Source organism: Megascapheus bottae, chromosome 19, assembly GCF_031878675.1.
Source record: "Megascapheus bottae isolate mThoBot1 chromosome 19, mThoBot2.hap1, whole genome shotgun sequence".
Lineage (NCBI taxonomy): Eukaryota > Metazoa > Chordata > Mammalia > Rodentia > Geomyidae > Megascapheus > Megascapheus bottae.
In genome coordinates, this window is record NC_143527.1 from 36905413 (window position 1) to 36977214 (window position 71802).

General features: G+C 44.6%; 1 protein-coding gene and 1 pseudogene across 1 annotated transcript; both read right to left on the reverse strand.

Moving 5' to 3' along the window:
• Nucleotides 1-13260: 13260 nt before the first annotated feature.
• On the reverse strand, nt 13261-41234 carry Gata6 (GATA binding protein 6). Its single transcript, XM_090353348.1, has 7 exons — nt 40974-41234; nt 38649-39784; nt 34415-34581; nt 30900-31025; nt 29770-29857; nt 29568-29671; nt 13261-13665 (listed from the first exon to the last, which is right to left on the reverse strand). Exons 2-7 carry the CDS (start codon nt 39745-39747, stop codon nt 13498-13500), a joined length of 1752 nt encoding a protein of 583 aa, XP_090209474.1. The 5' UTR covers nt 39748-39784; nt 40974-41234; the 3' UTR covers nt 13261-13497.
• Nucleotides 41235-70973: 29739 nt separating this feature from the next.
• Nucleotides 70974-71581, reverse strand: LOC150049848 (high mobility group protein B1-like 1 pseudogene; annotated as a pseudogene).
• Nucleotides 71582-71802: the final 221 nt, after the last annotated feature.

Sequence of the window (71802 nt, forward strand, 5' to 3'; positions counted from 1 at the left end):
CTGGAAATGGAGTTGTGCCGGGTGGCAGAGCACTAGCCTTGAGCAGAAAAGCTAAAGGACAGTGACTAAGCCCTGGTTGTAAATCTTAGTACTGGGACAAGAAAGAAGAAAAAAAAGGAAGGAAGGAAGGAAGGAAGGAAGGAAGGAAGGAAGGAAGGAAGGAAGGAAGGAAGGAGAGAGAAAGAAGGAAAGAGAGGGAGGGGGAAGGTTAAATTTTAAAAGTCTCATTTGTTCCTGTTGCCTGTTCTCCCCAGACAGAGGGATGAGCTGCTAGCTATGACCTCCAAGTCTTCTTTGTCTATCTCTTCCAGCCTCTTGGCCTCTTCCTTCTCTGAGCCTCCTTCCTTTGTTTGTCTTCCTGTTTCCTGTCCCAGCTGGAATGTGAGTTGCAAAGCTCCAGGAACAGAACTTTCAGACAACTCTTCTCTGTAGCAGGACAGTCATGAGTCACAGAGACTCTCTTGCTACACTGCCCAAGGAAGAGAGGCTGAAAGAAGCAGAATACAGTAACCTTTCTGGAGGCCAATCAAAGGCCCGAGATAAAAAGCTGTTTTACAAGCTGTCGTCTCTTCCAGGCTATGGTCCCTCCCAGCCTTCTCCTGACTTAAAAGATTTACAGAACCCACTCCTGAAACAGATCCTTCAACTTCAATCTCTCTCTCTCCCCATGACCAGGGTAGCCAAGAGGGAATTGCTTTCCTACTTTGGAAAGAGCTGGGGGCCCTTGATAAATCAATATTGCTGGAATGCCTTGACTTACTCTGTGTGCAAATGAAATTGAGAGGCCTGGGCAGTGTTAGTTTGGATGGGCTCAGATCAATGGCCATAATCAACCCAAAGAAGGGGACTAGAAGGTGTATAGCAGTTGGTAGAAGACTTGCCTCACATCAGCAAGGTCCCTATGTAAATGTAAAAAAAAAAAATGTAGATGTTGTCAAGTGACCATAAGTAAAGTCAGAACCTATCTCCTTCAAGGAGTAAAATAATTGAAATAGTTATTAGAAAAGACTAATAGCTAAAGTAATTAGCAGCCATTTGGAATGTGAAAGAAAACTAGCAAGGAGATTGAATGAATATATCCATATATATGTAGCACTGGAGTGTGAACTTAGGGCCTTGCACTTATTTAGACAGTCACTATCACAATAGAGTCCAACCCATAGCCTTTAATTTGAATTATTCTACAAAGACTGAATATAGGTAAAGTATAGCACACTATGATTTGATACATGTATATGCTGTGTTTTGATTAAATATATCCATCACCAACCACTTGTTCTATGCTGTCTTTGAAAGTCAGAAGGGCTTTGCTCCAGCATCCTACCTGGTCCAGAGTTAATGTTCTAGAAAATTATTTACCATTACCTCTATTATTGATAGCATTCTACGTCTTAATCTAAAGTAGCTTTGTGTGTGTATTACTGCAGATCAAACACAGAATCTCCCTCATACTATAAAGTCATATTTTAGGTGTTTTTGTTTTTTCAAGACATTGGCCACAGCCTGTGCCTTCTGAGATGTTGGAGAGGTTATGACAGGGAGTAAAACTTCCAGACTTGACTTCAATGCTAGTAAGCCAGTCTTTACTGTAGGTCTTCACAAAATTGTTCTCAAACCAAGGGATTTTTGTTTTGTTTTGTTTTGTTTCTGTTTCTGTTTTGTTTTGTTTTGTTGCCAATCCTGGACTTGAACTCAGGGCCTGAGCACTGTTCTTGGACTTTCTCAAGACTAGAGCTCTACCACTTGATCCACAGCACCACTTCCAGCTTTTTTTTCTATATATGTGGTACTGAGAAATCAAAGCTGGGTCTTCGTGCATTCGAGGCAAGCACTCTCCCATTAGGCTGAACTCCCAGTGCCCAAGGTCCTATTGTCAATGACTTCATTGCTGAGGTACTTGAAACAAAACAAAACAAAACAATATTTCCTGCAATGACTCATCATTTCTTCCTAGAAGGGAATGATAACTGATTCCTAGAATACAGGTTGTTGGCTTTAAAAGTAAAGCCATATACTTTAGGGCCAAACCCTCCCCTTATGTGACTTGTCCATTGGTGAACACAAAGTGGCATGGCTTTTTCTTTGAAGACAACTAACTTTATTGGTTGGTTGGTTTGTTAGTTGCCAGTTCTGGGCTTGAGCTCAGACACTGAACACTGTCCTCAAGTTTTCTCAAGGATAGAGCTCTACCACTTGAGTCTCGGCATCACTTCCGGCTTTTTTCTATGTATGTGGTACTGAGGAATCGAACCCTGGTCTTTGTGCATGCTAGGCAAGCATTCCACCACTAGGCCAAACTCCCAGCCCCATTTTCAGCTTTTTCTACGGATATGATACCAAAGAATTGAACTCTGGGCTTCATGTAGGTCTCCTTATTCTCCTCTTCATGCAACTATGTAATAATACAATATTGTTTGGAGAGTACTTGTAATAAGGAATTTCAGAAATATTAAATGTTTTATCATTTATATCTATAGTCTACAAAAATATTTGGTATAGCTTTATAAATAGTAGGTAATATACAGATGATTTTCCATGAGTAGAGGCCCCTGTAATACAAAGGGCTTATAACATTTATTCAAATGGAGCCATCACTCTCTCCCAGATAATCCAGATCATCAGTGGGGGTGGGGGAGGGGGGGATAGAACTGAGGCCTTCCCTCTGGTAGATTCAGTGGAAGGAGCCCAAAGAATGAATGTAGCCTTTTTTCTTTTTAATAAGCTGTGAAGACTGCAGTACTTTTACAGAGTGCACTATTCATTTGGTGATAACTGATCTCCAGGAGTTGGGAAGAGAAGCTGTTTGGCTTAGCAAGTGGAGGTGTTTGGCTTACTATTGTCATTGGGTTCTCATCTGTTCAAAACAAATGCAGCCTGATAAGCCACTGGAGACCGGTGGGCCTTTGTGCTGCTCCCTAGAGGTACATCAGAGCTGGTATATGGAGGGAGCTATATACACTCTAGCTATCTAGTCATACTCTCTAGTTATCCTAATGGAGCATTGCTCAAAGAAGTAAGCTGCCAGCCTCTCCAAACTTTTGCTCATGGCATTTAGTTTCAAGTCTTATGAAGCTGCCTCTCAGCCTCACCAAGAAACAAGATCAGGGAACCACAAGTCTAGAAATCAGGAGCTGAATATCAATTGCTCACGTGTGTTATCCTAGCTACTGAGGAATTGATTCTTAACTCCAATTAACCAAAAGAAGAAGGAGCAGGAGGAAAGGGGAGGAGGAAGAGGAGGAAGAGGAGGGGGAAGAAGAGGAGGAGACGGAAGATGAAGGTGGAGGAGGAGGATCAGAAGAAGGAAGAGGAAGAAGAGAGGAAGGAGAAGGGAAAGAGGAGGAAGAGGGAAAAGCAGCAGGAGCAGCTGAAAGTAGAACTGTAGTTCGAGAGGTAAAAACACCAGCCTTAAGAAAAAAAAAATCTAAGTGTAAGCTCTAGTACCAGCACCAAAACAAATTAACAAGCAAAAAAAAAAATTTAACTTTAAGATTGGTAAGAAGTGGGGCCCAGGGTCTGGGAGTTTGGCCTAAAATACACGAAGGCCCTGGTTCAATTCCTCAGTACCACATATATAGAAAAAGCCAAAAGTGGTAGAGTGCTCAGGCCCTGAGCTCAAGCCGGGGACTGGCAAAATAAATAAATAAAAAGAAGTGACAAACTCTAAATATTATCAAGTATGATAAATAAAGTAATATGTTTCTAAATAATTAAATAAATGCTTCATTGATGAAAAAAGAAAGCCTAGAAATAGACTCAAACCCAAAGTTACCCAAATTTGTATATGTATCCACATAAGAGCTCATATAAGAAAAGAAGTGGGGGGGGGCCGGGAGTTTGGCCTAGTGGTTAAAGTGCTTGCCTAGCCTGCGGGAAGACCTGGGTTCAATTCCTCAGTACCACATACATAGAAAAAGCCATAAGTCGTGCTGTGGCTCAAGTGGTGGAGCCCTAGCCTTGAGAAAGCCCAAGGACAGTGCTCAGGCCCTCAGTTCAAGCCCCCAAAATTGGCACACAAAAAAAAAAAGAAAAAGAAAAAGAAAGGAAAGATGCATATGAGAATTGATATACCTTTTAATCCTCATTTTGAACCAATAGGAAGAAATTACCTTTAAGGGACTGAGGGGCTGAAAGTTTGGCCTCGTGGTAGAGTGCTTGCCTGGCAAGTACAAAAGTTCAATTGCTCAGTACCACATATGCAGAAAAAGCTGGAAGTGGTGCTGTGGCTCAAGTGATAGAGTCCTAGCCTAGCCTTGAACTGAAGAGCTCAGGGATGACAGCACCCAGACCCAGAGTTCAAGCCTCACTACAAAGAAAAAAAAAAAAAAAAAAAAAAGGAAGAGAATGATGTTGCAACAATTGGGTCACCATTTGTTGCAAAGTTGAGTATATGTGCTACATGTTGTAAAAATGAACAACAAAAATTCCATGCAGGAAAAAAAATACAAATCACAGAATAGAAGGAAGGAGAAAGAAAGAAAGAAAAAAAAGAAAGAGAAAGGGTGGGGAATGGAGGGGGAAGGGGAGGGAAGGAAAGGAGGGAGGGAGGAAGGGAGAGAGGGAAAAAGAGAAAAACAATTTTAAGAAAAAGAAGTAAGGAAAGCTGAGCACAGTGGCCCACTCCTATAATTCTAACTACTCAGGAGACTGAGAGCTGAGGATCACGGTTTAAAGTCAGCGGGGCACTAACGTCAGCGAGACTCTTATCTCGAATTAACCACTAGAAAGTCGGAAGTGGGGCTGTGACTCCAGGGATAGGATGGTGGCCTTGAGCTGAAGAGATCAGGGACAGTACCCAGACCCAGAGTTCAAGCCCCAGGACATCCTCCCAACACACCAAAAAAAAAAAAGGCCATAAGTGGCACTGTGGTTCAAGTGCTAGAGTTCAGCCTTGAGCAAAAGATGCTCAGAGACAGCAGCCAAGTGCTGAGTTCAAGCAAAAAAGAAGAAAAAGAAGAAGGAGGAGGAGGAGGAGGAGGAGGAGGAAGAGGAGGAGGAGGAGGAAAGAAAGAAAGAAAAAGAAAGAAAGAAAGTGAATTTCTTTTTTTATTCTTTTGTGGTGTTACTGGAGTATACCTCAGAGTTTTATGCTTATTTGGTGCTTAATGAACATTTTTGTAAGTAAAGACAAGTCAAACAGAAAATCATAAATATATATGCCTTTAAGGTACATCAATCTCCTTAATACACAAAGAACATAACAAATCAATATGATTAATATCACAAAAGAAAAAAATGTAGAGACTAGAAAAACAGATGGGTGGGGGTGGGGGGAGGGAATAGGGACCAAGACATGAGAAAGGCTATCAATGTTTGTGAAGTAATGCACCCTCTATCTGGTGAATGTAATGTAACCCTATTAATTATAATAAAAAATATGGAAAAAAGAAAAGAAGGAAAAAAGAGAAAGAGATGGGCACATAATCGGTATGAAAGAACTATATATATATATATAACTACATATGGCTCTTAATCACAGGAAAACTAAACTTCATTCACAATGAAACAAATACAAAACAAATCAGTGATACAAAACCAACTGCGACAATAAGTGTGGAGTATTTTTCTTCTTTTTTTGGCAGGAGTGGGGGTGGTACAGGTATTCTTTTTTGTACTGAGCATCCAGCTCAGGATATTGAACTTGTGGGGAAAAGTCTTTGCCACTGAGCCACATATCAAATATTGATCACAATATTTGATAAACACCAATCCGACTATGAGGAAACAGACAGCAGCACGTTGCCAGTGGGCACACACATTGGGCACATCTCATGATAGTCTCTGTCAAATGGGTCAGTGGCTACCCTTCATTCAGCAATGCCTCCTATAGAAATTCATTTCATAGGTTTGCTTGCATATGTATGAATTGCAAATATGGATATTTAATTGCAGCTTTGTGTGAGTAGTTGAAGAATGGAATGGGGCTGTGCTAAAACAATGCATAGGAGCATATCAAGAGAAGGGAACACAATGCCAGGTAACATTTATATTTCTCACCTCATGCCTACAAGAAACCAGTTACTTACACTGGACAAGGAGCTGAGGGGTTGGAGAAGAGGGGGAAGAGACAATTCCTTTCCTTTTTTTTTTTTTATAACTTTTGAATTTGGAGCTAGCCAACATTTTTTTTAATGGAAACAAAAGTCAAAAAGTGCATTGACCTGCAAAACCAGATTGTTGGAGAAGGACAGAACTGTATGTATTAATAAGAGCCACTGTGTGATTCTCCAGCACACAAGAGTGGGAGGGCCCTGACCCACAGTGCCGCTGGAAAAGCACACATCTTATCAAAATAATAATAGCAACAGTGATGCAAGCAGCCGAGAACACTTACTGAAGAAGATAAAAACCCAAGACACTACTGCCAAAGGCTTGCGCAAGCTTTCCTAAAAAATAATTCTTTGGCACCAAGAAACAGAAAGAGTTTGCACCAGAAGGTATTTCTTGTGCTTGCTGGTGTCCTGTTTAACCACTATTAATTATTTCCCGTGTGTGTGTGTGTGTGTGTGTGTGTGTGTGTGTGTGTGTGTGTGTGTTAGTGTATTATCAAACTTTCTGCCCAGGCTGGCCTCAAATCTCCATCCTCCCAATTCCTGGGTAGCTAGGATTAGAGGCATGAACCACCACCTTAGTTCAGATTTTTGTAGTTTGCTATTTTTCCCTAATCTTTGATCTTAGTAGCCTTACTAGAAAATATAGGAAAATGGAAGTGGCAGTGTTGCCCAAGGGGTAGGGCAGTAGCCTTGAGCTGAAGAACTCAGGGACAATGCCCCGGCCCAGAGTAAAAGTCCAAGAGAGAGAGAGAGAGAGAGAGAGAGAGAGAGAGAGAGAGAGAGAGAGAGAGAGAGAGAGAGAGAGAGAGAGAGAGAGAGAGAGAGAGAGAGAGAGAGGGAGGGAGGGAGGGAGGGAGGGAGGGAGGGAGGGAGGGAGGGAGAGGGAGAGGGAGAGGGAGAGGTAATAATTAGGAGATACTTTTCTAATAAAAGCTGAGCACAGTGGCACACACGTTTTGTCTCAGCTGGGTGTCAATGGCTATAATCCTAGCTACTCAGGAAAGGATCCCAGTTCAAAGCCAACCCAGGGAAGAAAAAAAAATTCACCTGAGACTCATCTTCAATAAACCAGCAAAGAGCCAGAAGTAGAGGTATGGCACCAGAACTAGAGTTCAGCCCTTGGGCACAAAAGCTAAGGGAAGGAGAGGGAAAGTGTGAGGTCCTGAGTTCAAGCCCTAGTACTAGGTCAGGGCAGGGGATTAAGGCAAATGATGACAATATGGTGTAGTGACTCATAATGAGTTCTCTGGAGCTAGATTGTGGGAGCTCACTGTGTAATCTTGAGCAAGGTACTTCTCTGTGCTTTGGTAGACTTATCTGTAAAGTGGAACTAAGACCACCGTCTCACTCGGTATGAGGATTAGATAAATTGTAAAATGATAAATAGATGTTTGTATAGCAGCCAGAATATATCTAAATATTTGCAACTATTATCTCAAACTAGTCTTAAGAGTGTTAAAGGAATAGAATTCCCTTTTTAAATATATGCAAAAACCCATGGATGGAAATGGGGAGGAAAACTCAGTAAATGCTAAAGAGAAGACACAAAAATGGGGGGGGGGGAAGAAAAGTTAGTTGTTTCCAAGAAATAAAAACCCCACTACAAGAAACTGAACCAATGGGCCAAGCAAAGCAAAGCTGTTTTTTCCTTGTTCTACAGACTGCTCTGCTGCCAGACTTTTCCATTTTCCGGCTTGGATCACTGCAGTTGTCTAGCAGGGAGCCCCAAACTAAACAGGGACAGTGTTGGGGAGCAGTGGCACATTGTCCCATGCCCTGTGCTTGTGCATGTGACAGGACTCTAATCCTCCAGGACTTGACCTCCACAGATCTGCAACAGAGGCTGGACACTAAAAAGGAGTCCCTAACTCCATGAGCTGTGTGACCCCCACACAGATGCGGCAGCCCGGACCAAGCACAGACCCACTACCACCTCAGGTGGAATCTGCTGTTGGGACCTTATAATGCAAAGGCAAACAGAGGAGCCTTCCAGAATACACTGCCCAATGTTTTATTCCACTGTGACTGAGGTCAAGAGAGGGAAATCAGCTTGTCCTGAAGCTGCTGGATATCTGTCTGGTTCTCTTGACAGAGGAGCTGACATGAAGCTCTCTACCAAGCAGGGTTTTTTTTCATTTATTATTTTTCCTTACATGCCAAACTTGCTGGCTGTTGGTGACTTAGGCCTGTAATCCTAGCTACTTAGAAGAGTGAGATCTGGGGATGTTGGCTTCAAGTCAGCCCAGCCCAGGTGGACAAATCTGAGACTCTCATCTCTAATTAACCAGCAAAATTCTGGGAGTAAAGATGTGGCTCAAAGAGTAAAGAATCAGCTTTGTGTGGAAAAGCTAAGCAAGAGCATGAGGCCCTGATTTGAAGCCCCAGGACTAGCACTAAATAGATAAATAAGATAGATGCTTGTTCTTATTCTTTTAAACAACAAAAAATAGATTCCACGCTAAATAAACATCCCGTAAGATGTAAGTCATGACTTCAGCCGTGGAATCATCACATCCTGGTAACAGTTACTGAGCAGGAAGAATATGGCACCAGGTGACAGGCTGGCTCTCTAGAGCAGCTGTGGGCAGTGTCACAGATGGGTGGGGGAGCACAGATACTCATTTGAATGTGTGATGGAAATTGCATGCACACCCACAACCTCCTAACTAACCTTTGGTGATTATTTGGGACCATCTGCCTGAAACGATTTATCCTAAGTCCCAGTGAACTAAAACTTTCTGCCTCCCCCCAGGTTATCTTCTGGCTGTGCTACAATGTTTAGCACCTTCTGATCACACACACGAGTTACAAGTCAAGCAGCCTGCTCCCATTGAACATGGTCATGTGAATCCATCATGAGACCTCAAGCAATTAGAGCTATACAGACAAAAAAATGTGTGTGTGTGTGTGTGTGTGTGTGTGTGTGTGTGTGTGTACTAATACTTTACCACTTGAGCCAGTTTTACTTCCAGCTTTTTTGGTAATTAATTAGAGATGAGTCTCCCAGACTTTCTTTGCCCTGCCTGGCTTCAAACCATGACCCTTGGATCTTAAGCCTCCTGAGTAGCTAGGATTATAGATGTGAGCCACCTGTGCCTGGCATAGACCCAATTTTGACCCACAGACTCAATTCAAAAGATTTAGTTTAAGGCCTGGAGTGTGGCCTAGTGGTAGAGTGTTTGCCTAACATTCATAAAGAAAAGGCCAAGAGTGGGGCTGTGGCTCAAATGGCCAAGTGATAGCCTTAAGCAAAAGTTCTTAAGGACAATGCCCAGGACTTGAGTTTAAACTCCAAGACTAGCCAAAAAAAAAAAAAAAAAAGTGGTTTATCTGCTGGGTGCCAGTAGCTAATTAGGAGGGTGAAGATCTTGGTTCAGATAACCTAGGAAAAGTCCAAACAGTCTCCAATTCACTAGTAAAATATCAGTCTAAGATCAGGTAGAGCACCGTTATGAGTGAAAAAGCCAAGTGAGAATTGGAGGCTCTGAGTTCAAGTCCTCAACTGGGTGTTGGGGAAGGAATTGTCTATCATATGTATTACTAGTTTCTCAGCTAAAATAATCAAAGCTTCTACTAATGAGAACTTCCGAACGAAAAAGTAACTGGAAAATTGATTTATTTCAACCCAGAAACAAACTGTGTTGTAATTAGCTGGAGCAACCTAATCTCATTAAATATCTACTCACTGTCCCCACTTGCCTCACGCTTAACCTTCTTATTTGCTTCTCAATCAGAACCCATCAGACCCACAGAACCCATGGGCAATGCAGGCACACAGAACTTAATGCCCTGAAGCACCATACCACACTGGCTTGCAACCTGGCAAAGCCATTGCAGACGTGCTGGGTCCAACTCCCAGCAGCTAATTTATCTATGATCTGAAATTACACCAAATTTCCAAGGCCTGGGGAAAACATTTCCCATGAGCCAGAAGATAATTTATTTGCAGGGGGAAATGAATGACTGCCTTTTGCTTTCCTGACCCTCCCATAGGCACCAGGAAGCAACATGAAATGACCCTGAAGAGAGACCCCAGACAGAGCCTTCACTTCAAGATGGACTAGAAATCAGCCAAGGGTGACAGAGGACATAAATTCTGTAACCCACCGTGATGGGTCTGTGGATACTTTGAGCTGAGGGACACCACGTAAGAGAATGCATCCCCTTCTGTTCTTGTATGCTATCCTAAAGGATGAGGGATGTGGAGATTGCGTAGTATTTTGGATATGTTATTGAACTTCTGCTTTAAAATCACAGGTTAGAAAGTAGTGGCTTAGAGGGCCACAGATTAGTGGAGCTAGTTGTTGGGACAGGCAGCCAGAGATCATTTCCCTTTCTTCTGCCCTTTGTAATTTATTTCATGACAACACTGGTTCTTTTGACATTGTATTCTAAAAAGGAGGAAATGGAACAGGAAGATAAGGAGAAGGAAGGGGATTAGCAAGTTAATGACATCTTTAAGGCTGGAAGAATGAATATTGAAGACCATTTACCACTACCCTTCGCCCCCACCCCACCCCCGCAAAAAAAAAAGATCTTTTGGATGAAACAGCAACAAAATGAAAATTCATTTTCCAATCAAAAGATATTCACTTTCACCGCTCTCAAACCTTGTGAAAGCATTCAGAAAAATAAGAACCCAACGAGCGGGAAGCGTTCAGTCAGTAAGGATCATAACCCAAGTCAAACTGGGATATTTCATGCATCCTCCTTCAGTTCAATCTTCTTGATCTGCTTCAAAAAGCACAGGTGACCCTCAGGACAAGCTCCGCCCCCTTCAAGGTCCAGTTAACCCTTAATGCTCAAGCTGCCAGGTACAGCCCAGCACTTGGTGTGGATGAGATAGCTCTTGCAGTCCTGGTGCTTATTCCTGTAGACTACCTCCATTCTGCATCACTCTCACCCTTGTCCTAACCCAACATGAATGTGGGCTTCCATGAACATGCTTCCATGAATTTTTCTGACTCCATATGCAAATATAACACACCAGTCCTGAGTCACTCCCAGGACTATTTTCTCAGAATTTTCTAATATTAAGAGGTACCCACCTCCAAGGAAGGTGACCCTAAAGTGGCACACATGTTCAAGGAGCCCAAATTTAAATGTCACTATTTCATGTTGCGGAAAAGCCCCCTGACCCACCCCACAATGAGGGGAAAAAAAAAAAAACCTTAAGAGGCTGTCCAGGTCATTTCTTCTGGTGAGCATAAAGGTCTCTGCCTTCAGGTGGGCTTTGGGTAGCTAGAAGGGCAATCCTTCTTGAACCAAAAACGCATGCATTTCGTTTGCAAGGAAGAACTATCTCAGGTAATGTACTGAGCCCTCCCTTATTTAAAACAATAATTGTTACATTGGGCACAATGTCCCACACCTCTAACCCAGCTGCTCAGGAGGTAGAGATCCTGGCTGAATCCTGGCTCAAAATTATCAGGATAAAAGGTTGGTGAGAGTCTTATCTCAGTAAGTCAGTAGTGGCTCTCCGGTTACAGGGAAATACAGGGAGGAAATCAGGGTCTGAAGACATTCTTGGGGGGGGGGGGTGAGAGTCCATCTGAAAAACAACAGTTAAAAACAAAACTGGGTAGGGAAGGGGGGAAAACCAAGATGGGGGGGAGGGTGATGGGTACCAAGACATATGAAAGGGTATCAATGTATGTGAATTAATGCACCTTCTATCTGGCGAATATCATGTAACCCTTTTATTAATTACAATAAAAAATTTTAAAAAAGCAATAAAAATGCAGGAAAAAGAAAAAAAAAACTGGGGCATAACTCCTGAGTTAAAAGTGCTTGCCGAGAAGGCACAGGGTCCCGACTTCAAACCCTAGTACTGCTCCCCTGCAAGAAAAGGGTAATGCCAGTGCAAATGGGAAGTGGTAAGTAACTCCAAGCCAGCTTTCAATAAACTGAAGCTCTCAACAATTCCATAAGGGGAATTCTTTGAAAGGAAGCCCTTATGGCAGGTTTCGATCACCACGTGTATACTTGCTTTTAAAGATTTACAGCCAAGTGCTGCATCTCAATCAAGTTAAAAGGAAAGGGACTCGTTGTACAGAAGACAAAACAATACCCTTTTATTTCTTTAAAACTCTGGTGAAATAGGTTTCCATGACACCCCCCTCCCCACCCCACCCCCTTTTTTTTTGCCTGTCCTGGAGCTTGAACTCTATCTGGATTTTGGCGCTGTCCCCGAGCTTCTTTTGCTCAAGGCTAGCACTCTACCACTTGAGCCACAGCACCACTTTCGGCATTTTTCTTGAATTGTTTATTGAAGATGAGAGTCTCATGGACTTTCCTGCCTGGACTGACTTCAAACCGAGATCCTCAGATCTCAGCCTCCCAAGTAGCTGGGATTACAGGTGTGAGCCACCACGCCCGGCTGACATCCCTTTAAAAAAAATTAATGTAAACCAACCTGTGGTGAGTCACACTATACAGACTTCATCAGAGTGTGTACAGACGCCTAGAGTATTTACAAATGCTATTCGTTAGGTAGTAAAGTTTTTGTTGCAATTTTTCCAGCACATATCCACAGTCAAAGAAAAGGGGGTGTATTTGGTATTCTCATATAAAAATTCTTAACAAATAGAGAAAGGCAATTTTTCCTGAGAGAGGGATTTGTTCTTGACATGAGTTTTCTTCAGACAGTTGGGAAGATAGAAATGGGATGTAGTTGTAAAATCCTAAGAATGTCTAAGTTAACATTTTTTTCTTTTAAATTATTTTAAGTACCATTAAGTTAAAATGTTTACATTCATTATAAAAAATGCTGTTAAATCGTATGCAAATGATTTAACACTGATTGCTGCAACGCAAATTGCACTTTTTTAAAAAAAAAATTATTGTGTACATGGAAGAAAAAAAAATATCTTGGTTGCTACCCTGTTTTACAAATTCTGAGTGAGCTCAGATCAGTTGCCCAAGCTGAGCTTGGAGAAGTTTCAGTCACGGCTCCACAGTCTTGAAAACTGACAAACACGCTTGACAAGACACCTCAGAAAGCAGTCCTCTGCCTCCAATGATTTCCACGAACTTGTGAACTTGGCATGTGGCACAGGTATGAAGAATGTCTAGAAAAACCATAATCGATCCAAAGAAGCACATGATTTGGGGCAATACACGTTAAACTTAAAAAAAAAAAAATCTCCATTGTCCTAGTCCCAGCTCCTGCCAGCAGTTCGGGGGACAATCCAGAGGCTGGCTGGCTGGCTGGCTGGCTGGCTGGCTGGAGGCAGCCCTGGTTGCAGAGCCCCGCCATGTGCCATCGCCCTTGGCCTTTCCCCAGAAGTGAGCCTCTTGGGAAATACGTGGCTTTCAATGCAAAAAGGCACAGAAATCACACATCGGAGGAATGTTCGGTCTGTCTGGTTACCACCATCTGGATGGCTGGTTCGAGGCCCTCAGAGAGGATGGGAGATCCTCTTTGTCCCCAGCCAGCACTGGCTCAAGCTAAGGCCAGAGCACACCAGGAATCCTGTCGCACAGACGAGGTGACTTCAGCTGGGGAAGACAAACTGACGCCAATGTAGAGACCGTCTTGAGCTGAGTACTTGAGCTCGCTGTTCTCAGGGGTGGGGCCTTCTCCCGCGCTGGGCATCCCGGGAGCGCCCGCCTGGCAGACAGAGGACAGAGGAGACATGGTTACCCATCACTTTGTCAGCTGGCCCAGGCCTAAGTTCACTGCACCCAGGAGGAAACAATCGGGCCAGCAGTGCCCGGTACTGCGGCCCGCAGGTGGGAGGACTCCCCGGGGAGAGTGGGGTCACCCCGTGGCATTAGTGTGATCCTGGCAACTTACTCTTGGGGGAAGAAGGGTAGAATGAGGGGCATTTACCTATGTCTTTACAGTTGTAACTTCTATCCATCCCTAGTGTGGCCATAATTAATTCTGGAGACAAAATTTCACCTCTCTCAGTTTCATTCATTCTCTATCCTTTTGAACAATCTAGCCACAACCATGTCCCTTTTTCCCCCCTCCCCCAAGGACCTGAGCACTGTCCTTGGGCTTTCTGGAGGCTGGAGCTTGACCACTTGAGCCACAGCACCACTTCTGGCCTTTTCTATGTATGTGGTACCAAGGAATCGAACCCAGATCTTCATGAATGCTAGGCAAGCACTCTTACAACTAGGTCAAACTCCCAGATCTCATCCTCAGGCATGAGCCTCCAGTGCCCAGGCTTCCACAGTTCGAACACCCCTTCCCCTAATTTCAGGATTCCATTCGATACATTCCTGGATACCTATGATTGGTAGCAGGTAGAACCGTTTTTCTCTTTATTTTTCAAGTAACTTTTCTTCCTATGATTCCACTGAATCCTGAGAGAAACCAGCCACAGACACCAGGGCAGTCCACATTGACTAAAGTGGTTGAGAGTGTGCCATGCTTCCATGTCCCTAGAAGCAAACAGCTCTACTCAACCCCTAAAAAGACTCCTTTTTACTCCTCACACCTGCAGCAAAGAGTGAAGGAGAAACTGCTCAGTCTGCCCTCTCCAACGACTCAAACAACAGACCAAACCCAATCCCCTTCCACAGATCGTTTTTCTTTCCTTGCATAGAAAAAATGGGGCACAGGAAAATCCAGGAACAAGACCCCTACACCCAAAGTTCAGCTTTAACACAAAGGCTAAAATAATTAGGGCTTTCAATGTACAAGGAACAAACTGCACAGTCATTGAAATGTGTCACGTGTAAGGTGGATTCTTGTGAAAATTCTAAAATGAAATATTCCTATCAAATGAACTGCGCACTGTGGATCTGATTACACTAAATGCACATGTGTGGGCATCTGGCTATTCCTGAGAAATAGAGGCAGCCCACCTCCCCTCCAACAAACATCAGGACAAAGGGGCTAGACAGAAGAGGGCCCTGAAGTTGCCACCACCATCAGCAGCAAAGCTACCACACACTACCAGCCAGGCAGTCTGGCTGCCTATCATGAATACCAAATGAGTGGCTAAGACAGGTAGGAAAATGAGTCAGACAGGCAGGGACTCACGACTGTTGCCAGTAATTGTAAGCTACTAAGAAGGCTGAGATCCAAAGGATTTCCCAAGTGGAAAAGTCCACAAGACATTATCTCCAAAATAACTCAGGATGCAGACACAGCTCAAGTAGTAGAGCACCGATCTTGCAAACAAGACCCCTGAGTTCATACCTCAGTACCAACGAAAGAAGGGGGGTAGGGGGTACAAAGGAAGAAAGGGGAAATGGAAGCAAATGGCTACCATGAATCAGATACCTACAAGGAGCGACTGTCACTTCCCTCAGCCCCCTCTTAATACCCTGGTCCTCACCTTACTTGCCTCAGGAATGGTCCTGATAACTAAATTTCATGCTTGTGCCATTGTCAGCAGGCTTCTGTACTGTGTTCATCATTCCATAATTAAAGGAAGCCATCATTACATTCTAGGCTTGTAGTTCAATATTAGAGTAAATGGCTACCGTGTGTATATGTGGTCCTATGTTCAAGCCTCAATATTGGGAAGGGGGAAAAAAGAGGAAAGGGGAAAAAAGAGAAAGAGGTGGAGAAGGCTTACAATACTAAGTGTTCATACCATGGGCTGTGGGCTGTATTCTGGTTCATACCTTCCAGAAGGCACTTAGCCATACCAGCGTCCACAGCCACAGATCTGTGTCCTATATGATCCTGCAATTTCACTTCTGAAAAAGGTATTAAGGAAATAATTCAAAAGAAAGGAAAGGCTACACAAAGGAAGCCATCCATTTGCAGCGTTACTTATAATAGTGGAAACCATGGAAACAATCTGATGTCTAATAATATGGGAACGGTTTGGAAAAGCAGCGTACATCCGCTCCACAAGCTATTATACAATTCTTAAAAATAAGATTGTACAGCAAGATGGAAAAAAATCCTACTATACCATGTTAGGTGAAAAAAAGCAGGATATGAATTCTATGTCCCAAACACAAGGGTATTACCAGGGAACCTGGGAGGGGGCTTTAGGAGGGCCAAAGCTGTTAGCAGCTGTTAGCCATCTATACCCTTCACTGAGTATTTCACTCTGAATATTGTAATGTAGTCCCATGCACAATCTACTGTGGGAAGAATAGAAGATACTAGTACCAGACACACATCATCACTTAAGGACTCCGCTAGCCTTAACATAGTTATAAAATAGTTTGAGGGGCTGGGAGTTTGGCCTAGTGGTAGAGTGCTTGCCTAGCATGCACAAAGACCCAGGTTCAATTCCTCGGCGCCACATACATACAAAAGGCTGGAAGTGGTGGTGTGGTTCAAATGGTAGAGCTCTAGCCTTGAGGACAGTCCCAAGGACAGAGCTCAGGCCCTGAGTTCAAGCCCCAGTATTAGCAAAAAAAAATTTTTTTAATAGCTTGAAAAACTAGAGAGTGCCAGGCACCAGTGGCCCATACCTATAATCCTAGCTACCGAGGAGGTTCATGGGATCAAAGCCAGATCAGGCAGAAAGGTGTGAGATTCTTATTTCCACGTAACTAGCAAAAGGCTGGCACTGGAGCTGTAGCTAGCCTTAAGTGGAAAAGGTGAGGGACAGAACATGGGCTTTGGGTTTAATCCCTAATACCCACCCTCCCCACCCACCAACAGCAAAAAAAGAGCAGCAGAATGAGGTACCAGTATGAGGGTACCAAAAGAAGAAGGGACCCCTCACCCCTGGAATCATCTTTATGCCTCCTGGCATAAGCTGAGACCCAAACAACCGTGCACATCATAAAACACCCACTGGAGTCACAACTCTTGAGCGTGCTGAGCCCTGTGTCAGAAGGACTTGAACTCATTGCAGAGTAGACTGCAGAAAAAGCCCAGGGATGCTCCTAAAGAAACATGACCCGTCCATTTTCGTTCCTAAGTTCCCTTCCTGGGAAATCGTTAGTGCCGTGTGTGTGTGTGTGTGTGTGTGTGTGTGTGTGTGTGTGTGTGTGTGTGTGTGTGAGAGAGAGAGGAGAGAGAGAGAGAGAGAGAGAGAGAGAGAGAGAGAGAGAGAGAGAGAGAGAGAGATCGATCAGAGGACATTTATGGTTAACACTGCAGGCAGAAACCAGCAAATAAACACAGTTGGTGAATGTTTTCCCACTTCTAATGAAACCTATCAAGGAACTCTATCTTAGTTCAATGACACATACCTCAGGGTAGCTAAAGTAGGCACTCAGACTATGCTAAACAAGTGGTGTACCTGGAGCAAAGAAGAGAAGAGGGCTTTGGAATGCCCATAGCTGACACAGCTAAGCTTCCTCCCTCCCCGTGCCAGGCAGGCAACCCTGGCCAAGCAGAGGTCCTGCTCTCTCTCCCTGATCAAAGTGCAGTGAGGGTGGAGCAGAAATCTGTTCTGTGTTTCTCTTCACAGCTTATCTGCTCTCCACCCTCCAGACAACTGAAAATGGAGGTACTTCCTGTCGAAAGAATGTGTTATCAGTGCCAGACCCAGCCAGGGCTTAGCACTGCAGGAGCCAGGGTAGGTAGGGGACAGGCAAGCGCCACCAGGCTGGAAAACTCTCCAAAAGGAAGAAATGACTTTAGGGAAAACTCAGGCTACTGCAGATTGGGACATGGAATCTCCACTAGCCTGTGCAGCTTTAGATCACTGACATTTCTGGATTTTCCATGAGAATGGGCCTGTGCTGTTTTGGATGCTTTCCTGAAAAATTAAGACTTCGGATCTGACACACTCATGTGGTCAAATGCCCAGCAGTGTGGCTACTCGTGCGATAGATAGCCAAGTTAATCCTTTCTTTTTCTAGACTTCACATCTTCCCTATAGGACAGCTAAATACAATCTGTACCAACGGACAGACGGAAACCGAAGAGTTTAGTCTTGCCAGACAAATAACCCAAATCTCATTTTGTATATGGTCCCAGGGCTTGAATTCAAGGCCCAGGCACTGTCCCTGGGCTTTTTTGCTCAAAGCAAGGGCTCTACCACCTGAGCCATACCTCTACCAGTACCTTGAATTATTAGCCCCCCTTTTCTTTTTAAGAAAAGATCTTGCTAAGTAGCCCAGGCTGGCCCTCAATCGAGCCTGCTTCCCTGGTGTTAGGACTACAGAAGTAAACCACATAAGGCCATAAATTCCATCTCTGAAATTTCCCCCAAAGAAGTCCACTAGGATGTATGCCAGTCTCTATGCTGCACCTAATTCTGTCTCATTCTTCAAAAGAACCCAGGCAGGCGGCAAGGAGAGCGTGGTCACGCAGACACTTGTGGCTCTGATGAAGGTCAGGCTGCTCCTGAGCTACAGGTCACCCCAGCCTCTCACCATCCTTCCTCATTCATCTCAGCACACTTGTAATCACGGCTCTTTCTTGTCTAAGACATCAGTAGCCACTCACTGCCAAACCTCTCCTTTATTAGCCTCTACATTCGATTTTTGCAGCATTTCATGGCTGTTTTCCCCCCAAAGGTGGAAAAAATAAGACTTCCTGCAAAGGGGAAATACTTGCATGAAAATCTTCATGTCTATTAAAAAAACAATTTGCATAGAGGCAGAATTGGGCTAGACACAAAAGTGACTCAGCTAAATAGATGGGAAGGTGACTATGAAAGGTTCAGGGACAGATTCTATCTCAACCAGCATGTGTGAGAAACATCGATCACCGCAGAAGCATCCAGAACTCCCACCACAGCAAGAAAACATGAGCCCCTTCTCTCCCAAGTCTGCTGCGGCTCACCCTAGTTGACTATGACCTAACTCAGTTTCCAGCAGATTCTTTTCTGGAATTTTACTGGCCACCCCTGGGCCCCAGGCCAGCCTCTGTCCACACTACGGGATGCTGTTTTTTTTCAGGAGGGGTGTACCCACAATCTGTTCTAAGCAAAGGAGCAAATTGTTTTATGAATGTGTGCATACTCGAACAGCCAGCACACTGCCAGGGAGGGAGTTTATGAGTACTCAGGGACTGTAGGTGGTCATGCCATGCCTGAATGAGCTGCCAGGGCTAGGGGTAAGGTTGGTCCCACAATCTCAAGTCAAGGAGTTTGAAAGAAAAGGCTGCTCTCCTTGAAATGAATCAGAATAACTCACTCTCGTTTTCTTCATAGGAAGTAGTAAAGGAATCTGGACATTTCAATTATGAGCTTCACTTTTATAACAGAACTGGTTTTTTGAAGAAATTGAATGTTGTGTCTCTCTACCTCAATAAGAAATCAAAGGACTGAGCATATTACCAACACCCAGAAAGCACTAGGGAGTACTGAGTACAGGAGAAATGAAAAATGACTAGCTCTGCTATGGAACCAGTGGGGGGGAAATTATCTTTATTGCCAGTTCTGGGGCATGAACTCAGGGCCTGAGCACTGTCCTTGGGCTTTCTCAAGGCTAGCACTCTACCACTTGAGCCACAGTACCACTTGCAGCTTTTTTCTGTGTATGTGGTACAGAAGAATTGAACTTGGGTCTTCGTGCATGCTAGGCAAGCACTCTACTACTAGGCCAAACTCCTGTCCTAGGAATTAAAATCTTTAGAAAGATGATTCTTTGTGTGATACTGGGATTTGAACTCAGGACGACATATTTGCTAGGCTGTCACTCTCACAGGCCTACAGTTCTGCTTTTTTGCTGATTATTAGTTGGAGATGGAATTTAGTGAGTCTTTTTCTGTCCCAACTAACTTGAACTCTACCTCTGTAAACTTCCCCTTTAAGAAAATAAGGATTTGTTTCCACTGTCTTTAGCTGAAACAAACAAAAAACACAAATGGTCATGCAAATTAAGTGTATTACTATTAACTTCCAAGATTATATTTAAGTGCAGTTATTTTTGAGCTTCAGGAAAGAGTTCTGGAAAGACCACTGTGATGACTTGAACAACAATTGGCCATGGAGTTAGATCACAGTAACAACGGCTCTGCATACCCACAAGATCCCAAAAGGACACTGGTGCCCATGCCTGTTAATCTGGGGAATGTGCTTGTTAAGACTTGAGATCTATTTTTTAAAAAATACAAACAACAACATCAACAACAACAAAAAACCTTGCTTGTGCTCAGCCTCTCAATTTGGTTAAGTGTTGGGTGTTGATAAAACCTAAGATGATAGGTAACTGAATTATAAGTTGTCACATTGACTATGCTTACCATTGAAGCATCTTTTTAAATTATTGACATTTCTGAGAAAAATTAACAGGTGAACCTGCACACAAACAGAGCTGCCAGATTGCATTTAATTCGTATCCCTTGCATCTTCATATTGCTAAGTAAACTCTTTTGGCAGACACCCATGAGAGACATAATAAATTACTTTGGTTCCAGTAAAAAGAATTCATTTTCTTCAAAGATTCATTTAGCAATAACATTTCAGAGCTTTTTAAGCCAGATTTCTTAAACGTAGCCATGTTTTTCCCGTAACATTATTTTATGCTTTGTGACAATATTATGTATCCTTAATAGACTGGGGGGGGGGGATGGCAGCGATAAAAAACTTTCAGTGAGTCTGTAATTTTGCAAAGAAAAGCTATGCACTGAGTTTGAGACCACATGAAAAGACAAACAATTTCTGCCTGTCCTTGTTTACCTGGTGTTCTGGCTTTCAGAGTACTAAGAGACAATTAGTCACTTATTAAATAAACCATAGTTCTAGCTAGGTATGGCTAGCTCAGATGCTGAGATCTGAAGATCGAGGTTTAAAACCAGCCCCAACAGAAAAGTCCGTGAGTCCCCTATTTCTAATAAACTACCAAAATGCCAAAAGTGGAGCTAGATTTCATGGCTTAGAGTGTTAACCTTGAGCAAAAGATCAGACTCAGTACCCAAGCCTGGAGTTAAAGCCCTAGGACCAGCCTAAAACACACAAAACAAATACACTGTAGTTCTTGTATTTAAAGAGCAATGCAGTTTCAGTGTTTCCTAACATACATATAAAGCCATCATCTAAGCATTTGCTATAATGTATTCTAAACTATTCTTCATTATCACACACACACACACACACACACACACACACACACACACACACACACACACACACACACACACACACACACTGAAAGAAGGAAGCCTAGAAAAAGCCTTAAGAGGGCTGGGAGTTTGGCCTAGTGGTAGAGTGCTTGCCTAGCATGCATGAAGACCGGGGTTCGATTCCTCAGTACCACATACTTAGAAAAAAGCCAGAAGTGGTGCTGAGGCTCAAGTGGTAGAGCTCTAGCCTTGAGAAAGTCCAAGGACAGTGCTCAGGCCCTGAGCTCAAGGCCAGGACTGGCAAAAAAAAAAAAAAAAAAAAAAAGGAAAAAAGAAAAGAAAAAGCCTTAAGAGATCAAAATGAAAGTGTGTGAAGTCAGGCTGCTGTACATTCCCTGCAGGGACGACATGCGACTTTCACGCTAAGACCCATGTGGTCAGACAGGAACGTGAGTTATTAGGAGGGGCTGTGAAGGAAGACAGAAAGGGAGCCTGGCACACAGCGAGCCTAAAGATAAAATGCCAACAAAATATTTATGCTCATGGCTTGGAGCGTGTGGCAAGCGGGATATTAATAACAGTGATGATTGGTCAGCTCCCAGGGAGGGGGAGCAGCCCTTCACGGAGAGCCAGGAGATGTCGGTTCCAGTCCCCGCTTCAACGTGGGCTCATTCTGTGACCTCAGCCCATCGCTCTGGATCCTGGTTTACAAATGAGGTAATAATAAAATCTAACCGCAGCCCTCTTCCAGACCCATGTGGGAGATTAATTATTTAACTCTTATTCGTTTGGGAAAGAAGGTTTTGGACTATAAACCCTGGGGATGGGGGTGGTGGAAGAGCTGGGCACTTGCCTATGAAAGAATGACTCATAAAAATTAATTGTAGGCAATTGGAACATTCTAAAAATTTTACACAACTTAGCACTCCCTGCCTATGGATTAAAGTACACCATTATAATAGAAGGATTTTAGTATTATTGCAACATCCTATTTGATATTTTCAAAGAACCTTGTTTCCTATGAGCATGTTAAAGTAAATTATATAAAACATAACTTTAGTTTTACAAGTAATAAAATTACTTTCCTGTCTTATATTATCCACCTGCCATATTTTTAGTACCATAATTCATTTTAATTCACACCTCTAACTTCTTGCTTTTTGCTAGTTAATTGGAAGTCAAAGTCTCTTGTACTTTCCTGTTCTGGCAGGCTTCAAACCATAATCCACAGATCTCAGCCTCCAGATTAGCTCAGATGACAGGCACAGCCATCAGCATTCAAGTACACAGAACATAAAGGGAAGTGCATGCTTGCAATTCGGTCCAATCTAAGACAACCCTTTAAATGAATCTTAAATGAATCTAGTGTGATCCAGTGGAAATACTGACTGCATGCAGTCAGAACTGGGTCACCCAAAACCCTCCTATTCATGTGACACCTCATTTTGGATCTATTTCTCACTTTGCTGCATATTGGGAGGATGATTAAGAGAAATCCTGTGGCACAGGCCTAAAAAGTTCTTGACAGAAGCTAGATTTTTCTCCTCGCTCTGTCCATCACCTTATATGAGAAAGTAAAGAATAAAACCCAAAATTTCCCTGTGAGGATTTGTATGTGAAGACTCCTGTAAATATCAAGAGGGGTGGGGGGAGTCTCACGATCCCTCTAAAATAGGGACCAACATTCAGGTACCAGCTGTCAGACTCTGGACTACAGACTAATTTGCAGAGTGCTCCTCCCATCCCCACTCATCCACACACAAAGAAATAAAGAAAAAGCACATAGTGAAGACTATAAAACACCATCAGCAAACATTTTCTGAAAGATGTAATGGCAGTTTTTGTTCACAATGTAGTGCACTGAAGTGACAGGTAAGAGGGATATATATATTTACACAACCTATCCCAGCATGACAAAAAAAGTACATACAAACACATATATGGGAAAAATTGAGGCACCTACTCCTTAGTACACACACACACACACACACACACACACACACACACACACACACACACACACAGTGAGGGGAATACTGGGAGTTAGTGAAGACAAGTGTGACACTGTCCAAAAAGAAATGCACACATTGCCTGACTCATGCAAGTATAACTTCTCTGTGCGTCAACTTTATGCTAATAAAAACAAAGCTGCGGGCTAGTGGCTCAAACCTATTTAAGCTAGCTACTCACTCCAGAGGCTGAGGTCTAAGGATCGAGGTTTGAAGGCAGCAGAGGCAGGAAAGTCTGTGAGACTCTTATCTCTAACTCTCCTAAAACAGGAAGTGGATTTGTGGCTCAAGTGATACAGTGCTAGCCTTTAGCAAGAGCTCAGGAACAACTAAGCCCCCAGACTATTGAAATAACACAAAATAACAACAACAATAAACCACTGTTTCCCTGGCCCACACAACTATAGCTCTTGTTCAAAGGCTGATCACACACTGGCATTTTTCTGGTAGGAGATCGGGGTGATTTCTGCTACTCATGGGTTAGAAATAATTTTCACTCAAGTCCTTCATGTCATAAACAACACATTTTTCACTTATTTAGCAGGAGCAACCATATGCCAAATCGTGAAGACAATAAAGTAAAAACCTGCTAATAAAATGTATTTTCCATTATGTACCACTGATTACATATAGATCCCTTCTTGAATACATGTTTGTTAAATATGGCATTTGAAATATGAAAAAGATCAGTGTTAATAAAATCTTTTAATCAAAAAGAAGTCATTTCCAGTGGCTGGGAGTTTGGCCTAGTGGTACAGTGCTTGGCTAGCAAGCTTGAAGACCCAGATTCCATTCCTCAGTACCACATACAGACACAGAAAAAGCTGGAAGTGGTGGAGTGGCTCAGGTGGTGGAATGCTAGCCTTGACAAAGCCCAAGAACAGTGCTCAGGCCCTAAGTTCAAGCCCCAGGACTTCGAGGGGAAAAAAATTATTTTCCACTGAGCGGCTGTGGCTCACGTAAGTAATCCTAGCCACTGAGGAGGCTGAGATCTGAGGATCATGGTTTGGACCCAGCCTGGGCAGAAAAGTTCCTATAGACTCTTATCTCCAATTAACTGATCTGGAGCAAAACCAGCCAGGAGCAAAAGAGCTCAGGGGCAGCTCCTAGGCCATGAGTTCAAGCCCCACAACCACCCTCCCCACACACACAAAAAAAGGAATTTCCCCACAAATAAGAAATGAACAGTGAGCTAGAAAATATTTCCCAATTTCTACCACAGGCTGCAAAGGTCCACACATGAAATCTATAGAAATTATTTTAAGTATTAACCTGCCTAAGCTTCTAAGCTTTCTTCAGTCAGGCACTGTCATAAGTCACATTGCAGCTGATCTTAGCAAGTATCAGTCCCTAAATAGCTGCTGCCGGCCATAAGCACTTAGGGGTAACTAAGGGTTGACTGCAGGAGTGGGGACACATCGAACAGAAATGACACCTTTATAACAGTAAGAAACTGATAGAAGAGTGGCTAAGATCCACCCACAAAAGCACAGATCCAGCCAGCCAAGGAAGTAAGCTTACGTCTCTCTGTGGAAGCCATGTATCATCAACAAGAACCACACAGACGAGGAAACCTACTTCCTGTCACTTACACCAGTCTCATACCCTGCCTATCCTGCCCCTGAGACACAAAGAGATGTTATAGTGTGGCACATATCACTCAACATGTGATCAGTGTCTGCTTACTTTGGGCCTCAACTCCTGGTGTCTGAGCAAGATGCATGTTAGCTGTCTGCATCAAGTATAAAATACTTTTTGGAAGTGGAGCTCAACTGAGTGCCAGCTGTGAGTGAACTAATCCAATGGAGTGTAAGAAGCCCAGAGATTAAGCCCCAGTACCCACATTAAAAAAAAGAAAAGAGCTGGGCACAGTCGCTCACGCCTGTAATCCTAGCTACTTAGGAGGCTGAGATCTGAGGATCAAGGTTCAAAACTAGTTTGAGCACAAAAAGACCAGAGACTCATCTCCAATTAACCTCTAGAAAACAGGAAGTGGGGCTTGGCTCTAGCGTAGGGTGGTAGCCTTGAGCTGAAGAGCTCCGCGACAGTGCCCAGGCAATGTTCAAGCCCCATGACCCACACATACACACACACACAAATAAATTTTTTAAAGAAAAAAGCAAAGGAGTAGTCAGGAGTTTGGCCTAGTGGTAGAGTGCTTGCCTAGCATGCACAAAGACCCAGGTTTGATTCCTAGGTGCCACATATAGAAAAAGCCAGAAATGGTGCTGTGGCTGAAGTGGCAGAGCTCTAGCCTTGAGAAAGCCCAAGGACAGTGCACAGGCCCTGAGTTTCAAGGCTCAGGACTGGCAAGAAAAAGAAAAAAATTAGCCAATAGCTAGTAGCTCATACCTGCAAGCCTAGCTATTCAAAAGACTGAGATTTGAAGTCATAGATTGAAGTCAGTCCAGGCAGAAGTTTAAGAAGTTCATTTCCAATTAACCAGCAAAAAAATGGAAGTGGAGCTGTTGCTCAAGTGATAGAGCACCAGTCTTGAGTGAAAGCTCAAAGCCCTAACTTCAGGCTCTAGTACTGGCACCAAGGAAATTAAAACTAAAGCAAATCAAGAACATTAATTGTTGGATACAACATATAGAAAAAGTATTATTTGTCACCAATGTCCATCCTTTTGTTTGGCCCTGCACACAGCAATCTTGATATGGACTAAATATGTTCAGATATCCACTTTCCATCTGTTTTATTCAAGAGGAAGACTGCTCTCCCCCCACATCCAACCTGCACACAGATGACAAAGGGAGAGTCATAAAAGCCAGCTACATCAGCCACTAAATGACCCTATAAGAAGGCATATCTTCATTCCCAGACAGAAGTCTCATTAAAGCACAAAATAGCAGCAACAACACAAAAGCCAAGACAAGGAAATGAAGTTTCGAACAGGATCCTGCCCATATCTCTCCTGCATGTTGAATCCTGGAGCCCAAGGCCAATAAGCAACCAGACTAGCCCCCCTCTAGGAGAGGGTGCTCACTTGATCCTTTTGCTGGGTCAAGAGGACCCAGGAACTGATGTGTGAACATCCCACATGTCCAAGAAGCACTGGCAAGCTCTTACAACTGATTACTCAAAGCAAGACTAAATGAAAGTAAACAGCAAGTTAGGCACTGATGGCTCATGTCTGTAATCCCAAACTAGTTATGAGGCTGAGGTTTGAACCAAATTTGGTTAAAAAAAAAAAAGTTCAGGAGTCTCCAATCAGCCAGCAAAAAGGTCGAAGTGGAGGTCTGAGGCAAGTGATAGAGCACCAGTTTTGAAGTGGTGCTGTGGCTCAAGAGGTATGGCGGATGGAGCTGGGAGTTTGGCCTACTGGTAGAGTGCTTGCCAAGCATGCACATAGTCATGAGTTTGATTCCTTGGTGACACATACATAGAAAAGTTGGAAATGATGCTGTGGCTCAAGTAGTAGAGTCATAGCCTTGAGAAAGCCCAAAAAAGCTGAAGGACAGGACTCAGATCTTGAGTTCAAACCCCAGTCCTAGCACAAAAATAACACGCTCAATGTGGACTTGGAAGACAGTGACTGTCTCCATCTACCCCTCTCCCATTCACACTAGCAGCGGAATTCAGGAGGGGAGTGTGGGGTAGAGACTGTCGGCTTAGCAGAATCCTAAATCAGAGATGGTACTTTGCATTACATACAGCTCTCTAAACAGCTGCAGATCTGACTTGTTCAGTTGGTCATCAAAGCCAACTGCCCGCCAACATTATACACTGACCAAAATAGGAAAATGACACACCTCTGTCAACATAGGTACCTTTTAAAATCATTTCTACCAGCTGCTCACAAATGACCCTCCAGCATCCACTTCAGAGCTACTCAGCTGCCACATTGGCCATGCAGGAAGGAGTCGGCCCACCCAGAGAAAGCACTGGAAACGGCTAAGGGGCACTCTCAGGCACTCCTTGGTAACAACCTAGAGAAACTACAAAGTATCTGAAGTAGCCAGCAGATGAGTTTCTGCCAGGGAAGTCCTGGTTCCCCTCAGAATGGCCAGACTAAATAACAGCCTCTAGAGACATACAGGCAGTTGCATCAAGAGAAACCCTGTAAGCCTAGATGTATGCCATGCCAGCCTATGCCCTGAGTGAGAAGTCTTAGGCTAGAAATCTCAGCTAGGAGCTAGCTGCCCCCTGACTAAAGCTCACACTAGCTATCAGAGGCTTCGTGTGGCCCATGGAGGCAGCTTGGGAAAGGAGAGGGAGGAGAGCTTGTAGTCAAAGACCTTGTGGGAAACCTATCAAACAACCCCAACTTGAAAGCCTCTTATTGCTCCCCACTCCCTGGTATCTACCCTGGGGGAGGGGGTCTGGTTTTTTCTCTGAAGGGCACTAAACTGGCATGCAAGGTTCCTCTACCCAAGGTGACACAGCCAGGCCACCAACAAGCTGTGGACCAACCCAGGACAGCAGGGTACCTCCCTAAACCATTTGGATGCTGTCGACACTGGGACATTTAACTCAGGGCCTCCCACTCAACTGATCTTCATTAACTGGCTCAGGGCTGGTGCTCTACCACTTAAGCCTCAGTTCACTTCAGTGTTTTAGGTGATTAATTCAAGGTTAAGTGCCTCAAGAACTTTCTGGGCTGGTTTTAAAACTGTCATTAGATCTCAGCCTCCAGAGAAGCTAGAATTACAGGCTTGATCACTGGAGCCCAGCCCTTTGAATGCCTTTCCATCCTCCTTTGCCTGAAGGGCAAATGGACTCTGACTTGGATTTAGGAAGATCCTGTTTTGAAATCATAAAAGCAAATCTGACGCCATCTACCCGAAAGCATCCAGACCTCAAAAACAAATTGGTGGGGATAAATATCCCATTTTTCTGCATTTACCTCAAATTAGGCTCTTGCCACACAGAAGCTAGATACATGCCCACAACAGTGACCCAGGCACCAGCTGGGAAGACGAAGGCTGGAAAGCCTAGCGTCTCCTTCAAAGCACTGAAAAAAACCAAACATGGTTTTGGCCTTGATTCCCTACAGAGTTGCCGTTTGCTTTTGAGGTCTTAGGACCAAAAAACTTGAACATTTTTTGCCCTTTTCATTTCCCAAGTAACATTACCACCTTAGATCCTTAAAATTCTAGGCAACCCTCAATTTTTAAAACACCATCCTTTCTTTTAACCAGCAGTCTACCTTTATAAAGCTAGAAGCATTCTTTAACATGCAACCTTTGTTACAAATATAACCACAAAGGATTTTTTCCCTTGTCAAACTGAATCAACCTTTATTTCCTAAAATAAAAACACTCCAAAGAATTTAATCATTTTAACCATGTTTTGCTTTGAGTATTTAATTTTTGGTTGTGTACATCCAATTTGGTGGTTCCTCACACCTCAGGGCAGCATTTTAACTTAACCTAGGGCCCTTCTTGGAAAACACAATTTTCCATGCTCCACACCCACAAATAGACTCTGGAATCTAGGGAGGGACCATGGAATCTGTAGTAACCTCAAGCAATTCCAAGACAAAACAAAATATAACATCAACTACCAAGTAAAGAGAGGCTGAAGTACCAGTATTTGGTCCTAAACTAGTATTAGCATAAACCTAATTAGAACTGGGAACTCACAGTCCTGCCTGAGGGATGAGTGCACTGCTCAATGATTCCATCCCTGGAAGTGTACGAAAACTAAACATAAAAGTAACAAGTGCTATTGGATGATGGTAATCTTAGCTACTCAGAAGGCCGAGATCTGAGGATCACAGTTCATAGCCAGTCCCTGGCAAAAAAAAAAAAAAAAAAAAAAAGACTATGAGACTTATATCTCCAAAAACCCAGAAGTGGAGCAGTGACTCAATTCAGAGTGTAAGCCTTGATCACAAAAGCGCAGGGACAGTCCACAGACCCCTGAGTTCAAACCCCAGGACCAGCACAGAAATAGAGTTTGCTTAACCTTAAGAAATATTCCTTAACTAAATAAAATGTTTCCGTCACAGCTTCACAAAAACTATGCAGTCTTCACAAAGACTTTGGTATCTCCTTAAACAGCATACTTTTTGCCATGTGACTGAAATAAGCCTTGAAATAATGATTGTGGTGCAAGAACTCCCAAAAAAGTGCTCATTTGAGTGAATGTAGAACAGTCCAGAAGGCATTGAGAAAAAGAATTGCTATAAAAAGCAAAGCAGGGAAGTGGTGCTGAGGCTAACATGGTAAAAAGGTAGCCTAGAGTTGAAGAGCTCAGGGACAGCACACAGGCCCAGACTTCAAGCCCTACAATAAACAAACAAAAAAGCAGCTTCAGAAAGGCCTTGGGATCTGCAAAGCTAGGCACCACTGGAAGACTTTCTGAACCTCACTAGAAATGCATATATATGTAGCAACTCTGATTTCTCACACACACAAAATCTAAAGCTCTTCAAAATTTCTTTCTTTCCTGGGGTTAATTTAACCACAAAAATTGGAGTGTTCTTAATTATAAGATTGGTAATGTACTTAAATTTCTCATTTGATTGAGGTTTAAATGTAATTTCCTCTAAAAACTATTCTTGGGTCACAACTAGATTATTGTACTGCCAGATAAGGTAAAATTTAAGATGATTTCTAGAAAGCAACGCTAGAGTTAGAGCAGAGTCCATTTGTGTTTGATACTCACCCCTGAGGCTGTTGGCTGTGTTGGAGGGGAAGTATTTTTGCTGCAGTCATCTGAGTTAGAAGAGGTGGAAGTTGGAGTCATGGGGATAGAATTATTGCTATTACCTGAAAAATTCAAAATAAACTGTGTAAATATATGTGTCTGTACTGTTAACGTTGGCAATCATTTTTATAATCAAATGGCATTTTATGATTACATTTACCAGAGCAAGTCTTGGACTTATTTATGTTTTTAGGTTTTCGTTTTCTGGTTTGAATTCCCTCTTTTTTCATAGCTAGTGGTCGAGGCACCTAAAAAAAAAAAAATGTTCACAAAGTCTAGTAAATCCTGTGCAAAGCAAAACCAAACCAAAGCATTGATGCTGAAAGTCCTCATTTAGAACAACTTACAGCCAGGTGGGGTGGCACACACATGTAATCGCCACACTGAGCCAGGAGGATTTTGAATCTCATGCACCCTGCACTTAGAAATAGGGTAATTAGGGCCCGGTGGCTCACGCCTATAATCCTAGCTACTCAGGAGACTGAGATCTGAGGATCTTGGTTCAAAGCCAGTCAGGGCACTAAAGGCCATAAGACTCACTACAAAAGGGGAAGTGGGGCTGAGGTTCAAGGAATAGAGTGGTAACCTTGAGCTGAAGAGCTCAGGGACAGTGCCCAGGCAGAGTTCAAGCCCCATAACTCAAAAAAAGAAAGAAAAAAAGAAATAGGGTAAGTAAGTCTTCCCCAAACAAAAGAATGAGAACCAGACATGACTGTTTTTTGGTTTTTTGTTTGTTTGTTTCTTTTTTTTGGGGGGTGATGTCAGGGGAAACAGTCTTGGGGCTTGAACTCAGGGCCTGGGCACTGTCCTTGGACACTTTTTGCTCAAGGCTAGCACTCTGCCACTTGAGCCACAGCACCATTTCCAGCTTTTTGCTATGTATGTGTCATTTCCAGCTTTTTCTGTGTATGTGATTTCGGGGAATGGAACCCGGGTCTTCATACATGCTAGGCAAGCACGCGACCACTAGGTCATGCTCCTGGCCAGCTGATCTCTCTAAATTGTAGTTTATTTTTAAATGGTCATGATTATGTTATCAATTCCAAAGTGCTCATTTCCACACTTCTAAAACTAGAATGTCTTAACAGTGGGCATTTGTGATAATCTCCTGGGGCCATAGTTGTGTTTATTATTGGTTCATAACCGTTTTGTATGTAAAGAACATCTTAGATTGAATGAAGTAATATACCATCTTCCAGTTCTTCACTTCCAGATGCTTGACATTTTTAACAGAAATTGTACCAGCAAGATCCTAAATGTGTACACTACATTCGTAAGTAAGAGACGCACCCCGTGGAGTTTCATATACAGTCCACAAGCGTTGCACACAGGTTCACCCTCCGCATTTCTGCGCCACAAGGTGGTAGTCGTGGTGTGACAGTTGGCACAAGACAATCCAAGCCGCCGTGATGAAGGCTGGGGAAGTAAATGATTGTTACAGATTTAGGTGATTTCTTTAAAAAAAAATGTATACTACACACATAAAAGCACATCACTGGTTTGTCACAAAATGTCCCTTGAGAGAGACATCTGAAGTCTAATTAGGTTGATTTCTTATCACAAACCAGATCCCACATTTTATTTACATCTTCAGCCGGTTACTGTAGAATACAGAATGTTCTAGAAGATCATGCTTGTAAGTTTCCCCTTTGGTTCCTTCTCCAAGAATTTAGTTTCATGCTTACTGCTCTTTTACTGTTACTTGTTTAAAAAGAAAATTAGAAGATTTCCTAAAATCTGGACATAATTACATTGTGAAACATAGCAGATGTAATAACACAACAGGAACATGAGCATCTTTCTAATCTAATCCCCTGCTCTGCTGTCTGACATGGAGGAGTCATGAAATACAGTCACATGCCACAATGTGTCACATGGCTTTGGACAGTATCCACCAGAAAATCGAAGATAACCAGGTCTATTTCTCAGATATGTGTGGGAAAATCATCCAGAGACCTTAAGGGCTTGTGAAGATGAACAGCAACAGAAGAGCACAAAACCTAAAAATGGCTCCAAATTATTATCTGCTCTTGGACATACCTTCTACAAAGGATACAAGTCCTTCAGTGCTAGCTGGCATAGCCTTATACAACAATACTGATTATTTTATTTGCCCTGTCGGTACAATACTTGAAACATTTCTTCATACCAATGATTAGCCGGAATTAAAGACAGGTTACTTCGTTTTGGTAATATTTCATTTCCATTTTGATTTTACACACATAACATATCCTTTAAGTGATTGCACGTTAGCTTTTAACAATAATTTCTTCCTCATAATGGCATGACATTTATTTTTAAATGACCAAATTAAATTTCTTTTTTATATTACTTTAAAATAGTTAAAATAACTATTAGGAAAAAATCATGTCAAAGCAAATTTAAGTTATAAAATATGGGTACATTTAAGAAAATAAATTATGAAAATGGAGAATATAAACTGAGCTTATATTTGCTATTTGATTATTAGAGATTGATGATCTACGATTTCCAGATGCTTTGATATAATTCTAAATGATGAAATCCAAATTTCGCATTTACAGCTCACATCCAGTAAGCATTCTTTAGAAGTAAGTTGTAAAAGCAAGGTAAGCCTGTTTATGCATTTCTGGAAAGTCAGGCACTAACTTGGTATCCAATTGCTTAGACTATGATGGATATGGATATGCTTGGTTGATAGGGAGAACTATTTAGGGAATTGTTTTGCTAAAAAGACTTTTTAAAGAAGTAACAAAACCTTACACATCAAGGCTTTGCCTCTGCCTCTCCTGTGCTAAAAGATAATTTTCTAGGCAAGCACTCCTTTGTCTCCATAAATATTAAATCAATCTAGGAAGATTCATTTTATAAACAGGGCATTTATGACAGTTTCCAGTGGAATTTGAAGCCAATGTGAAGCAAACTTGTTATCAGAAGTTGCCATTATAACAAAGAACTTTATGACTGTCAACTTCAGATCATAAGTGAAGCCAGTCGTCATAAACATGTGAAATGAAGGTTGACCGGGTTATAAAAGTTGCTTGTAACAAGCGATCGCAGTTATATTCCTCACTGACAAAGAATTCAAGTTACACCATAAAGCTCTTATTTTGCAATGGATTGCAAGTCCAAATTCACACTGATTGGTTCTGTACTGCTGGCTAAACAAACTGTAGTTCAACATTCTGTTTCTAAAAACTAAGCCAGATCCAGCAAAACCATAAATAAGAAGCCCACAAGGAGAACTAATTGTTAGTGACACACCCTACAATTGGTACAATTTATAACTCATTTACAAAGCACACTGGCTGACCTTGGTTACAGCCAAGACACCTGCCACACAAACAGAACTAATGGATTCCGAAATGTAATAAAAATAAAATAAAAGGCTTCTTGATACTAAAAATTATTTTCACTGGTAAATGTAAAAAATAAATGTCAGTATCTAAATATAAATGTGAGTAATCATATTTATAATTCGATGAGAACCCAAATTGCTACTCTTCTACCACATTTTTGCTCAGTATTGAGGAAAAATGTTGCTGTTCAAATCTCAGCTAGCACTGCACTCAAAGTGCCTCAAAAATAATAATTCCACTGCTCAAACATTGTCTGCTTCATGAAAACAAGAAACTCCTTTGGAATATTTTCTAACTACTCCTTTTTAGTATGGTACGTATAAGAAAAATGAACAGTTGGAGGTGGTAGATATTTTATCCGTCCACTCAGGTAAAGAACAAGAGTTCAAGGCCTGCCAGAATTACTGAACCAGACTGGGCCTCAAAGAAAGAAAAAGAATAACGAAAACCACAGGAAGTCACACACTGCAGTTAAAGGTATCTTTTTTAAAGAAAACTCAAAGCGGTGGGAGATTAACAAGTTTTAGGCACAAATACCCATTAAATTAACCTCAGCACCCCCCTCTCACCCTCCTGGTTTAAATGCATTAAAAACACACCAATAAAACTAATTGCTTCTCTTTAAGGTGTCAGACTTACATTGTGATGCAATTATTTCACTTTAATCTACTTAACACAATTATAAGTAGCATTTGTTCTGCTAATTGGAGTGAAACAAATTACTTGAATACTTAAGATGTCTGGCATCTAACTGTAAAACCTTTTTCATTAAAAGGTTTGTAGAGTATGAGTATATTGACTAAACAAATGTTAGCCTAAGAGTGGGGTCCCTGAAAGCTTGGATTTCTCTCAAATCAATGCAGTGGCAGACACCCTATCTTCCAACGACTGTGCAAAAATAATCCCTGAAGAATTCCCCATCCTTAAAAGCCATGGCTTGGTGAAAAGTCCTTGATATGAAACCATACAGACGCCACATTTTCAAGATCTTGGTTCTTTGAACTCAACAGATTTCAAAAATAACCAAGGTTAAAAGTACCGGATTCCGAGGCAAATCCAAAGACAGTGATGTTTGGGGTCTAAACCCTTATTCCTCCCTGAGAATAAGTGATGGAGTCCAGAGAGGTGGTGGGCCTGCCCGCCCTCAATATTCCATTAGCGAATGGAGCTTTATAATGGAGCCTCGTTTCTTCATTCCTAAATTCTTGTGCATCCTCCCTGAATTATTTCAGTGCACAGGCCAAGCACATTCAAAGGTATGTAAAAACACATCTTGCACTTTAACATCTCCAGCTGCACCCCCTCCTACTTTGGGGGGGTCCCTTAAGAAGAACCCTGCCCGCGGGTCAGCTCTGGGCCGGCCTCAGGTCTTGGTGGCCCGGTGGGCGAGCGGGACACGCCGCTTCGGAGGGGACCCAGGGCCTGGGCGCGCCCGCACCTGTCCCCGCAGGCGGCTACCGCACTTACCACGCGCTTCTGCGGCTTGATGAGGGGTCGGCTGAGGCCGTTCATCTTGCTGTAGAGGCCGCAGGCGTTGCACAGGTAGTGGCCCGTGCCGTCCCGCCGCCATAGCGGCGTCTGGATGGAGCCGCAGTTCACGCACTCGCGGCTCTCAGGCAGGTCCTCCAGCAGGTCTGCGGGGGCAATCCGGAGGCAGACAGGGTGAGGCCGAGGTGCAGAAACCCGAAGGCGTCCCGGAACCTCCTGAAGGGCTGGGGGCGCGTCTCGGGGGTCCCTGCCCGCGCCCCTCGGGACAGCGCGCCTCCCCACTAGCCAGGTCTCCCGGGAGCTGCCCGGCGTCCGTCGCCCACTCCTGCACCTCCTGGGTGTGAGCATGGGACACGAAGAGGACCTGAGTCTCAGGTGAGCTCTGGGAAGGAGGTCAGCTCCGTTCCCCTGAGTTTCCAGCCGTCCCCAGCCTCCAAACACGGAAATCCATCATAGTTACAAGATGCCCTTGCCAAATCCGCGCGAGGCGCAGGGTCTTAGAAACACGGACTACAGACCCCGCTGCAACCCACGAATGTCCTGGGGCACACACGATGCCTCCATTCAAACTCTCATCGAGTCGTTTTATGGAAGTTTCTTTCCTTATTATGCAACTTTATAATAAAACGGACAAATTTAATTTAAAAAAAAAAAGCCCAGACGACTGAGAAATTAAAATTACAGTTCCTGGACACTGAACTAGAACGGAGAAACTAGAGGAAAAAAATTATTCAAGTCTTCTTAATTTAAAAAAAAACACTAAGCTGTATTAAACAGAGATTAAGTTTTGTTTGCCTGCTGAAAGGACTGACCACTAAAATATTCCCATTTCTATCTGCAAACTTCTTTCCAAATGTCAATGCATTACAGATTAATGAAATTACCATGATCTGTCCAAAAATAAAGCAAGCCATCTTCAACTTTCTTGTAGGAAAATTCTAATTCATGCTTCGACTTATGTGCTTAACTGACATCTTTCCAATTATTTGGTTATTTTTTTGGAAATTCACAACTACCCTATGCCTGCTCATTAAAAAAAAATCTTAAGAGTAAATGTTTACATTTATTTTCCCAATGTTAAATGTAAATGCATTCTCTCAAATGATTTAAGTACTTAGTAACCACAGAATTTGTAGGGGAAAATGTCTATTTAGAACTCTTTCTGTTAACCTAAATGCTCTTATTTAGCATTCTTAAACACTTTGGAGCCATATTTTAAAGTAAATTGGCATCACACCTTAAGCTTTATTTGAACTTTAAATGAGACACCAACCTTTCTTTCTTATTCCTCTGCAGGCAATAGTTTGCTTGGGCCGTCAATAGCTTGGTAAAGAGATTTAAACATAACTTTAGCATCAGAATGCTTTAGTCCTTTAGAGAGTCACCTTGTAAAACACTCGACCTTCCTAGTCCCTAAGGGGTTTTTGCTTTATTTATTGATTGATTTAAAAACAACAACAACAACACTATCCTCCAACACGTTAGGTTCAAAGTTACCCTGGAGATAATACTACTTAAAACACCACACCACAAAGATTTATTCTTCTCTGCCCTAAAAGCTACTATTGACCACGGTAAAATGTTCAGGACTTCAAGGACACTGAAGTTAAACAAGGTATTTGTCTTTGTTGTTGACTTTTAAAATGTTACCTATCCGAATCCCTCTCCTCAGGGACTGGGGCATTCCCTGGAAACCCCTGCCCCGGTGCCTGGCCTCCAGAAACTCCTTGACAACAAAGCCAGGCTCTAGGGGGATGGGGAGTTGGGGAACTTGAGTGAATGCCCCTTGTTTCAGAAACTCCTCTTTGACCTTAGAAAATACAAAGGCAATAATATTTAAGTCCACTGTGAATGAATAATCTAGGAAATCTCGCTTTTACAGAATAAAATTTCTTATTCTTTTTTTCAGTCTTTCAGCATACGTGCCAAGCAGCAACAAAAATGTCAATGTAAAAATGTCTAGTGTTTTCTGAAAATGACTGAATTTGATGATAGCTACACACATCTACTGTCTAAGCGGCTAACTGGAGGTGTCTCTAGGGAGTGACAGGTTCCATCTAGTGGCCCCATGCTACCCAATGGAAACAGGCATAAGTCCAGAAAATGAAGGGCTATGAGGACCAGAGCTCATTTCAGGATGAGCCTGAGCTTCCAGAAGCTTTAATAGCATTTGAGGTTCAGTTCCTGTATTCGCTCATATTAGTTTACCTCCAAAAAAAGTTTGCTAAAAAGTAGTTATTATTGGGTGTGAAAGGGTGACTGTCCCAAAAGAAATGTATTGATTTCCTGCCCTGTGTAACTGTGGTACCCCTCTGTGCATCCCCTTTATAAACAATTAAAAATGAAAGTGTAAAGAAGATCTAGCTAGAAGCTGTCTTTAGAACCTCTGTGGTCCTGTGAGCTCTTGCCTGGAATACTGGTTTGGCATTATGATTTCTGAACCAATTATGCAAAATCTGTCCATTCACCACCTGTCCTATTTTTGTTAAACGTTGACTCACTCTACAGCTTGTTGATGTCATGCTCAGAAGGTGAAAATAATTAGGCTAAGAATGGACTAAACTTAAAAAGAAACTTTGACCTGGTCCCATCCTCTCCTAAGGATTTCTCTAAACAATTTTTATGACCAACCTTTGTATACTAGGTTCTATCTTTGGACTAGCTTGCAATCCTCAACAAGCTTCAAACCTAGGGGTGAGAAATGTGGTGGTCTCAAATTCTCTCTCTCTCTCTCTCTCTCTCTCTCTCTCTCTCTCTCTCTCTCTCTCTCTCTCTCTCTCAGCACAGCCTTTGACATTCCCCACCAGGCCCCCAAACTGGCAAAGGCCTCACACAGAACCACCAATATAGTATCTTTAAGGGATTCCTAGTCTCTCTTCCCCGCCTTGAGAATAAAACCTAGGTCCCTAAGTAATTAGGAAAGGTGACAATGCTGTGCTCAATTCTCACCCTGAGTACAGCCAATGAAATCTCCCCCTTTTGTCCCAAGCAACAAGATAAAGATGTGCTCCAGAATGGACTCAGAAAGGAGGAAATGTGAGCAGCAGAGCCCTTTGAAGAAGTAGAAAGGGGTTCTCCAGTCGGTGGCCCTCTCCCTGTTAGTTGAAGCCTTTTAAATCACTTTCCTCACTTTTGGGCCATTGGGACTTGACCTAGCCTAATGGACTCACTGTCTCCAAATGCTATGTAGATTAGTACCAACAGGTACTAGTAGCAGGATTTACTAGTATCCACTATCTAGGATCCCAGGAGACACAGTATGACCCATGTGCCTTTCTCCTTTTTCTCAGCCACTTCCATAAACCTTTCAATCCCCCGCCTCCACCCCTGCAAAACAAGTAACAAAATGTTGTTTTTCCTTAGGAAAAGTTGTCTAATGTGTGAACTAGATAGACAGAGGAGATATGTGTAAATGCACTCAACTCTGAAGCACAGGCAAACCACACCTTCCTATCACACTAACACACCAAAAGTTAACCATTGTTGTCTTCCCAGTGGACATCAGAATGGAAGTATGGCAATTGGCTAAGCCAGGAAGGACACCCAAAATAATACGCATAGCTCCCTGACCTGGCCACCAGAGCAGCAGCGTCCACTTCTGGGAGCTGAAGCTCCACACCAGCTGTCCTTTGGGCTAAATTCACTGAATTTATTCATCTAAATGCCTCACTTTCATCATTTCTTTCCCGTTTTCACTTGAGGAGAGGCAATTAATTGGATCCTTAGGTCTCAGGCCCTTTACTGTCCTATACCTGCTCCAAGAAAATACACCATTCATCCCAAGAGACTGAAATCAGAGGAGCTTGTGCGCCCACGTGTGCACACCTGGGGAGAGGTGGGATCACACGCTCCACACTCTGCCACACAGACTCAAGGACTACCCAAACCCAGGCCCTGACAGCTTCCTTCCAACCCCATCTTTTCCTAGCTGCCTTCCCTGGTCAGCATTCATCAAGTCCCCCCAAAAAATCACTTCTCTAAGACACTGAGATATAAATGTGCATTTACACTCTTTTTCCTGGACGGTAAGCTGAGACAGTTCACAAGGGACAATAACATCATCACTGCCACCACCAACAACAACCACAAAAAAAAACCACAACAAATTAATTAATAAATAAGCCCAAGAACTTTGCCGGATTTAAGTGGCTGCTTCTTCCCAACCCCCTGCACCACCCAACACCTTCTCCCCATCGAGGCGCGCGACGCTTACCTGCGCTGGGGCCCCGAGGCACCGGGAGCGGGGCTCCGGCGCGGCTCTGTAGGCTGTGCAGCACCGGGGTTTCGAAGGGTCCCGCGGGCCAAGCCGGCGTCAGGGGTGCCCCCATGTAGGGCGAGTAAGGACTCGAGTGGTGGTGGTGGTGGTGGTGATACGTCCCGTTCAGCGGCCGCGCCGCCGACAGCGAGCTGTACTGGTGCTCCCGGCCGCCCATGGCCGCTAGGCTGCCGCCGCCGCCCGCGCCGCCGCCGCCCGCCGCCGCGTAGCCCCCGGGCTCCCGCGCCCCGCCGTTGGCCATGGGAGGGCTGGGCGAGTAGGGAAAGCGCGCCGAGGCGTGCGCCGCGGCCGACCCGGCCCCGCCAGGCCCCGCGGCCCCGCTGCCAGCCGCGCCGCCACCGCCGTACGGGGGACTGTCGGCCGAGGCCTGGGGCCAGCCCGGGTGCGAGGCCGCGCCCCCAGCGTGGTTGGTGGGCGCGCCGCCGGCCCCCTGCAGGTACGGAAGGCCGGGCAGCATGGAGCCCACCCGAGTGGTGGGCACGTAGACCGGAGAGCTGGCGGCCGCGGCAGCCGCCGCCGCGGCGGCGGCGGAGTGCACGAAGCCGCCGGGCGCGCCGTCGTAGGCGGCTGGGGCCTGGCTGGAGAGGGCGGCGAGGGTCTGGTACATCTCCTCGGGCTGCTCCGGGGCGAAAGGACTCAGCTTGGCGTTCCGGCCGGACCACAGCAACTTGCTGGCGGTGGCGGCCTGGTCGATGTCAGTGAAAAGCAACAAGTCCTCCCAGCTCGGCAGAGCGCTCCCGGGGCCCGCAACCCCGGGCGCCGCGGGTCCGTGCGGAGCCCCGAAGGGATGCGAGGCGTAGGGGCTGAGCAGCAGCGAGCGGGCCGGGGGTCCCGCCACCGCCTGGCCGTCGTCCTGCGGCGTCCTGCAGGTGCCCGCGGCGCAGGGCCCGCGCTCGGCGCCCCGGGAGCTGGGAGACGACGAGGAGGAGATGGGGGAAGGTGGCGTGGAGGGCTCCCGCGCAGGAAAGGACCCCGAGTCCGCGACTTCGGCCCCGAAGCGCTTCTGCAGGCACCAGCCGCCGTCAGTCAAGGCCATCCACCGTCCCGGGCCGCGGCAAGTTGAGGTCTAGCTCCTAAGACGAGGCGGGGGTGGCGGGGAGAAAGAGATATTTTAAGATGGCGACAGTGGTCCTGGGAGGGTCCTCCAAGGACCGGAGACACCTCAACCCCTCCCCTCACCCGCCCGCACAGCTCAGGGTTCCCGCGCCCTTCCCGACCCACGCCCTCGACAGCATCCTTCCTCCGCAGATCCGAAGCGCGGACCGCCAAGCTGCCCCACCGTCGCGCCCGGCCCCGCCCCCGTGGGCGCCCCTCTCCTGGAGCCGGGCCTCCTTGAGGGGATCCCCCCGACGTGGGAATCGCGATCGAGGAAGGCAACCTGTCCCCAAAAACGAAACCGCAGCTTTCCATTAAAAAAAAAAAATTCCCCCAAAGCTTTCCAGACCGGGCGTAACCAGATGGAACTGGAGCCCGAGATAACGCTCGGCTCAAGGAAAAGTGGGGTGCCAAAGAGGGCAGCGACGGCAGCTCCGGTCTTCCGGATGGGAGGAGCGGGGGGAGCCGGCAAGGACAGGCATCTCCCTCCCGAGGGCTCGGCCGCGGGGCGCGCACCTAAGCCACTGTCTGCGTCCGTAAGCCACCAGCGCGCGCGCCGGCCCGGCCACCCCGGCGCACCCCGCGGTCACCCCCAGCCGCAGAGAGGCCGAACCGTTCCGCAATCCGACGTAGCGGGGTGGAGCGGAGCGCAGAGCAAAGGAGGGGGAAAAGCCGGAGGGTGGGGGGAGTGAGGCCACCCCAAAAGGGAGAGCAGGAAGAATGACAGGGAGACTCGGAGGGGGTGGGGAGGCGAGGGCAGCGGACGGGGCCCCTTCAGGGGTGGCTTTCCCAGATCGCCCCGGATCCAGGGAGATAACCGCGCTAAAATGAATGCCCACACACCGCGCGAGACCAGATAGCGAGGGAGAAGTTTCCCCGCGAGCCCGACGACGATCGGCTCCCGCCCCTTGACGCGGAGATAACCGGAGATAAGGCTGTGCGCAGATAAGCGGAGAGGAAAAGGCACCAGAAGTTGGTATCCCGGGGAGTCGGGAGCCGCGGCGCAGCACTCCCCGACCAGAAAGGGAGACACCCTGGGAGCCGGGCGAGGCCGGGAGCCGGCCGGAAAGCCGGAGGCCGAGGGGCCCGGGACGAGTTAGGAGTGCGAAGGAGGAGGAGGAGAGGCGGAGGAGCAAGCCAAGTGGGGGTGGAAAAAAGCAGCCGAACCTCGGACGACCGCGGTGCCTGGAGAAGGGCCGTGGCGAAGGGTGGGCGCTCCCGAGCGCGGAGAGAGGCCGAGGGCGCCGGCGGGAGAGCGCGAGTCCGGGGTCTGCGACGCACGGCTGGAGAATAAAAAGGAGAGAGGAGGCGCCTCTTACTGCCCTGCCGGAAAACTGCAGCCTGCGCTCCTGATTGGACTCACCGAGCCCTAAACAAACAGCGCTCGCCGAAGGGTGCCAGGCTGTGGGTCGGAACTGCGCGGTGCGAGCAGCTGGGCGCGGAGGTGAAGAGGAGGGGGGGCGGGGAAGAGGGAGCGAGGGGAGGAGATTAGAGAGGGTGGGGAAGGGCTGAGTGGGGGTGGGGCGAGGAGCTTCTAGCCGGGGCAGACAATGAGTGGCGAGTCGCCTGCGGGCGTGGGCCGAGCGGATAGCACCCTCCGGGGTGTGGGATCGAATCCACTGTACTAGGACGTCGCCTGCCTGGGGGCGGGAGGGACAAAGGACGCCCCACCTGGCTGGCGACCCACACCCATCCCAGCTCTGTGCTCCCTCCTGCGCCCCCAGTTACGCACAGGCACCCCCAAACACACACTGGGGAAGGAGAGAGCAGGGGGCATCGGAGGTGTGGACTAGTCAGTCCCACGCGCCCGGCTGCGGAGAGAGGGGGCGTCCCCCAAACGAAGAGGAAGTGCGCCTGGCCCGGCTGGCCTTCTCCGTTCCTCCCTCCACCTTCAATGGGTTCTGGGCTTCGGAGTTGTACGTAACCGACCTTAAACTTTACTGAACCCAAGGGCTCGGGTCGCGGGAGCTGTCGGGACTCGGGGTGGGGACCTCATACCCACGCTTATGAACTTACGATCCCTACCTCCTGATCTCCCCATACATACTAAATTCCTGGGCAGTTTAGGGAACGTTAACGATGACACGTCCCAGCAAAGCTTTGAGATCGTTAAACTCGGGGTCCCACGAGGTGCGCCGAGGGCCGCGGGGAAAAACCAGTGTCCTGGGACAGGACATGTCCAGGGACGCTTTTGAGTTTTGTTGTTGCATTTGAGCTGTGTCTAAATACTCCAGGTGAATCTCTGCTAAGTCCTTGGACAGCGAAGGAGGTTGGGGGGGGGGGGAGTTCCCTTTCCTGGACCCAGAGCGAAATGCCGTGTCCCAACCCCCACTCTCACGCACACACCCCTCTTCTCTCCCTGCAAACGATTATCACAACTGTGTACAAACTGATAGGGCCCACAGCGGGCCAAGGGACTGGAAATGAGCAACGCCGGGTTATCAGCGCCGATCTGTCAGCGGAGAGGCGCGCGCGGCTCGTCCGCCGCGGGAGCTGTGATATATTGTCTCGCTCCCCTTCGCTCACAAAAAGGATTTCTTCCGACAGACGTGACCCCAGAAGGCTTCCCAGAGAAGATTTAACTAGGACAGGAAGAGCTGGCTTTGAAACTGGATTGTTAACACTTTTCTGCCCCCAGGTAAAGCGAAGTCAGTTGATTTTTTTTTTCACAACAAAAGTCTCCCTGAAGATATTTACTACTCTTGTTGTTTGTTGTTATTGTTGTTGTGGGAGGGGGAGGGTTGCTTTGATTTGTGTGTGTGTGTGTGTGTGTGTGTGTGTGTGTGTGTGTGTGTGTTGCTTTCTAGTTGGAGAAGGGAGAGGAACCTAAACAGAACTGAACTAGAGAGGGTGGCTACATTGTAAACTGTGATTTCCAAGGACAGGAGACCTCCAGGCAAAGGTGTGCTCTTCTCAGCTTGAGGGGCGAATTTGTGAGGCCCCGAGGCAGAGGGGGGAAATGGTTTGGCCTTGGGGAGGTGGTGGGGGAGAGGAATACAGGAACTTGGCAAAGTTTTTTTTCTTTTTTCTTTTTCTTTTTCGTTCTTCGTTGTAAATTGCTGCTAAACACTAATGAATTTTAAATTGCTACTGAGTAGGTCCATAAACCGTTCCCCTCCAATTTAGACATTTTTAATTACATTTTTCTTTGCTCCCATCCGCCACTTGGTTGGCGAGGGGCTCTCGACTTCTACGTGGCTGCGTTTTCCGAAAGGCTGAAAGGAGGAAAACTCTGGAATGGAGACACTAGAGATTGGAGCAGGATCCTGAGGTTTTAAATTTTAACCTGAGTTCTCCGGATCGAATGCTTGGGGCCGAAGAGATCTCTGAAGTTGACCCGCCTTTCAATTCCTACCCAGACTTCAAATAATCCTACGGGTTTTTTTTTTTGTGTGGGTAGGGGGGGCGTTGTTTAGTAAATTATGACCACATTGTTAAATAGACTGAATTCCGCGAGCTCATTTGTTCAGCAGTGACATTCACATTCTGGATATTTCCTTTTCTTTCAGTCCAATTGTTTTGAAATGTTTCTTAAGTTTTCTACAAAAAGAAAAAAATGAAGTTTGTATTTCCTAGAATAATTAAAAAATAAGGATAATAAATAATGTTGGCTAAGTGTGTGTCCAGGTTGTGTTCGGCCTTTAAACCTAAGCTCTTATAAGATAGAGCCCTGGTGTGAGCTTGATTTCAGACCTGCAGTTTGTTTTTAGATATAAAATACGTGTGTAATATTAACTATTATTATTATTTCAAATACGAGGATTCCCTCTTTCCGAGTCCACCCCTGGCCCCCATTGGCCTGTCTTCCCCAACGCTGGCCAGTCGCTTTGCAAGGGCCCGCTGACCCTATCGCCGCTGGGACAGAGGTGAGCGTCGGATTCGACAGCATTTGGGCATTAAGGGTTCGGCAAGGGACCCCTTCATTTTACCCAGCAGACTCACTCATTGTGACAGTGCCCCAAAACATAAGGGGGAAAAAAATAGGTCACTATTCCTGTCCAGTGCTACAGATTGTACTTTAATGTTTTATATTTAATTTTAGATTGTTTTTCCCAACTAAATGAAGCAATGGGTAGTGAACCGTTGTTCATGTTAGCTAATTTAGAACAAAACAAAACTGTTTAACGTATACAGTGAATTAGGACAGAAATCCAGGCTGCCTGACCGTTCCAATCTGCTTTTTTTTTTTTTCGACTCGTGGGCTCTGGTACTGGGGACACCCCAAGAGACAGAGGAGAGATTTTTTTTCAGCCACCCCCCAAGACCCTAGGCCCTGCGCTTCCTCTGCATTCGCAGCTGGCCTGCCTGCAAGCCAGAAGTTCTGGGGTACTAGGGTGAGCACCCCAAATTGGGGTGAAACCAGAGATGGATCTAGGTAGACAGGCTCCTAGACTCTTTCTAGTTTTGTTTTCTTCGTGTTTTTTTTTCTTTTTATTTTCTCTTTGTTTTCGTGTTCTTTTCTTCCATTCCCTCCCCCCTCCCCTTTTGGAAATGGCTAATCTTGAACGAAACCATTTCTCTCCGGATTTATTTCGACCCAGGTTGCGGCCCCTCGCCAAGCGCCGTCTCCCCCTTACCCTGGAAGAGGGCTGGTTCCGGGGCGCGGCCTGTCCCCGTCCCCAAGGCTGATTTATTTGGTCCGCGGCCACCCCGCGGATTCGAATCCAGCCAGGATCCAGCAGCCAATTGGGCGAGGGGCGGGGGCTCCGCTGTCCAAACGGAAGGGGTCCCGGGGACCTCGGCGGGGCAGGCGCTTCCGGAGGGGCAGAAACGCCCGGGAGCGCACACCTTCACCCCGCGCGGCTCCACCGCACGAACGGTCAGCGTGGTTTCCCCGAGCTCCCGCCCGCTCCAGCCACAGCTGGGGTGGGGGGGCGGGGGGATCCTGGCGTAAAAACATAAGTTTTAAGTTTAGAATCTTTTTCGAAAGAACAGATTTATGGGGCCTTCTCCCTTATGTCATACTTCTTCCTGTCTCCAAGAGGTTTTTACCCAAGGACACAAGGTTACTGCTTTGGAGTCTCCTATTCACGCCAAGGTCCCACGAGCGGGGTCCCTCACGAGTGGGGTCCGGGAGACAGGTCCCCCCCTCCCCCGATCAGCCAGCGAGCAATCAGGGTGCTTCTTTTCTTTCCTTCGTTTTTTTTCTCCTTCCTTCCTCCTTTCCTTGTGTTTCCTACCATCTTTCCTCTCTCCCTGCCCCTTTCTTTCTCTTTCCTTTTCCTTTCTTTCCCCCTTCCTTTCTTCATCCCTCCTTTCCTTCTCTTCTACCTTTTCGCTCTTCTTTTTCTGTTTTCTTCCTTTTCTTTCTTTCCCCTCCTCCCTTTTCGTGTTTCATTCTCAGAAAAAAAAAATCAAAACGACTCTACAAAAGTCAGGTGGTGGTGGTGGTGGTGGGAACGCGAGGTGGCCCTCGCCGCCCGGGCCGGGGTCCCCAAATGTCACCCCGCAGGCCTCCCGCACGGCACGAAAGGTCACCGCGGTGGCGCGGCGCGGGCGTGGCTCGGGAGCCTGGACGTCCTGCGTCCACGTCCACCGCGGCCGAGTCGGGGCGTTGGGGGCACCCCCAGCCCACCCTCATCCATTAGCCACTTTTTATTTTTATTTTATTTTTTTTTTAATTTTCTTCTTCCTTCTCTCTTAAAGCTTGTTATCTGGGCCACCCATTGACCGACGAAAGGGTTTCCCTCCCCGCGTCTCCCACGGCCGCTTTAAACCAAATAAATCGAGCAATTAAGGGCCAAGATGCCTGTGGATAGATCGGAAGGTGTCTTTCCAGGGATCACTGGCAGAAGCGAAGGAGCAGCCTGGCGGCTCTCTAATCCCGATAAAGACATTCCCCGCCGGCGCCGGCCTCCCTCCTCCCCGGCCTGCGCCCTGACACCCCCAGCCCGCGCCCCGCAGTGACTTCTGCGGACCTTCCCCCAAATCCGGAGAGGTGGGGGGACTGGAGATTGCAGTGGGGGGACACGTAGAGGTCCCCGCCTTCCAGCCCGGGGGCGGGGGGAGGGACCAGTGGACATTGGGGGTCCCCGGAGCTGCGCTGGGAGATAAAAACGTGCCAGGGCTGCCCTTGGTGGGGGGGGGGAGGGCTGCCAGCTCACTAAATCCAGGCCGGCGGGGCCTGAGGAGCCATGGCCTTCTGATTGTTTTCTGATAGTAAAGACCAAACAGAGTCATTCCTACACACACGCCCGCCCCCTTCCCTCCCTGTGGTTCCGTCCAGGGCCGGACCGGCTCCCCACTGTCTCCGGGGGTCCTGAGCCAGACCTTCCTCTGAACCCCTGGCAGAGCGTGGAGGGTGGAGCCCTGTGGTGGGAGGGTGTGGACTGGACTAACCGCGTGCAGGTGGGAGGCACGGCTCCAATCACTCAGTCATCCCCTGCTTGGGTTCGGTGGTGAAGTGTGGTATTTATTATCATTATTAATTACTACTGGCATTGCTACACAAACCTAAGGCTGCCAGCTGGGCGGAGTCCCCACTCTTGACCGGGGGCGGGGGCGGCGATCTTCCTCCCCCCAGCACAGGGCTGAGCAGAGGATGGAAAATCCAATTTCTCTGATTTCCCACTCAAGAGGGCCTAGGGAAGCCGTCGAGGCCGGTGTTTTTCTCTTTTCCGCGGAACGTCCCTGCCTATTCCGGAGGAAATGCATTATCCTTTCTACCTCCTCGAAACTGACCAAGAAGCTGAGGGAGGAGAGCAGTGCAGACCGGACACGCCCCTGGGGGGGTCCCCCTTGGCGAGGGGGTCTCACTCTTTGGCCTCTGCTCATTTGCTCTTTGGCAAATGTTGGGAGACGGGACTCTCAATCCCAAAAGGCACTCCAAGAACTGTCTGTCACCTTATGGTAGGACAGGAAGTTAGAGTCACCCCTCTCTTCTCATCTCCCCCACCCCAATTAAAGTGATCTTCCAAACCGTCCATCTTAATCTAATCTTCACCTCTAACCCAGAATTTGGGGAAGGGAACATTAGGGTATCAGAAGAAATAGAATCAATGCTGTTCCCAAAATGGTGAAAGAGGTGCAGTGATTTTCAGCACCTTAGAAGGACAGGACTTGGGCTCTTTTGGGGGGTTTTGCCCCAAAAGACCACAATTCTGGGCCAGGGTCCAGATACCACAGCTCACAGACCTTCCTCCCTGGTAGTACAAGCACTGCTTGCTTTTGTTTTTTCAAGAGAGGCAGGCTGTGATTGCTGGGAAGGAAGCTAGAAAAATGGAGGGACTGGGCTCTGAAACAAAGGTTGTTACATATGTAACACTGAGTCTGTGAAAAGCAGTGAGGTGAGTGCCTATGACATTTTAAAATGTACTATGTTGGGCACTCAGAAATATGACCTCTCCATCCAGCTATGCTACAAATATGCAGAGAATTAGGACCCTAGGATTGTGTACAACGGGCCGGCTCTCCACTTCCTGCCACTTGCCTGGCACCATATGTACTGAGTGCACAGAGAAGAAATGGAAGTCAGCTCCCAGTTTGAAGTGTTTACAGTCTAAGAGGTTAGCACCTCTGTAAAGCCGGTTAAGCAAAAATCCTACAGCTTCCAGCAGGGAAGGAGATGTCAGAGCCTTTATTCCAGTTCAGATTTGATTCTACCCTGGGCAGGAGAAGATGGGAGTTACGACACCTCACGATCGTGACCACCTTGCCTGAGTTTTGATCCTGCTGCCAGCATGTCGTGGTGTTAGCACCGGTTACCTAAGTTCACAGTGGCACAGTTTCCTGATCTGTGACATGGACATCATGGGATGACCTCCCTCACGCATTGGTTGGGTGATTTAAAAGATTTTATGGGCCAGACATGGTGATGCAAGCCTGTAATCCTATCTACTCAGAATGTAGCGGTTGAAAGACTCAAGAATAAATGCCAGCCCAGGCCAAAGTTAACAAGAAAGACTTCATCTCAATCTATCAACTGGGACTATTACACATTTGTAATCCCACCTACACAGAAAACATAGGTAGGAAGATAGCAGTCAGAGCACACAAAATGTAATAGACCTTATCTGGGAAAAAACAAAAAACCTAAAGCATAAAGATCTAGGGGCTTGACTCAAGTGGTAGAGAACCTGCCTGACAAGGATGAGGCCCTGAGTTCAAAACTCAACAGAACAAAAAGAAAATAGATTCCTTGGCTACAAATTGCTAATAGTACCTGGTACACAATAAGAACTCCATACATTAAGCTATTAATACTAATAGTCTTGCATATGTTACATTGAACTGTTTCTTAAATGAACTGTCTCCAGAGTTGAATGCATTTCTGAGAAAAAAAAAAAAAACTTCCCATAGCATTGATTTGTCTTTGGGAAGCTTTATGCCTTCACTGTGTATCAGTATAGAAGACATGTTGTTTGTTTTTGGTGCTTGGATTCAGGATCTTTGTTGCTTTACTTTTTTCCTTTTCATTTTTTTCCCCCAAGATCCAGATTCTAACTCAGTACCTGAGTACTCTACCAACCAAGCCATACTTCCAAACCACCCACTTTTTTTTTTCCATTTAAGGATGGTGTTCTACCACTTGAGCCACAGCTTCACTTCTAGCTTTTTTGCTGATTAGAGGTGAAAGTCTCATACACTTTTCAGCCCAGGCTGGTTTGAAATCATTATCCTCAGATCTCAGGCTCCTGAGTAGCTAGGATTACAGGTGTGAGTCACTAGTGCTGGGCTAAACAATAAGTTTACTTATTGCTGGATGGCAGACTTGGAACCTTTGCTTGCATTGTATCTTTGAAGAAGAGCTATTCCTTCAAGTTCCCCTTGCAGATGCCAGCAGCAGACCCCCAGGATCTACAGGATAGAGATAATAATCTTGAGGCTTCTCCTTATTCAAGGGGATCCCAGTCCTGCAACCACTGTCCCCACAAACTCCTTTCTGCCAGTAGACAGGAGAAAATTCATAGCCAGCCAGTTATGGACAGACAGCCTTCACTTATTTGGGAGAGGAAAAGAAAAAAATTAAATTGACCTGCTCATCTAACTTTGCTCTTATCCTTTTTATCTTTCAATCTGGTATTGCCATGCATGTGAGAGACTTAATCCACCTTAATAACTTGTTTTTTTTATTGAAAGGTATTGGGGAAATGAAGCCCAGAATCACACATGCTGGGGAAATGGAGCCCAGAGTCACACATGCTATGCAAATGGTTTACCACTGAGCCATGCCTTCAGTCCCATCAACACATTATTGATAGAGAAAATTCTTTTTATCCTTCCCCTTCTCTTCCTCCTCTTTCTCTTCCTGCTCCTTTGACTGTCTCTAAAACAAGATCTAGCTAGGTACTGGTAGCTTATGTTTGTAATACTAGCTATTCAGGAGACTGAGATCTGAGGAATATATATATATATATATATATACAGATACATGAACAATAAATATTTTTAAAGGAAACCAAGGAATATAACAGAGAATACTGTTCTTTAGAGTCAGTGCCAGAGGAAGAGATTTGTTTTGCAGAAGGCAAGGTCTGGAAGGAACATGAAAGTCTTCCCTGCCTGCCGGTTAGCAGAGGCTCCTGCACAGAGTCTGGTCTCTGGGCTTTTGCAATCCTGATTACCTCTGCCTTTGATTTACTGAGTGCAGTCATTCCTCTGCTCTTTACTTTCACAATCACACATTCAAACCTGATAAAGTTCAAGACCCTGAGTACTTGTAGCTCCCCCAGATTTACAGTCCTCCTGCCCCTCACCCCCACCCCAGCCAGGAGGCAGCTTGAGGCTGATTGAATCCTCATGGACTAAATCCACTGAGCATCAGCAGAGAGCTGGCTGTCCAAGGGAATGGGACCCAGAGGTATGGAGAATGTCAGCCCTTCATCACTCTGCTACCCAGGGCAAACCACACGATCCTCTTCCTCCTCAACAGACATAGTGAACCGCCACTTATTTTGCTTCTGACTTCTAGTCTTAACCTGACTGTGGGTAGCTGAGAGAACTGGAACTTACAATTAGTGTGTGAGTATATGACTGTGTGTTTATACTGGGACTTGAACTCAAGACCTGGGAGCTACCCCTTAGCTTTTTCACACAAGGCTATGTGCTACTTGAGCCACACCTATACATACAGCCTTTTGCTGGTTAATTGGAGAGAAAAGTCTCATGACTTCTGGCCTGGACAAGCTTCAACTCTTGATCCTCAGATCTCAGCCTCCTGAGTAGCTAGGATTATGATTATGAGCCATAGGACACCTGGCTAACTTACAGTACTTAGATCTGGATAGAATGGGGCACAAAATCCTCTCCAATTTATGAGCACTGGATTTTTACAGAACCTACTGAGCAACCTTAGGATTAAGGATAGGATACTTAACCTCTTGGTGTCTCAGTTATTCTGTCCATTAAATGGTAGAAATAATACTTTCCACAAACATTGATCACAAACTAATGAGTTGGGTCTTGCTTGCGTGCCTTTTGCCCAAAGCTCCTGGACAGCCATGGACAATATCTGGTCCTGCTCTTAGGTTTCTGTCAGGTAGAAACACAAGCTCAGACATTAATCTAAATACAACAACGGCAAAGAAAAGGGATGATACATTTCCAAAGGCCTAAGTCTTCATTTATTTTTTGCTTTTCAATTAAAGTTCACAGAACCTGGAACACAAGCAATTATCAAGGTGGGACAACCTTATTCTCAATATGAATGGATACCAGGTGACAATTTCTTATTTACCAGAGAAGTCATTCTTATGCTTTTCATTAGCTTGAACTACTGGAATTTTCTAGGTTGTGTGATATCTCAGTGGTAAAGCACATAATTCACAAATTTTAGGTACTGGCTTTATCCCCTTGTACTACAGATTTTTTAAAAATATTTTTCTTATTAAGATAAACATATTAGTTACAGTTTAAGAAGGCATTTTTTTTTCTTTTGCAAGTCCTGGGGCTTGAACTCAGGGCCTGAGCACTGACCTTGGGCTTTCTCAAGGCTAGCACTCTATCACTTGAGCCACAGTACCACTTCCAGCTTTTTCTATGTATGTGGTACCAAGGAAGCTAACCTGGCCCTTAGTGCATGCTAGGCAAGCACTCTATTGTTAGGTCAAACTCCTGGTCCAAGAAGGTCTTTTTAAAAGAAAATCCCTGCTTAAGCCTACAAATTAAAGCTGGTTGCCAGAGGCTTTATGCCTGTTATCCTAGCTAGTCTGGAGGCTGAGAAATCTAAGGATCATGGTTCCAAGACACCTAAAGATCTGGAAACGGAGCTATGGATCAAATGGCAGAGCACTAGCCTTGAGCGAAAAAGGTCAAGGACAGCACTGAAGACCCGAGTTCAAGCTGGTGGTATGGTTATAGGGGAGGTATAGCTTAATCAGCAGTAGTTCACAGGTACCATCCAGCGACTTGGGAAGCTGAGATCTAAGGACCACAGTTTCAGAACGAGCCTGGGCAGGAAACTTTGTATGAGACTCTTAGCTCCAATTAACTACTAAAGCCAGAAGTAGAAATGTGGCTCAAAAAGGGTATCAATGTTTGTGAAGTAATGCACCTTTTATCTGGTGAATATAATGTAACCCTTCTATTAATTACAATAAAAATATATGGAAAAAATTAAAAAAAGAAAAAAGAAATGTGGCTCAAGTGGTAGAACACTAGCCTTAAGCAAAACAAAACAAGCTCAGGGAACAGTTTCCAGAGCCTGAATTCAAGCTCCACAATCAGCACAAGAAAAAATAAAAAAAGAAGAAGAAAAGGAAGGAAAGAAGAATAATCTTTTAATACTTATCTCAAAAAAAAAAGGCTACGTTTTCAAAATTGCCTTGTTAGAAGGTATTTACCTATTTTACCTGTCCAGTCAGGAAACACATTTAGAATATTTTATGGAGTTGAGTTTTCCTGATCCTAGTAATATTTGCCTCTGCTGAAGTGACTGAAGACATCTCCTCTTGAGCCAGATTACTATCCTGTTTATTTGTTGTTGTTGTTTTTGTTTGTTTGTTTTTGCCAGTCCTGGGCCTTGACCTCAGGGCCTGAGCAATACCTTGGGCTTTTCCTCAAGGCTAGCACTATACCCACTTGAACCACAGCACCTCTTCTAGCTTTTTATGTATGTGGTACCAAGGAATCAAACCTGGGTCTTCGTGCATGTTAGGCAAGCATTCTATCACTAGGCCAAACTCCCAGCCATTACACTGTTTTAAAACTGACTACCTCATAGCTAATGCCCAGCAAACTCCAGCCAAAACCACTGTGTCGGTTCACAAATAAAGCTGTCAGTCTCTGCATTTCAAAAGCATCTCTCTGTCAAAGGCTGGGCATGCTCCCATGCTTGGGGCTACAGTGGAAGGGCCTGGAAAAGAGAAGAGCCTGTCTAGTAACCAGCAACAGAAACTGACCTCAGTCAGTTTCTAAAATGGAGATTCAAAGCTAGATGCGCTCAGCAAATCCCTTCACAAGAGTGGCTCATGTCTGTAATCCTAGCTACTCAGGAGGCTGAGACCTGAAGGTCCTGGTTTAGAGCCAACCCAGGCAGGAAAGTTCATGAAACTATGATCTTCAATCAACCAGCAAAAAGCTGGAAGTGGAGCTGTAACTCAAGCGATAGGGCCTTGAACAAAAAAAAAAACGCTAAGGAACAGTGCCTTAGCCCTAAGTTCAAGCCCTAGTACCACCACAGCAATAAACAGATTTTAGCCCCCACCTGAGTTCAAGCTGCAGGACTGGCGGAGGTGTGTGGGGGGTCGGTGATTTATAAAGTGTTTAGATTGCCTGATTGACTAAGCAGGCTGCTCAGAATGATTGACAACTAATAGCAAGAAATTCTTTTATTTATTTTTTTATTTTTATTTTTGCCAGTCCTGGGCTTGAGCTCAGGGCCTGAGCACTGTCCTTGGACTTTCTCAAGGTTAGAGCTCTACCACTTGAGCCTCAGCACCACTTCCGGCTTTTTTCTATGTATGTGGTACCGAGGAATCAAACCCGGATCTTCAGGCATGCGAGGCAAGCACTCAACCACTAGGCCAAACTCCCGGCCCAACAGCAAGAAATTCTATTTCAGATTCTTCGTGAGGAAAAGGGGCATGAGGGAACAAAGGAAGACACAAAGGGCTTAAAGAAGGGAGGTTTAAAAGTGATCAAAGGAAGCCTGGCACAGTGGCTCAATCGTGTAATCCTAGTTACTTAAGAGGATGAGATCTGAGAATCAAGGTCCAAAGCCAGCCCAGGTACAAAAGACTCTTATCTCCAATTAACCTCTAGAAAACGGGAAGTGGGACTTGAGCTTGGCTCAAGGGTAGGGTAGTAGTCTTGAGCTGAAGAGCTCAGGGACACTATCCAGGCCCAGGGCTTGGGTGGTAGCCTTGAACTGCAGAGCTCAGAGACAGCACCCAGGCCGAGCTCAAGCCCCAGGACCCGCACAAAAAAAGTCATCAAAGGGCTGGGCACAGTGGCTCTGGCCTGTAACCTAACTACTCAGGAGACTGGGATCTGAGGATCTCCGTTCAAAGCCAGCCCAGGCACTAAAGTCTGGGAGACTTATCTCCAATTAATCACTGGAAAAGGGGAAGTGGCACTGTGGCTCAAGGGGTATATCGATAGCTTTGAGCTGAAGAGCTCAGAGACAGTGCTCAGGCCCAGAGTTCAAACCCCATGACCCCCCCCCCAAAAAAAACAAACAAACAAAAATGATCAAAGGCACAGAGAACCAATGTGTTGCACTCATTTAATCCCAGCTACTCAGTGAGCACAGACAGTATGATCAGGAGTGGAGGCCAACCCTGAAGAAACTTTGAGAGCCTATCTCAAAAATAAATAGGTGCCTGGCTCAAGCAGTAGACTGATTGCCTAGCAAACTTGAAACCCTCTAATTCCTAGCACTGAGGGACAGAGACTCGAGAGATAAAATCCCTTTGAGACTATCAGACATTCCCCACTGGGAATTATTTAAGACTATAAACTCACCCTTTCTGTATATAGCTCATAGTACAAGTAAATTTTTATTTGTTTGTTTGTTTTGGTATTGATACTAAGGCTTGAACTTAAGGGCATGGACATCATCCATGAGCATTTTCATTCAAGAGTAGTGTCCTTACCATTTGACCCATAGCTCTATTTCCAGATTTTGGTGGTTATTTGGAGATAAGAGTCTCATGAACTTTCAGTCCAATCTGTCTTCAAACTGCACTCTTCAGATCTCAACCTCCTGAGTAGCTGAGATTATAAGCCACTGATGCCTATGGCCTGGCACACAATAAACCAAACCTAGTCAAGAAATGAATGGCACAGGATGGTTGTGGAGTTGTTCCTATAAGCTCCTTTGAGGCAGAGATTCTACATTGCTACCCTGTCATGAATGCCAGACACAAAACTGGTTTGTATTCCTGAGACACATTCAAATACAGATGGGATTTCATTAGAGTCATAAGCGATCTTGAGGGCAGGGCTCTACATGGCATTACTGAAGCAGAAAAACAACCCAAGATGCTGGCTTGTTCTGCCTCACCAGGTGAAATCTGCTACACATCCTCCCCAGATACTAGCCAGAACGATGAACCAAACCACCTTCTGTTTTTTCTAGGTGGCCTAATCTCCGGCATCTTCTCATAGCAACAGAAATGGGCTGAGACACATGTGATAGTGATTCTCATGTACCAGTGTCTGTTGCTGAGCATAGTGAAGGATCACCAAAACCCAAGATGCTATTGGTTACTTTCATTCACAGTCCTGAACTTCACCTTTGGGGAATTGATTATCAAATGGCATTAGCTGTCACTTGCTGACTTAAACTAAATACAGGTAGCCTGTAGATATTTCTTTTGAAAAAATTTTAAATGTTATTATAAAGGTGATGTACAAAGCAGCTACAGTTACATAAGTCAGGTAATGGGTATATTTCTTTTTTTCTTTCTGTCAGTCATGTAGCTTGAACTCAGGGCCTGGGTATGTCCCTGAGCTCTTTAGCTCAAGGCTAGCACTCTACCACTTGAGCCACAGTACCACTTCCAACTTTTTCTGTTTATGTGATACTGAGGAATCGAACCTAGGTCTTCATGCATGCTAGGTAAGCACTCTACCATTAAGCCACGTTCCATGCCATCCTTTATTTTTTATTTATTTATTTTTTATTTTGTTAGGGGAGGATGTTAGGAATTGAGCCAAAAGCCTCACACACATACTAATCCACGTGTTCTACTACTGAATCACAACCCTAGCCCAGATTTTCTCTGTGGTCTTTATTAGGAGCACATATTATATTTTGAAATAAGAAAAAAATTCCAAGAATTCAGGAATCCAGCCTGGGCCCCTGTCTTGGGAGTGAAGTGTATCTGGCTGTCAGTGGATCAGCAGGTTAGTCAGAAAATATTTATCCAGTGCCTACATAGTACCAGGCACAGGGACATACACAAGGAGCACAAATGACTCCTAAAACAACTCAGGACACATGTGACAATTTACACTTCAAGAGTTCAGAATGAAGCCAGGTGCTGGTGGCTCATGCCTGTAATCCTAGCTACTCAGGAGGCTGAGATCTGAGGATCACGGTTCAAAGCCAGCCCAGGCATGAAAGTCTATGAGACTTTTATCTTCAATTAACCACCAGAAAACCAGAAGTGGCCCCATGGCTCAAAATGTTTAGTCTTAAGCTGAAGAGCTCAGGGAGAGTGCACAGTCTCAGAGTTTGAGCCTCATGAATGACAGAGAGAGGGGGGGGGGGGAGAGAGAGAGGGAGAGAGAGAGAGGGAGGGAGTTTAAAATGAGTTTGTAATTATGACACTTACAGTTGCCATTGAACTAGAATCTGAATGGCTTAAAACAATCTAACCAATGGGTATAGCCAAGTATGGTGGTACATGCTTATGTCTCCAGCACTCAGGAGGCTGAGGCAGGAGGATCGTGAGTTGGAGTCTAGCCTAAGCTAGTTCTAAGTCAGCCTGGACTAAGTAGTGAGATACTATCTCAAACAGCAAGAACAAACAATCAAATTTTTTTTTTAAAAAACTCACTAAGATTGTATTAATAGCATTTTAAAATCCAAGATACCAATCACTAGAACACTAAGTAATTTAGCATTTCTTTCTCCTACATTCAATGTTGGGATTGTGGGGAGGATAAAGAACCAGAAAGCAAGGTAACAGACGAGATGAATTTATGAACATCAGAAGCTACATCCTTTCACAGTGACTTGGCATTCATACTGATGTAAGACATTGTCCAGTTTTAATGAGGTGAATACTTTTCCTTCAGTTTAGCTTTTGGATTCCTGGAAGACAAATGATCTTGCTAAATATGGTAATATTCCATGAACCGGCCCCTGTAACCATCAGGATAAATCAGAAATTCCATATTTAAGATGTAAGATTGTCATTAAGAACTTTAAAATGAGCCAGGCACAGTGGCTCATGCTTGTAATCTTAGCTACTCAAGAGGCTGAAATCTGAGGATCATGGTTCAAAGCCAGCCCCGGCACTACAAAGCCCTGAGACTCTTATCTCCAATTAATCTCTAGAAAATGGTAAGTGGGGCTGTGGCTCAAGAGTAGGTTGGTAGACTTGAGCTGAAGAGAGCTTAGGGAAGGCACCCAGGTCCAGAGTTCAAGCCCCATGACCACCCTCTCTCCCTCCCCCCCCCAAAAAAAACCCTTTGAAATGAAGAATCAGCCTGAGGTAAAAATGATTTTGGAATTCATGTCTTGTGGAATCTGGGTGCTGGTGGCTCACACCTGTTATGCGAGGCACTCAGGAGCCTGAGGTCTAAGGATTGAGGTTTGTAATTAGCCAGGCAGAAAAGTCTGTGAGACTCTTACCTTCAGTTAACCAGCAAAAGGCTGGAAGTGGAACTGTGGCTCAACTGGTAGAGTGCCATCCTTGAGGGGAAAAAGCTAAAGGACAGTGCCTAGGCCCTGCGTTCAAGCCTCAGTATTGGCACAGAAAAAGAAAGAGAGAGAGGATGGGGATGTAACTTAGTGGTAGAGTTCTTGCCTAGCATGCTTGAAGCCCTGAGTTTGATTCCTCAATACTACATATACAGAAAAAGCCAGAAGTGGCTCTGTGGCTCCAGTGGTAGAATGCTAGTCTTAAGAAAGTTCAAGGGCAGTGCCCAGGCCCTGAGTTCAAGGCCCAAGACTGGCAAAAAAAAAAAAGGAAAAAGAAAAGGAAAGGAGAGGAAAGGAGAGGAAAAGAAAGAAGGAAGGAAGGAAGGAAGGAAGGAAGGAAGGAAGGAAGGAAGGAAGGAAAGGAATTATGTGGAGTGCTTTTCCTCTTAATTTTCCCTAATTTCATATTGTTTTTGTTTTTGTTTTTGCCAGTCCGGAGGCTTGAACTCAGGGCCTGGGCACTGTCCCTGAGCTTCTTTTGCTCAAAGCTAGCACTCTTCCATTTGAGCCACAGGGCCACTTCTGGCTTTTTTGTTTATGTAGGACGGAGGAATTGAACCCAGGTCCTCATGCATGCTAGGCAAGCACTCTACCACCAAGCCACATTCCCAGCCCCTCCTCTTGTGTTTTCTATTTCAGGTAGTTTTATAAAGAACAATGAAATTTTTCTAATTATGAGTCAAAAATTTAAAACTTATTCTACATAATAAGGATGGGAGGGGAAAACTGGGAGAGAACAAGGGAAGGAGTTACATTGTCCAGAAAGAAATATACTCATTATCTGACTTATGTAACTGTAACCCCTCTGTACATCACTTTTATAACAATAAAACACTAAAATTAAAACAAAAACTCGGGGCTGGGAATGAGACTCAGTGGTAGAGTGCTTGCCTAGGATGCATGAAACCCTGGGTTCGATTCCTTAGCACTACAGAAACAGTTTTGAGTTGGCCTTGAATTCCCTTGGTCTTACTTTGGTTCCTTTTCTCATTGCCATCCTCCCCCCCCTCCCCACACACCCCCAGGGCTAAGGCATTCTTTTGGCTCAGCTTTTAGTCTAACATACCTCCAGGGTAGAACCCAGGGCCTGTGCATGTTGGACAAGCACCATCAGGCCACATAGCCAGCCCTCACTAGTCATGAGTTTCTGGACAGCTCAGGAATTGTTCAGGTTTTTTTTCCTTGGTTTTTTGTTTGTTTTTGCTGGTCCTGGGGCTTGAACTCTTGGCCTGGATACTGTCCTTGAAGTTTAGGCTAGAGGTTTACCACTTGAGCCACAGCTCCACTTTGGTAGTTAATTGGAAATGAGTGTCTCATAGACTTTCATGCCTAAGTTGGCTTCAAATGGAGATTCTCTTATCTCAAGCTCCCTATTAGTCAGGATTACAGATGTTAGCCACCAGTATATAGCTGTCTATTTTTTTATTAATATATGTTAGTTGTACAAGTGGGAGTTGCTTTGTGATAGTTCCATATATATGTATATATATAATTGTATTTTACTCAATCTATCCCCCATCACTCTCCCTTACCATCCTTTCTTTCCTTAAAATAAGTACAGCAGATTTTACTGTTTTATTATTAATTAATTAATTAAATTTTTTTTGCCATCCTGGGGCTTGAATTCAGGGCCTAGGCATTGTCCCTTAACTTCTTTTGCTCGAGGCTAGCACTTGTTTGTTTTTGTTTTGCTTGTTTGTTTGTTTGTTTTTGCCAGTCCTGGAGCTTGAACTCAGGGTCTCAGCATTGTCCTTGGACTTTCTCAAGGCTAGCGCTCTACTACTTGAGCCTCAGCACCACTTCCGGCTTTTATCTATGTATGTGGTACCAAGGGATCGAACCCTGGTCTTCATGCATTCCAGGTAAGCATTCTACCCACTAGGCCAAAATCCTGGCCCCGCTTTATTTTTATATATGAAAACAAGCCTCTTTCTTTTCTTTTCTTTCTTTCTTTCTTTCTTTCTTCTTTTCATCAAAGCTGAAGACTGTACTCAGGCCTTGCCCTTGCCAGGCAAGTGCCCTTCCACTGAGCTAAATTCCCAGCCCTATACATGTGTTTTTATCATTTTATGCTAGAAAACTTTTAAGTTGCTTAATTAAATAGTAATAATAATAATAATTATTATTATTATTATTATGTGTGTGTGATAATACTGGGGCTAAACTCAGGGTTTAGGTGCTGTCTTTGTATCCTTGAGCTTTTATGCTCAAGGCTAAAACTCTAGCACTTGACTTCCAGCTTTTTTGTTGGTTAATTGGTGATGTGAATCTCACAGACTTTCCTGCCTGAGCTGGCTTCAAACTGGAATCCTTAAATCTCAGCTTCCTGAGTAACTAGGATTACAGGTATGAGCTACTGGCATCTGACATCATCATCATCATCATTATTTATTATTATCATCATCATCATCATCATTAATCTCTATGGTCTCATTCTCAGCATATGGACAAACTGATTGGAGGCCAAGGCTCAGGAATCCTATCCTTCCCTCCCCTCCTTTTTTCTCCTCTATGTCTCCCTTCCTCTTTCTTTCCTTCTTCCTTCCTTCCTTTCTTCTCTCCTCTTTTTCTTTCTTTTTCCCCATGAAGTCTCTTTCCTTGTTTCCCAAGCTGGTCTTTAAGTCAAGCAACCCTTTTGAGTGCTAGGGCTACAGGAACAGCCACCACACAAACTGGAATTAATTCCTCTTTAAAGGCCCATATTTCCTATAGAACTGGCCTTAAAAAAAGTCAGTGATTTATTCTCGCTCCAACTTTCTAGGAACTGTTCTGTTGCCATCTGATTTGTAACTAGCCATGAAAATATGGAAATATTACAGCTAATTTATGTGTATATTTATATAAAAAGGGCAACTCAACGTTTTCAAGATACTAAAGTGCCAGAGTCAGGAAACAAAAGTCATTTGTTCATTTATTGGTGATAGTAGTGGGGGGGTGGGGCTTGGAGTGTTCTTGAGCCACACCTCAGCCCATAATCCAAGTTTTGAACTATCAGTGTATCTTAGGGACAGCCTATTCTGTTCTCATAGCCAAGGAGCCAAGCAGTACAGTAGAGAAATTTCTGGCTCTCTGAAAGCAATTCTAATGTTAAGAAAGCATTCCATGCCAAACCTAGGGTGGGGGAGAGGTGAGCTGCTACCTGAAGGCCAGCATGAGACCCCCAGCTGGGGGGTATATGTGAGCCCCGAACTCTGCCACTCCTGAGCCATTTGGGAAAATGTCATCTTGGCAGGATGGTTGAGTTCTGGGTTTCTAAACGTCTTCCACTGCAGAGAACTTACTCTGTTACATTCAAACCTTGCTCTATAACCAATCAGTAACTGTGCTTTAGGGCTCAGTGCTTATGGGACAGTGATTGTTGCAAGTCAGGGCCCCAGGAACTCACTAAAGCCTGGTGCCCACACACAGAGTACATTATAGATGTCAATACACCAGAGGGACTCTAACAAGCTTAAGTCAGTCACTTCAGACAAGATCATTGACAGCCACCAGGCCTGGCAAGCACTTTATTTTTCTTACCAGAAGGAGAGCAGCAAGCCCTCTCTGACTTCAGAGAATTTTAGTCTGCTTCACAAGCCCTACAGCCAGGGACACTGTCATTGCGATGGATTATGCCCAGTTCCATGCTTTCCAATTCAGGGCCTTGAAGATCCTGCTGAATGCAGATTCCTGGAACTTACAGGGAACAGAGCTGGGACCTTCTTGAAGTAATTTCCTTGCTTACTGGCAATTCCTAGCTCTCCAGGCCTGGTCAAATCTACCTGCCTTCACCCACCCTGGTCTCTGTGTTCAAAATCTACCTACCTGGAATACCATTGTCTCCACAGCCATCCTCTGATTCAATCAGAAAGTCCCATCCTGTTCCCACAGTGCTTTATGTCTGTCTGTGATAAAGCAATATTGTAGCTTTTTAAAAATTTTTATGATCACCCAGTTCTGATAAGCCATGAACAGCTTGAGCTCTGAAACAAAGCTTCATTCCTTCATATGACTTCACAATGACATCACAGCACCAAACCACAGGACTAGATCCAGATGTGTCAGTTGAAGCTGGGCCTGATGCTGCAATCCTAGAATCCCAGCACTTGGGAAGCCAAGATAAGAGCCTTATGAGTTCTAAGTTCCAAGCCAGCCTAGAAAGACCCTGTCTCAACAAGGGAAAGAGAGAGAGAGAGTGAGAGAGCGAGAGCGAGAGAGAGAGAGCGAGAGAGAGAGAGAGAGAGAGAGAGAGAGAGAGAGAGAGAGAGAGAGAGAGAGAGAGAGAGAGAGAGAGAGAGAGAGAGAGAGAATCTCCCCAAAAGCAAAAGGAAGTTTGCAAGGTCCTAGCTTCCTGTTCAGTGGTTAGGATGTTGAAGTTGATAAGTCTTGTCCTTCCCAAAGGACAGCAGTCCTACTCAGAGCTGAATGCATGCTCTCTGTGACCTGCTGAGAGCTGCTTAGATTGGCCTGACAGCATGTGCTGTAGTATGCTTAAGGGATTCCTAAACATAGCACTCCAGCTGCAGCTTCCTCCAAAACAGAGTTCTCTCCAGGCTTTGGATCTACTCAGTGCACTCTGCCTAAGCTCTGAATGGAGACATTTAGAGAATAAGAACTCTAAGACCCACAATTCTACACATGGCCCATAAGTGTGGAAATTCCACACTAGGCTGTGGCCACAAGTAACTAACATCAAAGCACTGGTTGACTGCTGGAGTGGTTGACTGCTTCGCACAAGACTGGAGAGACCATTTTATCAGGTTCCAGACCTCCCCCTGCCACCATGTGGGGACCCCAAATGAGAGAGGGTAGACACCTTTGTCTCTCCCTTAAGCCTGGATCTGTTCTTCCCACCCACTACCCTCACCGCGTCCCTGACACCCTGCCCCCCCCAACACTTTGAAGACTGAAAGCACTTAAATTGTTTGTCATTCGAGAAACAAAATCACAGAACACCTTGGCTCACACCTTAGAAATTCTCAGTGCTAGAACTCAATCTCTTCTCTGGCATTTAAAGTCAAAGGGTAGCCTTGTTTCGTGCAGACCCGTCCCTTACCACGCCTTCCAGCAAATTCCTAATGGCATTCCCTTCTCTGAAGAGTGGGCTTGTTTTGTTTCATGTCAACAGCTGCGGGGAAGCCCTGGAGGAATCAAAACCCTTAGCTAGAGAATTCTTACCAAATACAAGGATTAGCTATCGTCTATGGAGTTCAGAGACCAAAATTCTGTTAAGGACCAAGAGTAATAATATAATAGCATTTGATAGTTACAACCTCTCTGTGTGTTTCCTGCTATTTAAATTTCCTCCTTGAATCCTGGGGGTTTATCTTCATGAAACACCTGGGAAAGCTTAAACACCAAGGAACCAATGAGCAGTAGAACCAGAATTTGAAGGCTAGGCTCTATCCAAACCATGCCTTTCATACGCCATGCTAAAGGACCTGTCACTAAATAATTTCATCTCTAACACAAGGAGTAATTTGAGCTCTAAAATAGTTTTGAAGAGTGGGCAAACTTTTCTGCTTTTTCTAAGAATTGCTTTTCTGTGTACTCTCAATGGCACACATTTTATTCCTTTGTCATTGGTGCCAGTTCTGGACCTTGTACTCAGGGCATGAGCACTGTCCTTGAGCTTTTTCCTCAAAGCTAGCACTCTGCCACTTGAGCCACAGCACCACTTCTGGCTTTTTCTATGTGTGTGGCACGGAGGAATCCAGCCCAGGTTTTTGTGCATGCGAAGCAAGCACTCTACCACCAGGCCAAACTTCTGGCCCCAGGACCTTATGTTTTTGATTGACTTTCATTCAAGGTTAGTATGCTATGACGGGAGCCACACCATTACTTCCACAATGGTATGCTTTTGTTTTTAAACAAAAATCCTCTTTGGAGTACATATTGAAATATGTATTTTGTCTGAGAGACAAAATCCAGTTTTATTAACTGCCTATTACTTTTAAAATACAGGGGCCAGGAGTTTGGCCTAGTGGTAAAGTGCTTGCCTAGCATGCACCAAGACCTGGGTTCAATTCCTCAGTACCACATACATAGAAAAAAGCCGGAAGTGGTGCTGAGGCTCAAATGGTAGAGCGCTAGCCTTGAGAAAGTCCAAGGACAGTGCTCAGGTCCTGAGCCCAAGCCCAGGACTGGCAAAAGAAAAAAAAATACTTTTAAAATACAAAATAAAACTGGAAGCCAAAAGATTTGAAACAATTCTTCATATATCTGGTCAACACCAGAATTTTAAAAACTGGCTAACATTATTTGGGTGAAAAGAAAATAACTCTTACATGGGTAACAAGTCTGTTCTAACACTTTCAAATGACACATTTTCAGTGAAAGCAGTATTTTTGGAATGTGTTGTTCTTCACAAGGGGATACAATTTTTCACAAATCAAATGACCAAAGATTAAAGTAACAGGAAGCCTAGGTGCAGGGGTGAGTGAGAGTCACCAGCCGCATGAGTCCCCGGTTCAATCCCTAGCCCTGTATGCATTGCTGGTAGGAAAACATATTGGAGACTTTTGGAGAGCAATTTGATAACGTATAGATTAAGAGTTAAAGATCTCTATACACTTCAACCCAGTGACTGCATCTGGAAATAATTTCAGCTCTAGAAAAGAATTACACACCAATATATTCATTGCAGCATTTTAATAAGGCTTCTAAATTTAAAATTACCCACTTTTGCAGAAGGGTTTACAAATTTTCATCCTATATTAGGCATCAGAAACTACATCTGTGAGGAATTTTTAGTAACAGGAAATGTGCTTTTAATGTTAAGTGAAATAAGATGGATGCTATGTTTACAAGCTTGGCAGCTACAGGTATAAATGTTTACTTATAATATTTCATTTAAAATTTTATGAGGTGACTATAATATGTTGAATATGACAATTTGGAAATATTGCATTTTCTTACCTGCTCATTTTAGAAAAAATTTAAACTTTTTATGAAGTTATAAAATCATAAGGCCATCTCCTTCCTTGCTAAATGACATTTTCTAGATTGAACTTTTCTTGACATTTGTACATTCAGAAGAGGATAAAATTGTGGGTTGATTGCTTAATAAATCTTCACTAAGTGAACACAGATATGTGTTCATCACCACCCCACCCCCTCTACCCTGGAGTAGGAAATCAACTATTACTAGCACCTCAGAACCTCTCACATTTCCTCTCAGTTACTACCTCAAAACAAGAGCCATTATCTTAAGTTCCATCACCTCAGTTCTTGCTTTATCTTTTTCCAGTCATGGCAGACACTCTTTCATTTGAGCCACAGCTCCATTTCAACCTTTTGCTGGCTAGTTAAAGACAAGTGTCTCACAGACTTTTCTGCTAAGGTTGACTTCAAACCTTGATCCTTCCACCTTGGTTTTCTGAGTAAGTAAAATTACAAATGTGAGCCACCAGTGCCTGTCTGGAAGAGACTCTTGAAGAAAAATTGGTACTTGTGGTTGTATCACCCATCAATCACCAACTGTCCCCATTTGCCTTAAAAGAGGAGGTACATTCTGGGCCAGTCCTCCTCCAACATCATAATTAGGGGCTCCCATCACTTTTTTTTTTTTTTTTTTTGTGGGTCATGGGGCTTAAACTCTAGGCCTGGGCGCTGTCCCTGAGCTCTTCAGTTCAAGGCTATCACCCTACCCTTGAGCCAAGCCTCACTTCCCATTTTCTAGAGGTTAATTGGAGACAAGAGTCTCAGGTCCTTTTGTGCCTGGGCAGGCTTTGAATATCAATCAACAGATCTCAGCCTCCTGAGTAGTTAGGATTACAGACGTGGGCTACCACACCTCCCTCAAAACTGGTGTTCTACAACTTAAGCCACAGCTACACTTGCAGCTTTTATGGTAGTTAATAGACTTACAGACTTTCCTGCCCAGGCTGGCTTTGAACTTTTATCTTCTAATCTCATCCTCCTGAGTAGCTAGGAGTACAAATGTGAGCTACTAGCACCTTGCTCCAATAGCCTTGAGTTAAACTTTCCTTCTTAGGACTAAAAGAACCGACTGTGAATGGTAGCTATCAGGGCAAGCCCTGGATAAACACCCCCCCCCTCCTGAACAGAGTTGAAGCCACCCTTAAGTTCACAGGATACACCCTCTCATCAGTTATGTAGGGCTCTGACTTCTATACAGTGTAACAGTTCTCAGTTGAGCAAAGAGCCTTCCAGTTGAAAAGAATTTACATGAAATGTCTACTTTCAATTTTCCTTCCTGAATGAAATGGAAGGTCTGATTATTGAGCAGGAAACTGGCGGAAATGGAAACTTCACAGTGTGTTGGGCCACATAGTTCCATTAGGAGTGATTTTTTTTTTTTAATGATGCTAAGCATGCTGGTTTGTGCTTAGACACAAGGCAAGGCTTCCTTCCTGAGCCATTCCTAAAGGTCATTTTTTATTTCTTCTTTGAAATGGAATTATTTTGTGGGGACTCATTTATTTTCCCACATTACTCCATAATTCCAAGATTATAACCTTGACTTGGAAAAAAGTATTTTTAAAAATATAACAATGTGACATGATGGGCTTTTGAAAATTACGTTGCTGGCAGGTAAAAAAATGCAGCAATGTGTGTTCTGTTTCCTCCTCTTAAACATCCACAGAGGCACAAGAACTTCCTTATTTCATATTCCCAACCATATATATATATATTTTTTTAAACCATAAAACAGGGAGCAAAAGGCAACTTCGGAAAATGGGATCCAGTCCAGGGTCTCATGGGTCCCAGGTAAGCAGTCTGCCCGGGAGCTGGGCCCCCAGATCTCACAGTGATACTCAAGGCTGTCTTCCCCAGCTATCTCTTACCCCAACCAAATATTTTTCAGTATCTATGTTTAAAAGATCAAAGCAAAATTTAATTTCATTCCTTATTTATTTATTTATTTATTTTTTGATGATCCTGGGACTTGAACCTATGGCTTGGGCAATGTTACTGAGCTTCTTTCACTCAAGTCTAGCTCTTTAAAACGTGAGCCACAGCTCCACTTTGAGTTTCTTTTGTATTTATTGGAGATAAGAGTCTTGTGGACTTTCCTTCCCAAGCTGGCTTTGAACTATGATCCCCAGTTCTCAGCCTCTTTGAGTACCTAGGATTAGAGGCATGAATCACCAGTCCCTGGCTCTGTTAATTCACCTTGGAAATAATTCAATTTTGATGAGCTGGGAATGTGACTTAGGGGTAGAGTGCTCCCCTAGCATGCATGAAGCCCTGGGTTCCATTCCTTGGTACCACAGGCACAGAAAAAGCCAGAAGTGGTGCTGTGTCAAGTGGTGGAGTGCTAGCCTTGAGCAAAAGAAGCTCAGGGACAGTTCCTGCACCCTGTGTTCAAGCTCCAGGACTGGCAAAAAGAGAAAACAGAAAAGAATTCAATTTTGAACTTGGGAGTGAGGGTCTCAGATGTCTTCTTTCCTGGTTTACAGGATGACTGCCGCACGGAGGCCTGCCATACAGGTGTTCCGGGACAACAAACCCTAGGGGTACATCTAGATTTTGACTTAGCTTCTCCCCCATTCTAGGAACTGCTGACTAGGCTCTCCTCCAGCTTCCTGGGTCCACCCTTCTCCTCTTTTTGCTCCCTCAGCCTGACCAAGCCCTTCCTTCCTACCTAAATGCACAGAAAACAGAGGCTTGGAAAGCTGCAAACTAGCCTGTGTGGACCACAGGCTCCACCATCTGATATTGGATTTACTTTTGTTTTGATCTTTTTTTTTTTTTTTTTTTTTGGCCAGTCCTGGGCCAAAAGCACTATCCTTGGGCTTTCTCAAGGCTGGAGCTCTACCACTTGAGCTACAGCACCACTTCTGGCTTTTTCTATGTATGTGGTACTGAGAAATCGAACCTGGGTCTTCATGCATGGTAGGCAAGCACTCTGACAGCAGTTACACCAAGCCGTTCATCTCTTGGATTTTCCTTTATGGCACTATCACCAAAACTTCTGTCAAACTTCATTTACTGGCAGGACAGCAACAGATATGAAGAAAGCACAGATAAGACCATCAAAATGAAGGTTCTTCCTGTGTTTCCTCCAGCCTCTACCTTTCCAAGCAGCTCATACTCCACTCACAGGAGTCTGTTCAGAGAAACAGAAGTGTAAGAGCTTAATCCTCTGTCTTCTTCGTGGACCAATCATAAAAGAAACAACTTGTATGTCAGCAATAGACTAATTGCTTAAGCCTCTATTTTCCTAAGACTTAATTGTTTCTCTCCTTCTTCCTTCTTATAGCTTACTACAGAAGCACACACCATCAAGAAAACAAGTAAATATTAAAAGCAACCTAAATAAGACATTAAAAATTAGCCATTAAGAACAAGTCAGGCTGGAGGCCAGTGGCTCACGCCTGTAATCCTATCTGTTCAAGAGGATGAGATCTGAGGATCAGGCAGAAAAGTCCCGGTGAGACTCTTATGTCCTCTTTACCATTCAAATACCAAAAGCAGTGTTGTGGCCCAAGTGGTAAAAGCCATAGCAGGCCTTGAGCACAAAGAGGCTCAGAGACCACACCCAGGCCCTGAGTTCAGGCTCCACAAGCAAAAAGAAAAAGAAAAAAAGAAAAGAAAAAGTTAATCAAGCACTGGTAGCTCATGTCTATAATTGCAACTACTCAAAAGACTGAGACCTGAGATCTGAGGATTGCAGCTCAAAGTCAGCCCAGAAAGTCTTGAGACTCTTATCTCCAATTAGCAATCAAAATGCCAGAAGTAGACCAAAGGAACAAAAGGCGCATGGTATCCTTAATATGTGGCTATTAGATCCAAACAGTACAAGAGCGAGGACTCAATATTTGCGTACCCAATGCTATGGACATAGTATTGGAAATATAAACATAACTACATAGACATAAAACCTATGAGACATAATGTTTTATTTCATAAATATGTATCTATGATATACAAACCCTTAGCCTAATTTTGATTATGTTCTAAAAACTAAGTGCCAGTGATTGTATACAGAGATTCCCTTCTTGAACACTCGTTTGTTAAACATGTCATTTGAAATATGATGTAAAAATCAATGTTAATAAATTCTTTAATAAAAAAAAAAGCCAGAAGTAGGCTGGGAGTTTGGCCTAGTGATAGAGTGCTTGCCTAGCATGCACGAAGACCCGGGTTCGATTCCTCGGTACCATATACATAGAAAAAAGCCAGAAGTGGTGCTGTGGTAGAGTTCCAGCCTTGAGAAAGCCCAAGGACAGTGTTCAGGTCCTGAGCTCAAGGCCCAGGACTAGCAAAAAACAAAACAAAAACTCTAGAAGTAGAATTGTGGTTCAAGAAAAAAAAAAAAAGCTAAAAGAGGCCTGGCCCAGTGGCTCTAGCTACTCAGGAGGCTTTGATCTAAGGATTGCAGTTCAAAGCCAGCCCAAGCACTAAAGTCCGTGAGACTCTTATCTCCAGTTAACTACCAGAAAACCGAAAGTGACACCGTGGCTCAAGGGGTAGGACAGTAGCCTTGAGCTGAAAAGCTCAGGGACATTGCCCAAGTCCAGAGCTCAAGTCCCAGGACTGACCAAAAAAAAAAAAAAGCTAGGAGATAGTGCACAGACCCTAAGGTTAAGCTCCAGTATCAGCACAAGTCAAACAAAAATAAGTGAATCCGAGCTCTTCTTATTCTTTATTTCTCAGACTCTTTTCAGCTAAGATGCTAAAATCTCCATCTCCAGGAAGTGTACCTTTTTTTCCTTACAATAATCAGGGATTTTGTTTTGTTGTTGTTTCTTGTTGCTAAGTAACATAATGGCAAGTAGACAATCCTTCTTCAGGCCCTAAGATACCTTGTGCAAGAGAACAGAACCTTTTTCTACTGAAGCAAGTAGAAGCAGTTTGGGAGAAGGATGACATACATGCAGTAAAAATCTCCAAGGCTGCAGCAAGTGCTCTTTGTTCCTGGTTCATCCATCAGAATGTTTGCTTATTTGTCACAAGGGATGCTGGATGCCATGTTTTACTTCCAAATCCAGTGGGCAGCAGATAACTGATATAGGAAAAATGTGATGCCTTTTAATGTGTGTTAACTTCAATCAAGTATAAAGGGTAGACTAGACGTCGAATGGAGGTTGGTTTCAGTAAGAAACAATCTATTCAAACCATCTTTTTCTCCAAGGAAATACAAAATTCTTGAGATTTTGAGCTCGGCGGATGGTACTAAAAATGGTCCCAGGGGCCAGGAGTTTGGCCTAGTGGTAGAGTGCTTGCCTTGCATGCACAAAGACCTAGGTTCGATTCCTCAGTACCACATACATAGAAATAGCTGGAAATGGTGCTGTGGCTCAAGTGGTAGAGCTCTAGCCTTGAGAAAGCCCAAAGGTAGTGCGCAGGCCCTGAGCTCAAGCCCTGGACTGACAAACAAACAAAAACAAAAATAAATACCCCTACAAAAGTGGTCCCAGGAAAGCACCACTGACTTATGCCTATCAAATAGGAATCACTCTATTTATTTATTAATAAATAGACTTTTAAAGATGGGAAAGGAGCACTGAGTGCACATGCTTTGAGGTACTCAAATACTCAAATAGCTACTCTCTATAAACCCAGTCTCCAACCTGAAGGCACTGTGCTAGAATGATCCTACTTCTTCCTCCCTTTGGCCATGTTCATGCAGATAAATTCCACTGACTGCAGACATTGAGCCCAAGGGAAGAGGTTAAACAGCACTAAAAATAGAGGTGACAGGTTCTGGTGGTTCATGCCCATAATCCCAGCATTTCAGAAGGCTGAGATCTGAGCATCAAGATTCAAAGCCAGCCCAGGCAGAAAAGTCTGTGAGACTCTTATCTCCACAATTAACCAGAAAAAAGGTGTGTGTGTGTGTGTGTGTGTGTGTGTGTGTGTGTGTGTGTGTGTCAGTGAGGGGAGAGAAAAGAAGGGGAGGGGAGAGAAGTGGAGGGGAGGAGAGATAGAAGTTGGAGAAAAGCTAAAGATGTAATAATCACCATGTCTAGGAAGCGTGGGCATAGGCCTCTCATTTCTGATAACCCTCCACCTAGGACTAGTGGGGGTGGAGATCATTATGGAATATTTCCGTATATGCAGGTTTGGATCTTTTACAGAGAGCCCATGCGTAGTTACGTATTTTTCTTTCTCCAGTCTACTTCTTCTGGGATCTCAAATGCAAGAAAACAAATCTGAAGATTTCACTCCCATTTTCTTTGGTATTCCAAGTGTTTTACACACACACACACACACACACACACACACACACACACACCACACCTGAAGCTTAGTGACTGAAGTCCAGGTAAGTATGAGCTCTTCTGTAGATCTCAAGGATACCTGGTGCTCCTTATCTCTGAAGGGAGTGTGAGCCAATGCATCACTCAAAGCCATGTGCTTTCTCAGGGCTTCCTTGCTGGAAGTGGGTTCCCCAGCCTCAGGCTACACACCCACAGCGCTCTGTACTGGTGATCTGGGCTAGGTATCGTGCCATGCAAGTCATCCTGGCACAGGGCCACCTCCAGGGCATTCAAGGCAGGCAGGAAACTCTCAGAGGAATGTGATCTCTTCACTACTGGATTCAACTATCTCTCCCACTATCATTTTATTGTTTAAATATACTAATGCTTCTCTTCTTTTCACTCACATAAATCAAGGAGTCCCAAAATGTTCCAGATAACTCTAAGTCAAATAAATGTGACAGCAGTTCATATCAAGCAAGCCATAGAATTATGTAGGAAATACTCCCCACAGAGCAGCCAAGAATCTCAGACATGTGACAAAATTCCCAGTATGTTTTCTTTTTCTTTTCTTTATTTTTTTTCTACTTCTCTGGTGCTAGTAAGTTTTTAAAGGTATTTTTCAAAATTCGTCTTTAAGTAGTTGTAGAAATGGATTTCAACAGAACAAATCAGTTTCTGAATACAATGCATCGTCTATCTATCTATCTATCTATCTATCTATCTATCTATCTATCTATCTATTGTGCCAGTCCTTGGGCTTGCACTCAGGGCCCAGGCACTGTCCCTGAGCTTCTTTATATCAAAGCTAGCACTTTACCACTTGAGCCACAATGGCACATCTGTCCTTTTCTGTTTACATGATACTGAGGAATCAAATCCTGGGTTTCATGCATGCTAGGGAAGCACTCTACCATTAAGCCACCTTCCCAGCCCCAAAATGTTATTTTTAAATGACCATAGGTGTCTCAGTTAATTTAAGACAAAAATCCACATGGGTGAACACTTTAACTACAAGTGAGTACAACCATAAAGTATTATTTTCTTCGCTACCGGAGCCATGCCCATCTCATTGTTAAATTATGGATATTGCAGTGTGATTCATTGACATTTCTTTTTATTTTTAAGAAAAATTGTATTTACTTAGAAGCATTCAGAATATCAACAAAACAGCTGCAACTTTTTGCAATTACAGAGTGGTATTCAGTTAACAGCGATATCCTTTTTGTATTTTTCCTTCAGCTCAGCAGCTTCTTCTTGTAACGCTGCTCATCCTCTGCAGCTGTGTTGTCCACGTCTCTCCCAGGTTTTTCACACATCACCAACAGACAGGACAGGACGTTCGCCTTTGATTTTAGAGCCATATTCAGAACAGAACAAGAAGAAGGTCGAAGGGGGCCTCTTGCGTGCATTGGGATCCTTGAACTTCTTTTTTGTTTCCCCTTTCGGAGAGATGTAGGCTTTCATTTCTCTTTCATAATGAACCTTGTCCACCTTGGCCATATCTTCAAATTTCCCTTTTTCTTTAGCATAGTCTTCCACCTCTCTGAGCACTTAGAAAACTCTGAGAAATTGACTGAAGCATCCAGGTGCTTCTTCTTGTGTTCCTCCCAGCAAGTTTGCACAAAGAATGCATGGGATCACATTTTGCCTCTCAGCTTCTTTGGATCTCCTTTGCCCGTGTTTAGTTTTTCCTTCCAAGGCACAGAGTCACTCAGAGCGCATCCGGCCCTCACTGCACTGTCTCTCTGGAGCTCATTGACATTTCTTGAGGAACTACCAGTGGCCAATCCAAAAGTACAGGAGGCCATATAGGGATATAAATTCAGCCCATTGGAAGTGCTGAGGGCCAGAGAAATGCCTCAGTCCCTCGCAGGCGCTAGGATTCCTCTGCATTCTACCTTGTCATTAGGCCAGCATAAAGAATGCATTGTCTTCAGAGATGGGTAGGCCTGGGTTCAAATCCTGCTCTCAGTTTACCATCTTGATGCAAATAACTTAAATTTGAGTTCTGGATTCCTGGTCTGTAAAC

Coding starts and splice junctions, on each gene's coding strand:
- Gata6 (XM_090353348.1), bottom strand. CDS start 39,747: ATGGCCTTGACTGACGGCGGCTGGTGCCTGCAGAAGCGCTTCGGGGCC. Junction 34,582..38,648: donor GCCTCGGGGCCCCAGCGCAG/GTAAGCGTCGCG, acceptor TTGCCCCCGCAG/ACCTGCTGGAGGACCTGCCT. Junction 13,666..29,567: donor CACAGCCAACAGCCTCAGGG/GTGAGTATCAAA, acceptor TCTGTCTGCCAG/GCGGGCGCTCCCGGGATGCC.